Source organism: Chenopodium quinoa, unplaced genomic scaffold (assembly GCF_001683475.1).
Source record: "Chenopodium quinoa cultivar QQ74 unplaced genomic scaffold, ASM168347v1, whole genome shotgun sequence".
NCBI lineage: Eukaryota > Viridiplantae > Streptophyta > Magnoliopsida > Caryophyllales > Amaranthaceae > Chenopodium > Chenopodium quinoa.
Window position 1 is genome coordinate 11084799 of NW_018745024.1, and position 72089 is coordinate 11156887.

Consider the following 72089-nt stretch of genomic DNA (forward strand, 5'->3'; position numbering starts at 1 on the left):
TTGGAATGAATTCCTCAGGTGAACAACCTCGTCATCAAAGGTGGCTCTATAAAGCATTGCTTCAATCCTTTGCAAGGCATTAGGTACTGTCAGTATTTCTTTAACTAGCTTCTCTGCTGATCCAAGTTCATTGATGTCTCCCTTGTAATTGGATAGCTTCGTTTCTTCTTCTTCTGTTGGTGCCATCTTTACCAGAGCCTCGAGTTGTTGCGAGCTCAAGCCTTCCCCTGTTTATTGACAATACTTGATTTTGTTAATGAGTCATTATGCACTACTATAATAAGTAATTAATGATTGACTGTCCTTTGCAACTTAATAAAGATGTGAATTTTGTAGATGTACCTTGTTTTAGTGCTTCACACACCTTCTCAGATGTGGCATTCAGAGCTTTAGAGAGTATGGTTATGTTCTGGAGTCTTTTCGGCTCAAGGACATGTTTGCTTGGTGAGGGACTTTTGCTTTTTCCTTCATCATTGTTAAGTACATTCTTTAGGTTGTAGCCAAATAGAGATTCTATCATCTCCTCATCCAACCTGCAAGAAAATCCTTCTTTAAGCTCTGAATTGGGTCCTATAAAAAGAAAATGCCTTTGAGAGAGAGACTAGTAATATAATACTCACTCGAATGAGCTACACCGTAGCTGGTCCCACACCATAGATCGATCTGGTGCAGCTCGAACTTTGTCCCAGTGTAATGGTTTCAGTTTCGGCAGTGGAGAACCATCTTTCCCTAGTGGCGTGAATGGAGGAGGTGGCCCAGGTGGTGGAGGGGGACCTTTTGATGAGCTGGCCTTTCCATTAAGGAATGGTGGTGGACATGGTGGAGGTGGAATATTTCGTGGACCATTTAGAATATCTGGAGTTTGTGGTGGTGAAGCTAAGCCCTTTTCATTGGTCTGCTGTGATTCTGATGATGAAGTATGTACCACCTTGGAAGATTTAGAAGCTTTGAATGAAGGAAAAACGTGTGCAAACAGGGGCGGAGGTGGAGGTGGTGGCGGTGGAGGAGGAGGAGCTGTAGGGGGAGGCGGTGGAGATGGTGTTGGCTGTCTGTAGTCTTGCAGTCCATTTAGAGCATTTTCTATGTTATGAGCTGGCTGCTCTTGGTCGGATAAAGGTAATTTATGAGGGTTTGCTGGTAAACTATGGTTTGGGGAGAAAATTTCCACCGGATCACCAAAGCTACCATATGACACATTAGAAAGCCTAATATTAAGATTACTAGATGAACGCGAATCACACAAAGAATGAAACGATTCATCCTCGGATGAATGTTTATCAATGCCATCCATCATATCAGCATTCATAGAATTCTGATCATCAGATTCATATCTGCTTGATCCTGTATACTCATGAACTGATATAATCTCTTCAGCCAATGAACTGCTCTCCTTAGACTCAATCTGTATGGTTTCATATTCTGAATGCTTTCTCTCGTATGATGTACTACCCTTGCTTCCCATTATCGATTTCTCGAAACAATCAGGACTTCCTCTCAAACACGTTTGCGGTTCAAGAACAGATGTTAAAGTGTCAATGTAAAACAAATCAGAGTTAAGTTCTTGGGTTACCTTCCTTGCTAAATTTTCTGTTGTTACGCTCTTTGATCTCTCTCTATCCCCTCCATGGTCGCTACATACCGAAGCCGTTCCAGTAGCAACCTTCTTATGGCGGTACGTCCTCTTACTAAACCATAGTAAAACTCCAAGAGCAAAAACCAATACCACCACTCCTGTAGGAACTACTACTGCAACTGTAACTATCTTTTTTGTTCCATTTCCTTGTTGCTGATCATTGTCAAGCTTGTGTACTGGCAGCATTGGCCGAGGCCGGGGTGACTGGTGATGGTGATGATGGTGGAGATGATGCAAGCGTGTATGGATAGCCGGCGCTTGTGCAGGAACCGGAGCTGGTGCTGGAGCTTCAGCTTCGATTGTATTTGGTGATGGAGACGGTGCAGGTGACTCATCATACTCTCTTCGTTTCACTTTGTTTTTAAAGGTTCTTAACCCAAGTAAAGCCCTGAACTTTTCCAGTACTGCAGTATTATCCTCCCTAGATATGGCTCTAATCTTGTAATCACCTCGTTCGTCGTAAAATCGTAAACCCTCTGCTTCTTGCCAGGAAGCATTCACCATTAAAATGCTGCTTCCCATGTTATGATATGTAATAACAATGATGAACACCATTATTGTCATCATTGTAAGGGTGAACATTTTATGATGATGTCTGCTTTCCATTTTCATCTTTTTGGTCTCAATATAGAAAGCAAAGAAATGAAATGAATCCCAACTTTTCTGCTTAAAAAACCATACTAATTTCTAATTTGTATTACATTTTTTTTTATTTTTCTGATATTGTTGTTGGGTTGGGAGGTGAAGAAGATCTAGCAGAAGAAGGAAGAAAAAAAAATGGAGGAGAGAGAAAGTCTTAATTGCTACTCCAAGGAACCCCTGAGCCTGGCAGTTATAGTTGTACTGGGCCTCATCTTTAATGTTTTTTCTCTTCATGTTTTATCTTCTGTCTTTCTCTCTCTGCTTTCCATTAATTCCTCTCTGACAATTACACTGTTCTAACTCCCCGTAAGCTTACACACGCACGCTAATAACAACCGTTATGAACTCGACATCTCTCTCGTAATAATGTAATCTAATACTTTTACGTTGGACGTTTCGGGTTTAAGTTATGGATTAAGAAGATTATCTGCATGGTTTAGAAAGTGTCGGTTTTGTTATGGGTCGTAATCTTACACAGTTGGGATACTGCTCTTGTTCTTAAAACAAATGTTAACATGATAATGTAATCAAGAGTATGTAAAAGTTTAAGTGGGCCATCTTTTGGTTGAATTTGCCTACCTTGTAGTTGTAGGAGAGCTGACCTAAAGTTTTTAGGAGAGTGAAAGGTGGTAAATTTAGGCCTACAGTTGGGAGGAAAACTTTTTTAGAATCTTCAAATTGACCTCTTTTTGTTTTGTTTGAAAATAACATGTAATAAGGTTGGAAAAATTAGGAACAGTATATCACGCCTAGATTGGGTACTATTGATTGATTATGTTGCTGTCATGTTGCTAGTGTATTGGAAAATTCTTGTACTACGTATTTCTTTTGTTTTGTATTGGTTGTCACATTGCTTCCATCACCTAATTAAGATAAAGTGTACAGGGTAAATTTACATGTGTTATGCGATTAGGGTGTGTCTTACGGTGTTACCCTTGTTTTTATGGAAATTTTATTACAAGTATACTCAGTACATTTTTGTATTTTTATGTCAAGAAATGAGCATAATATAATTGAGTATTGCGGTTCATTTTATATTCTTTGTGCGTAGATTAGTACATTCAAGTATATAATAGTTTGTTCTCTGTAATAAGTATTCCCAAACGTGAAGAAGTTTTTGATGCAGAGGAAATTCTCATGTGCGTATTCTGCACTCAAGTCTCAAGCCAACTGTTGAAAATAAATTTAAAGAGTTTAGGTGGTTGGTCTCCTTTGAATACGAGTAGGTACGTTTGGAAAATAAATGGTTATTGGTTATCTTTGCAAATAATGTGATTGCACATGGTTTATAATACTTGTGTTATACTGTTGTTTACGTTCTAATGTGTACATGACTGGTCTTTTTCTACTTTCATGATGCATTAACCATGTTTCTATTAGTTTAGATGCCAATTTTCATAACAAATATTGCTTCATTTACCTTAGAAAATACTACTCTATAATCCCTCATTGTCAAGAATTAATCAATTTTCGCAATGATAGATTGATAGTGCATATTTTGAACTAATAATGTAATAGCTAAATCCGGACAAAGGTGTGCTGTAAACGCTGATTGTTAATTTAACAGTGTTTTAAACAACCTTATCTCCCAATAGTGTAAGATGTTTGGTTCACTTGGGTCAATCAACTATGTGAATTACGTGTTGGCTCTTCCAAAACCGACTTAAAAGATAAACTATATTAGCTTAGTCCTCAATTGTCTATAACCTAAATTCGGACTTGAATGGCTCAATGCCACAATTAATCACTATTGACTATAAATTGTTGAGCTAAACTTGGAGGATTAAATTGTTGCCTTAGAAATTAGATAGTTGGTGCTATATTGAGGCAGACAATGAAGTAAGCATAAGAGTATTACCCACTTTGCACATGCACTCATACTCTTTTACCTAACAAACACACAACAACGTTTCCCAGAGAGATGGATACATAGCCCATACCTTCAAACTAACATAAAAGTATATTGTATGACAAGCATATTGGCTTGACTTAGCCGTCACTTGCCATGGACCATCACTTTTTTTTTTTTTTTTGGTTAAGCATGTATTTTTGTATGTTGTTTGCTCGTTATTTGGATTTTGTTGTGGTACCATGGGATAGTCTAGATATTAGGCATATAGAGAATTTAAGGGGATCGATAGCAAGATTACTCTATGTCGGGCTTATTTGATATGGTCAAAACATTTATTCGTATGGAATAAAACTATGTATCTATGTTAAGTATCAAATAAAACTATGTATCTATGTTAAATTGACACTTTTTTATGAAGCAAGGGAGTTTGTAACGTGATTGCTTATCAAATAGTGTCATCATCAATTCATACTCATTGTATTAATGGTTAAATTGATCAACATTAACACTAGCCTAAGGATATAGTTATACCCAAAAAAAAATAAAAAAATGATGCCCTTTTGTGATTAGTAAGTCTTGGAAAGACAATCCATCAATTGGTTTGAAATCAATACGAATAGGTGAATGAATAACATGAATAAATGTCCTTAAATGTTAACAATAATAAACAAAAGCTAAGAAAAAAGATTTAAAGTTAACTTAACTCGCAAAAACATTTGATTTGATTGAAGAAGACCAGAATTTTGGAATACACATAAATCTACAGATCCGTCTGACACAAAAACTAAATATTTACACGGAAAAACTATTGTCATAAAGTAATCTTTCTAATAATCTAATGTTCTATCTAATACGCAGTAAAGTATGAGTATCATCTCACTACCCATTTCTAGCTTTCACACCCATTAATAATTTCCATCACACTCAACAACCTACTTTCATACAAGTAGTGAGTTCATAATAGCAGGATTTTGCTCCCTTTTAAGTTGTATAATAAACTAAAGCGACCCCATCCTGGCCCACCTTCATCTATAATTTTTGGGCTTCTAAAATGGGCTGGTAAATATAACAAAAGGACCAGAATGATGGTGTTATTTATACCTGAAAATTTTACACTACACCCCGGTGTAGCTTCTGCTACCTACACCCTCCCCTCCCCAAGTGACGTCATTTTGTTCTTTTTTGTGTTTACTTTCTTTTTTTTTTTTCTTTTTTTGTAATATACCATTGCAAGTTAATATAATGTTTTGAGTTTCAATTCCATGTAAAAATTATTGTACTCGTATAAAATAAAGAGTGTGAAGAGATTTCCATGGTATCAATTATAATAAAGCAATTGATGATCCTTTGTTTCAAAAAACTAAGCAATTAATGATCCTAACTCACAAGAAAGCAACTCAATAAGCAAATTGCAAGCCTATTCGAATCAATTACAAACAAATTGCAGTTGCTATGACAGCGGTGGTGGCGAGATGATGGTGGTTATGTGGCAGCGGTGATAGCGGCGGCAGCGAGACAACAGTGGTCATGGGGCAATGAGGCAACAATGGTTATTGTGGCTTAATTAGTTGAGTGGGTTAGAGGGGGAAAGCGCAAAGGATTAAGAAACAGGGAAAATATAAAGAAGCTCAAATCACCATTGATAAAAAGCTTGCTTCTGATTTTAATGAGAAGTGTATAATTTTAAAATTTTTTTATAAACAAAATATTCGTATAATTTTATAAACAAACATATAATATTTTTAAAATGAACATATTTATTTAATTGTCGTAAATGAACATACAATTATTTAAAATTGAACATATAATATTTCCAAAATGAACATATTTATTTAATGGTTGTGAATGAACATACAATTATTTATAATTGAACATATAATATTTCAGAAATGAACATATTTATTTAACATTTGTAATTGAACATATAATATTTCAAAACTCAACATATTTATGTAATAGTTGTAAATGAACATACAATCATTTATAATTGAACATTTAATTAAGGAGCATTATCATAGATGAAAAATGTATAAAAATTATAATTTTTGTACTTGTTATTGAAATTTTTTGAAGGTAGCACACACTTCTTATTGTAATTGTATGTAAGAATCATTTCCATGACAACTGTTATATAACACACACTCTTATTGAAATTCCTTATTAAATTTGTAAAATTAACTACTTCATGATATTATTGGGTGCTTTAATTAGTAGTATAAAAATATGTTTATCATATATCAAAATTCTAATAAATGTATCTTAATATGCATTTGATCATATAATATTATGTGATTGAACATTTACCAATTAAAAATGAACATTTATCAAAGAAATTTCCACTTCAAAATATAAAAAGAACAAACATTTATATGTGAATGATCATGTGCTAATATATAAATGAACATTAATTATATTAATAATCTATTAACATGTGAATAACATCATACTAATATATAAATGAACATTTACCAAATTGAAAATGAACATTCATAAAAAATAGAACTTTCCACTGCGAACTAAATTTACAAATCTATACTCATACGAAACAGATTAAATCATCCAGAAAATTGCGACAATTATACTCTTTTTTAATTTTTTGAGTTCAGCAATTTTATAAACTAATAACACACCACAAATTTACTTTTTTTTTTCCCCATTTTTTTTACAAAAATAAGTAAAATTATATCATCATACTTACTTTTATACATTTTCAAGCTGGATGTTTATTTTATTTTCATGAAAACACAATTGCCAACAAAAATCAGTAAAAAAAACTAGGACATTAAACTTGTGTTTTCATTTCAAAATCAACAAAAACACTTACAATTTCGATTTTCGACTTTGTTTTGGTACTTTTATCCAGCGATTGTGTAAGTTTATCTCATATATTAGACATTGTGCTTGACTATTATAGAGAATTATAACTTTTTACTGAAATTTATTTGCAAATATTGAAGATTTTGATGAGAGAGAAAATGGAGAAATAAAATGAGAAGAATGAAGGGAGAAAATTTGAATGGTGGTTCAATTTTTTTTTTCATAATGTAGTGTGTGGGGTATAGATGGTTACTGTAACAACTTGCAAGAGGATAGTATATGAGAAGTGAGGAGTTAGTAGGAGGAAGGGTAAAACGGTACCGTTTTGTATGGGGGTGTAGGTAGTAGACCCTACACTAGGGTCTAGTGTTCACTAAGCCATTTATACCAAGGCCCTCTTTTATTGTTTTGCAAGGGAAATTAGGGCCCATGTCAATAGCCAAATAAAAACTATCGTCAAATTACTTGGTATCAAAAATATTGTCACTTGATAGTTGATATACTCGTCGGAAGAAACTTGTTATAGAACTTAAGTACTCGGTATTAAGGTTGCATTTTGTTCACTTTATTAAAAATAAAATAATACCAGTAAGTTTTAAAACTAATTAGATTAAAACATGTGTAAACATAAGGTTTTAATTACGTCTAATAAAACAATTTTAAAAAATTTAGGGCTTGTTTGGCATCAGTTTTGGTTTTCAGTATCCTGTTTTTTTGAAAACCAGGAAACAAAAAAAAGGTGTTTTCACTTTTCTGTTGTCAGTTTTCAAAATTATCATAATTTTAATAAGTTTATATAATTTTTGATTCACTATGGGACTCATATCATATACTTTTTGAAAATAAAAAACCAAAAAACAGAAAACCAAAATAATGTCAAACGAACCCTTAAGCGTGTGATTTAGAAAATACAAGTAGGACTATTACTGTTTTGAGGCAAAGGGGAAAAAGTTAGAGCTTTCCAATGTGATCTCATCAAAAAAAAGAAGGGAGATGCAACATCCAACTACACATAATAACGTAAATTATGTTAATACGAGCAATATATTTTTTTTTAATTCACATGGATTAACGGGTGTGCGCAGCTAATCCATCAAAAAGGTCGCCTGGCTTTACTTGGATTGTACTACGTACACATTGTCTGAATTCATCTTTAAATTATATATTACAATAAATACATTTAACGGATAATACATTTAATTTCTATATTTACACAGAATTAACACAAAAAAAAAAGCATAATAATATATAATCAAACTTAATTTTTATAAAAACCCAATTCGAATTTTCAAACTAAATTTAAAAATATACCATTTCGAATTTTCAAACTTAATTTTAAAAAAACCTATTTCGAATTTTCAAAATTAATTTAAAAAAAACCCATTTCGAATTTTTTAAAAAAATCCTTTTCGATTTTTTTTTTTAAAAAAATAAATAAATAAAAAACAACAACAAAATCAAAAAAGAAAAAAAAAATTAATTTATAAGGGTGGCGTCTGCCAGGGCTGCCACAGCCACTGGACTGGCGCCTGGCAGGGCCGCCTCAGCCAGTAGAGTGGCGCCTGGCCAGGACGCCAGTCTGGTGGTCTGGGCGTCTGGGCTGGACGCCACTCTGGTGGTTCTGGCGTCTGGCTTGGACGTCCAGGCTACGGTTTGGGCGTCCATCCTAGGCGTCGGAGCCACTCCGACGGTAAACCGTGAATTTTAACGGTGACTTACCTCGTTTTCCGTCGACGACGACGTACCTCCGGCGTCCCCCGCATCTCCGGCCTGCCCTCCGGTCTCCCCCGGCGAGCCAGTACGGCTCCACATTTTTTAAACCGAGATTATTTCAATTTTAGAAAATGGGCATAATGGTCACACCAAATCATATTTGTGGGCTTTATATTGCGGGCGATGTTTAGCGATTCACTAAATTATTAGCCTAACTCAACCTTATTAATACTCCAAAACCTAGGTTAAGAATCTATAATGTTGAGAGAAAAAGAATCTATTTATACATGATTACTACTTTTATTATATACTACCTTCATTTCATATTATTATGAGTACATTATTTATTAATTATACTTAAAGAGGTCAATTCGGATAAACGGGTCGAGTTTGGGTCGGGTAAGAGTCGGTCGGGTCAACTCTGGTCGGGTCAATTCAGATTAATTACATAACCTATGCGAGTCAGGTTTGGGTTGGGTAAGAGTCGGTCGGGTCAACTCGGGTCGGGTCAATTCAGATTAATTACATAACCTATGCGAGTCAGGTTTGGGTTGGGTCATGCTTGAGTCGGGTCACGTCGGGTCATACTTCTTATCGGGTTTAGGTCGGGCTACATTTGGGTCGGGTGAACAATAGGTCGGGTTAAATTCGGGTTTTCACGGGTTACAACGGGTTAGGGTGATTCTCGGGTTCAAGTTAGGTTCGGTTCAACTCAATAATTTGCGAGTTAGAATCAGGTCGGGTCATTCTCGGGTTTGAGTCAAGTTCGGTTCAAGTCAATAATTTGCGGATTTTAATCAGGTCGAGTCATTTTCAAGTCGGGTTCGATTCAAGTCAATAATTTGCGGGTTATAATCAGGTTGGGTCATTTCCAAGTCGGGTCATTCTCGTATTCAAGTCGGATTATGTTCAAGTAAATAATTTGCAGGTTATAGTCAGGTCGGGTCATTTCCAAGTCACGTCATATTCGGGTTCAACTAACTATAAATAGATAATTATCATTTTTTTCAAGCTAATTATTTCCTTTGACTATAATATATATGACAATATACTAGGGAACTATATTCTATAATTTAGAAAGATAATTATCTCCTATGACCATACAACAAATATATATTATATTTAACTCTTAAATTTAAGGATGATGCTCCTTTCTTTTGCTGGTCTGGACCGACTTGGTCTCCCTACACAAAATCCTTTGATCAACAATAATAAGGTGATCTAAATTGCATTTAAGGTGATTTGAAATCGGGTCAAGAACAATTTGGGTTGAATTTAGGTCGGGTCAATAACAAGTTGTGTTAATTTTAAGTCGGGTTAGTAACAGATCGGGTTAAATTTTTGGGTTGGGTAAGTAATACGTATGGTAAAATTCGGGTCGGGTCAATAAAAAGTTGGGTTGAATTTGGGTCAGTTCAATAACGAATCGGGTTGATATCTGGTTGGGTTGCTAAAAAGTTGGGTTAAATTCGGGTCGGGTTAGGAACGGGTCAGGCTGAATTCAGGTCAGGTTAGTAACAAGTTGGATTAAATTCGGATTTTAACAGGTTAAAACGGGTTCGGAACAATTTCGATTCAAGTCTGGTTTGGTGCAAGTTAATTAAATTGGTCGTTGTAAACTGGTTAATCGGTGCAAATTATAAACCGGTAAATTGGCCATTTAACAGCAAATTGGATGGTTTTACACACCCAATTGGACTCCTGTAGGGTATTAAGGACCATGGTAAAAATTTCGGCAATTTTTATTTCCGGACAAAAAAATTCAAAAAATTCCAAAATTAAAGGCTAATTTATCCACGCTTTTTGAGAAATTTTGGAGGTTTCGGGGCCCGGTGTCGAAAAGTCTTGAAATTCTATGGGATACATTTCGGGGTCATATAATGCCGTTTGGAACCGTATATGATCATTATTTGTTCTCATAAATATTCGTGGTAGGCTTGAATTAATGAAATTGGTGTAAGTTTTAAATCGGTAAATTGGCCATTTAACAGCAAATTTGGATGGTTCCACAAACCCAATTGGACTCCTGGAATGTATTAGGGACCATGGTAAACATTTCGTCAATTTTATTTTCAGGTGAAAAAAAGTCAAAAAATTCCAAAATAGAAGGCTAATATATATCCACGTTTTTTGAAAAAATTTGGAGGTTTCGGGGACCAGTTTAAAAAAGTCTTGATATTTTAGGGGATACATCTCGGGGTCATATAATGCCGTTTGGAACCATATATGATCATTATATGTTGTCATAAATGTTCGTAGTATATTTGAATTAATGAAATTCGTGCAAGTTGTAAACAGGTAAATCGACTGTTTAAAAGCAAATTGGATGGTTCCACCAACCCAACTGGACTCCCGGAGGGTATTAGGAACCATGGTAAACATTTCGGAAATTATTATTTCCGAGCGAAAAAAATTTAAAAAATTCCAAAATTAGAGGCTAATATCCACGTTTTTTGAAAAATTTTGGAAATTTCGACGCCTGGTGTCGAAAAGCCTCGAAAATTTAAGGGATACATCTCGGGGCCGTATAATGACGTTTGAAATCATATATAACCATTATATTTTGTCATAAATGTTCGCGGTAGGCTTGAGTTAATGAAATCGGTACAAGTTGTATACCGGTAAATTGGACGTTTAAAGGCAAATTAGACGGTTCCATCCACCCAATTGGACTCGGAGTGTATTAGGGACCATGGTAAAGAATTCGGCAATTTTTATTTCCGGGAGAAAAAAAGGTCGAAAAAATTCCAAAATTAAAGGCTAATATCCACACTTATTGAGAAATTTTGTAGGTTTTGGGGCCCGGTATCGAAAAGTCTTGAAATTACAGGGAATATATCTCGGGGTCATATAATGCCGTTTGGAACCATATATGATCATTATTTGTTGTCATAAATGTTCGTGCTAGGCTTGAGTTAATAAAATCGGTGCAAGTTGTATACCAGTAAATTGGTTGTTTAAAGGCAAATTGGATGGTTCTACCAACCTAATTGGACTCCCGAAGGGTATTAGGGACCATGTTAAACATTTCGTCAATTTTTATTTTTAGCGAAAAAAGTCAAAAAATTCCAAAATTGAATTCTAATATCAACGCTTTTTGAGAAATTTTGGAAGTTTCGGGCTCATTACTTAAAGACTCGAGATTTTAGGGGATACATCTCGGGGTCATATAATGTCGTTTGGAACCATATATAATCAATTAATCATTATATGTTATCATAAATGTTCGTGGTAGGCTTAAATTAATGAAATCGGTGCAAGTTGTAAATCATTAAATAGGCCGCTTTAAGGCAAATAGGATGGTTCCACCCACCCAATTGGGCTCCCGGAGGGTATTAGGGACCATGGTAAACATTTCGGAAATTTTTATTTCCGGGTGAAAAGAAAGTCAAAAAATTCAAAAATTGAAGGCTAATATCCACGTTTTTTGAGAAATTTCGGAGTCTTCGGAACCCGGTATCTAAAAGTATTGAAATTCTAGGTAATACATCTCGTGGTCATATAATGTCGTTTGGACCCATATATGATCATTATTTGTTGTCATAAATGTTCGTGGTAGGCTTGAATTAATGAAATAGGAGCAAGTTGTAAACCGGTAAATTGGTCGTTTAAAGGAAAATTGGATGGTTCCACCCACCCAATTGGACTCCCGGGGGGTATTAGGGACCATGGTAACATTTCAGAAATTTTTATTTCTGTACGAAAAAAAGTCAAAAAATTTCAAAATTGAAGGCTAATATCTAGGGATGTCAGTGGGCGGGTAAAATAGGAGACCCGCCCCAATGGGGCGGGGATGGGGATAAAAACCATACCCACCATGGGTGATGGGGCGGGGGTGGATTTTAAGTTGTACCCGCCCCATCCCCGCCCCGCCCCACCCGCCCCACTTCGTACCCGCCCCATCCCCACCTCATACCCACATCTATATATCTTTTAAATTAAAGAAAAATTACATACTTTTATTCTATTTATAAAATAATTACATGAAATACAATATTAATTATAATACTTTGTACGATACTTATATTATAACACAAAAATGTGTATAGAATGTTTATTTTATAATTCGTATTAATTATGTAAGATTGTGTATTTGAGATACGAATATTAGGTGGATCTTGGGTGGGGATTAGGCGGGTCTTTGGTGGGGATTAGGTGGGGATGGGTATCAAGTGGGGGGTGGGGCGGGGATGGTTTTGGAGTTGTACCCGGTGGGGCGGGGATGGGGATGAAAATTGGACCCGTCGTGGGGATGGGGATGGGGATGAGGATGAAAATATTAGGTGGGGATGAGGATGGGAAGGCCAACATCCGCCCCGCCCCATTGACATCCCTACTTATATCCATACTTTTTAAAAAATTTCGAAGGTTTTGGGTCTTGATGTTGAAAAGAAATAAGATTTTAGAGATACATCACGGTGTCATATAATGCCGTTTGGAATTAGAAATGATCATTATATGTTGTCATAAATGTTCGTGGTAGGGTTGAGTGAACGAAATCGGTGCAAGTTGTAAACCGATAAATTGGCCATTTAAGGCAAAATAGATGATTCCAATAATCCAATTGGATTCTCGTAGGGTATTAGGGATCATGTTAAACATTCCGGCAATTTTTATTTTCGAGCGAATAAAAGTCAAAAAAATTCCAAAATTGAAGACTCATATCCACGCTTTTTAACAAATTTTTGAAGTTTCGAGGCCTTGTGTTGAAAAGGCTTGAGATTTTAGAATATACATCTCAGGGTCATATAATGCCGTTTGGAACCATATATGTTCATTATATGTTGTCATAAATGTTCGTGGTACTGTGGTAGGCTTGAATTAATGAAATCGGTAAATTAGTCGTTTAAAGACAAATTGGATGGTTCCACCCACCCAATTGGACTTATTGAGGGTATAAGAGACCATAGTAAACATTTCGACAATTTTTATTTCCGGGCGAAAAAAAAAGTCAAAAAATTCCAAAATTGAAGGCTAATATCCACGCTTTTTAAGAAATTTTTGAGGTTTCGGGGCCCAATGTCGAAAAATCTTAAAATTCTAAAGGATATTTTTCGGGGTCGTATAGTGCCGTCTGGAGCAATATGTGATCATTATTTTTTGTCATAAATGTTCATGGTAAGCTTGAGTTAATGAAATCGGTGCAAGTTGTAAACCGGTAAATTGGTCGTTTAAAGGCAAATTGGTTGGTTCCACCCACCCAATTGGACTCCCGGAGGGTATTAGGGACCATCGTAAACATTTCGGCAATTATTATTTCCGGCGAAAAAAGTCAATAAATTCCAAAATTAAAATCCACGCTTTTTGAGAAATTTGGGATGTTTCGAGACCCGGTGTCGAAAAGTTTTGAGATTTTATGGGATACATTTCGGGGTCATATATTGCCGTTATAATCAGGTTGGGTCATTTCCAAGTCGGGTCATTCTCGGATTCAAGTCGGGTTATGTTCAAGTCAATAATTTGCAGGTTACAATCAGGTCGGGTCATTTCCAAGTCATGTCATATTCGGGTTCAACTAACTATAAATAGATAATTATCAGTTTTATCAAGATAATTATTTTCTTTGACTATAATATATATGACAATATACTAGGGAACTATAGTCTATAATTTAGGAAGATAATTATATCCTTTGACCATACAACAAATATATACTATATTTAACTCTTAAATTTGAGGATGATGCTCCTTTCTTTTGCTAGCTGGACCGACTTGGTCTCCCTATACAAAATGCTTTGATCAACAATAATAAGGTGGTCTAAATTGCGTTTAAGGTGATTTGAAATCGGGTCGGGAACAATTTGGTCATTTGGGTTGAATTTAGGTTGGGTCAAAAACAAGTCGTGCTGATTTCAAGCCGGGTTAGTTACAAATCGGGTTGAATTTTTTGGGTCGGGTTAGTAATAGGTCTAGTAAAATTCGGGTCGGGTCAATTACAAGTCGGGTTGAATTTGGGTCAGGTCAATAACAAGTCAGGTTGATTTCGGGTCGGGTATGTAACAGGTTGGGTTAAATTCGGGTCGCGTAAGGAACGGGTCGGGTTGAATTCAGGTCAGGTTAGTAACAAGTCGGGTTAAATTCGGGTTTTGATGGGTTAAAGCTAGTTTGGGTCAATTTCGGTTCAGGTCAATAATTTACGGGTTACATTCAGGTCGGGTCATCTCCAGGTCAGTTCATGTTCGGGTTTGGGTCTCACACACTCGGGTCAACTCGGGTCTAGGGTTGGTTTCAGTTCGGTTCAGGTCGGGTTAGTTTGGGTCACCATTTTTTCGGGTTTAGATGGATCGGTTAATAATCGGGTTTGAGTCAATATTTTAGGTCGGGACAAATTATAGTACCTTCGCATCATATTTTTTGCAACTTTGGCTGATTTATTATGCAATTAAAAAAAATTGTTAAGTTATAATTAATATTAAACATAAGTAGTACTTTTTATCTTTTTGACTCAACTTCATTCTAAAGTGTCTTTTTTAAGGAAACTTTATTCTTATTTTAAAAACTACATACAAATAATCTTTGACTAATTATGGTCTGTTCTCTTAAAATTATTTTCAATTCAGCTCTAATAAGTTCATTTCACTTTTTAATTTCCTTTTCTCATAAAATATTCAGTTCAGTTCAACTCAAATAAGTTCAGTTCAATTTAACTCAGTTCAGTCAATCACAAAAAGCCCATGATAGTCAACTTGCTTTGCTAAATTTAAATTAGAAGAATTTTTTTATATAAATAAGGGAATAATCACCCAATGCTTTTTCTATATATATATATATATATATATATATATATATATATATATATATATATATATGTAATTCCTTCTATTAAAGGACCAACTAATTTAAATAAAAGTTTAGCTTCATGATTGATGAATTTTTTTTATACATACCTTGTGTATACAACCTAAGATTGACTTATTATATACTCCATCACCTTTCATTCTTAAAAGCTCAATTCACTTATAATTAAATATTTATGCGGATTTTTTTTTTTTTAATATACGTATATCTTTGATATTAATATTTCTCGCATGCTAATTTTTTTTTTTTTTGTATAAATTATAAATGTAGTCAAATTATTTTATTTTGAATACATATATATTAAGTGAGTTGAATTTTCATGCGTAGAGGTAGTTATTATTTTTTGGATAATTGCAAAACTTCTTCTTCTTCTTTTTATTTTTTTACTCTATGCGTGATCCAACATTAAGTCAACAAAATGTGTTTTTTTTAAAAAGAAAAAGTCAATATAGTATTTAATATGGAATTTTACTTAAATAAATATTTAGTGAGAAGAATAAAGACGTAAATAATATGGATATATGAATTTTTGGTATTATACAAAGCACTCCTTATTAAAATGGAAAATGCTATACATAGCCCTTAAGCCTACATATAAGCATTAAATTTACACTTGAAAATCGTAAAAGTTAAAAAATCATGAAAATATAAACACTAATTACACTGACTTACGCGTGTTTTTGTCATGAATTTCTAATTTTATAGAGTTTCCAAGAGTATATTTAATGTTTATATATAACCCTTAGGGCTACATATAGCATTACCCTATTAAAATACATCCTATACAAAACTTGAATTTTGATTTATTTGTTATAGAATAATAGAAATAATTTTTTAGGAGTAATGAACTTGTCATACATGTATAAGAGTGTAATTACTAATTAGTACTACGTATTATTTAGTATGTAGTATGTAGTATGTACTTGATATATTTAGGACGATCGATCAATTAGAAATTGAGGGAGCTGAGTAATATTTTTCCATTAGTTGATTTTAATAACTTGCGTCTTTGTTGATGAACATATATATTTATTTTAATCGATATGATATATAACATAAATATAAAGAACACTTACTATTAATCTTAGTTATGAGAAGATAGAAGGAGGGGCAGATAGAGTCCGAAGGGAGGTGCAAAATTTCAGAGAAGTAGTTGATGTTTGTGAACTCCGATACTTGGGTTTCGAAGGAAGCTGGTACACATGGGAGAGGGGCAGCACTGTTGAGACCCGATGCGTGAACGACTTGATCGTTTTCTAGCATCTTTGTCTTGGATGGATCTTTTTCCTGAGCATTCTGTGGAGCATTTAATTAGGTACAAATCGGACCACACTGCTATTTTGGTTCGGTGCAAGAAGAAGGTGCGAAGGAAAAAGAAGAAAAAGAAGGGATTTAGGTTCGAAACTAGCTGGCTGTTAGATGAGAGCTGTGAACTGGCAGTCAAGGGGGCGTGGGAGGACACAGAGGGGCTGCCCACGGTGGAGAGGATTGCTGCAGTGGGGAGGAGTTTACTTGGTTGGAGTGGTGAGAAGTTTAATAAGATGGGAAAACAAATAGCAAAAGTAGAGGAGGAGTTGCGGGCTGCCCAGCAAAAACCAATTTCTCAGAGGAGTTGTAAGGAGTGTTCTAGATTCGAAAAAATGCTTGATGATCTTAACGAAAAACAGGAGGCTTACTGGTACATTAGATCAAGAGTTTCAATTCCGAGGTCCGGGATGGTGACAAAAATACAAAGTACTTTCATCACAAAGCTTCCCAACGGAAGAAGAAGAACACAATTGATGGCATTTTTGATGAGTCGGGAGAGTGGAAGACGGAGGAAGAAGATATTGAACAGATAATTTGCAATTTTTACAGTGATCTTTTCTCTTCGACAAACCCCTCGGACAGCAATGTGGAAGATGTTCTCAAGCTTGTTCACCCGGCCACTCTCCGGCTATTAATAGAAACCTCAATCGCCCTTTCACTAAGGATGAAATATTCACAGCTCTCCAACAAATGCATCCCTGCAAGGCACCCGGGCCGGATGGTATGCATGCTATATTTTATCAACGATTCTGGCACATTATTGGTGATAATACTGCAAAATTTGTTAGTTGTATATTACATGGTACTTTGTCTCCTGCTATTGTAAACAACACTAACATTAACCTGATCCCGAAAGTTAAGTCACCTACTACTACTGCTGAATTCCGCCCCATTGCTCTTTGTAATGTATTATATAAACTTGTTTCGAAAGCAATTGTGATCAGGCTTAAGTCTGTTCTCCCTGGGATTGTGACGGAAAATCAGAGTGCATTTGTGCCCGGTAGGTTGATAACGGATAATGCTCTTATTGCGCTAGAGATATTCCATACAATGAAGAAGAGGTGTAAGGGTAAGAAGGGATGGATATCGAGGAAACTCGATATGAGCAAAGCCTATGACAGGGTAGAGTGGGACTTTCAGCGTCAGCTACTTTTGAAGATGGGTTTTGATGGAAGATGGGTGAATTTGGTAATGAATTGCGTTTCGACTGTATCATACTCCTTTGTTCTTAATGGAGGAATAAGTGGATCGGTGACCCCTACTGGGGGTCTTCGGCAGGGTGATCCTCTCTCACCTTATCTTTTTATTTTAGTTGCTGATACTTTCTCCAGAATGTTACAGAATAGGGTGGATGAGGGTCTCCTCCATGGGGCCAAAGCTAGCCGTAATGGTCCTGCAATCTCTCACCTTCTCTTTGCAGATGACAGCCTTTTGTTTGCCAGAGCTAACCGACAGGAATGCAAAATTATTGTTGATATTCTCAACCAGTATGAAAATGCATCCGGACAGAAAATTAATTATGAAAAGTCGGAAGTCTCTTTTAGCAGAGGGGTAAGTGTTGAGCAAAGGGAGGAGTTGATGAACCTTTTGAATATGCGGCTGGTTGACAGACATGAGAAGTACTTGGGTATTCCTACCATAGTGGGGCGGTCAAAAAAGGCTATTTTTGGGGCTCTTCTTGATAGAGTTTGGAAGAATTTGTAGGGTTGGAAGGAAAATTTTTTGTCTCGTGTTGGGAAAGAAATTCTTTTGAAAGCAGTAATCCAAGCAATCCCGACCTATTTGATGGGGGTGTATAAGTTTCCGGCTATTGTCATTCAGAACTTGAAGTCTGCAATGGCACGATTTTGTGGGGGCAAAAAAGTTCCAAAAGGAAAGTGCACTGGAAGAATTGAGAAGATATGTGTGCACCAAAATGTCTTGGTGGGATGGGCTTCAAAGATTTGTCAGTCTTCAATGATGCTCTCTTGGGAAGGAAAGTATGGAGGTTAGTCCGCAAGCCGGATTCCCTGCTAAGTAGAGTAATGCAAGCCAAATATTACCCTAACCGCTCTTTTCTTGAGGCTAATTTGGGGCTTAATGGCAGCTATTCGTGGAGGAGTGTGTGGAGCTCCAAGGCTCTTATTCTGGAGGGTTACATATGGAGAGTAGGAGATGGTGCAAGCATCGATCTTTGGCATGAGCCATGGCTTGCTGATGGTGATGGCAGATTTGTGATGAGCCCGGAGTGTGAGGGAGTTAAGAAGGTTGGGGATCTGATTGTTCCTAGCAGCAACGAGTGGAATGTGGAGGTGATTGAGAGCATTTTCAATGAGAGAGATGCTAAGTGTATACTTGCTATACCCATTAGCGAACAAAATCTTAAAGATGAAATCACCTGGGCTTTTTCAAATGATGGGGAGTACTCGCCTTCTTCTTTTCTTACCTTTTTTAGGAGAAGCAATGTCATGAGCCTCTCGTACCCGGGCAGAGCGCGCAGGTGAAAACCGCGTATTTGCTAGGCAAAGGTTGCAACCTTGAATTATTTCACCAGACGTTTGTTGATATATGGGGCTTAGATGCCACTCCTAAAGTCCGTCACTTTCTTTGGAGGTGCTGCACTAATACTTTGACAGTCCGAAAGCTACTCCAAACTAGACATATGATCGAGAATGCTGCTTGCCCCTGGGGGTGCAATGAAGAAGAGACTCTACAACACTCCTTGTTTGATTGTGTGCGTGTTCGAGGGTTGTGGGAGGAAGCAGGATGTGAGGGGCTGCTGTAAGGAATGGACAGAAGCTCAATGTGTGACATGCTAGCTTCGTGGAAGGCCTCAAGCACACGCCTCTATTAAAAGAGTGCAATCTTGGCTTGGAACATTTGGCATGCTCGTAATAAGAAGATTTTTGCTAATCAAGATATACCTGATGCCGTCACATTAGCACGAGTTTCTAGGCAAATTGAAGAGCAAGGCTTGTATGGAAAACGAATTTATGGTGCAGCAAAAACCCGCAACCAGAGCAGCCCGAAGAAATGGGTTGCCCCCCTGATGGAGTCTGCAAGGTGAATGCAGCATCTGATGAAGGTTGGGTGGGGATGGGGGTTGTTGCAAGGGACGATCAGGGGAATGTTCTGTTTTCTGCAACCAAGCGAGTTCGAGCCTACTGGGAACCTGAGATTGCAGAAGCGAAGGCTCTCAGCTGGGCTATGAAACTAGGGAGAAGATTTGGCCTAGCTGATGTGTTGTTCGAGTCAGATTGCAAGCTCCTCATTGATCGCCTATCCAAAGGAGTTGCGTACCTCGCGGATGTGGACTCAGTTTTGAATGATCTACTCGCTTTAAGTACGAATTTTGTGTCTGTTTCTTGGTGTCATGTGAAAAGGGAGGGTAATTTTGTAGCCCACCATTTAGCTAAGCTAGTTCCTTATGATTTAGAACAAGTATGGGATGGATGTTGTCCAGATGAAGTTTCTCCTTATGCACTCGTGGACAAGCTGTCCCTAAATTAATAAACTAGCTTGGTTTCCCTCAAAAAAAAAAAATCTATGTCTATGTAATATTTAAAGAGAATAGGTGTTTTTGGTTGGGAATTTTTGAATGGACCATTTTACCCTTTCTAATAAATTTATTATAGCTAATAAAAAATTAAAATCTTACTTTAAAAAATAACTTCCATTTTTATCTTTTTCATAAATTTAGAAAGATAACTCCTCTCATGGTAGTTATTTAAAATTCTAAACTCAAATAATTCCTTCAATTGTAGTTATGTTAGACTATACGAAGTATACTACGAGTAGTTTAATCGAGAATTTTTATTTGATGGTACGAAGCATAAATTTGAAACTTTGGTGTTATAAAAAGTTTGTGTTTGTAATTTTGCATATGGTTTTTTCAATTGTTATAAGTATACCACAACATACTACTCCCTCTGTCCCCGATTGATAGTCACTTTTGAAGAAAAATCACTCTGGAATTAAGGAGAATTAAAGAAAGTATATTGAAAAAGTAAATTTACATTGGATATGCAAAAAAAGTAGAGAGAGAAAGTAATTAAAGTACATGAGAAAGTAAAATTTACATGGAAAAGTTAAATTTGCACAAATATTTTTGCAAATGTTAGAGAATTTTGGTAAAAAAATAATATTAATGGTACTTGAAAAAAGCAAATATGACTAACATCTTGAGTCATAAAAAATGACAAAAATGACTATCAATTGGGGACGGAGGAAATATAATTTAATTAGTAGTAACAACTAACGATATTATATTGTGCACGTATTTTACAAAGTATGTACAAGTTAAATGATATAATTCATATAAATACATGCAATGAAACTTATTTTAGTAATTATGTATGATATATAAATACAATGAAATTTATTTAAGTCCATGTAATGCTTCAAAATATATATATATATATATATATATATATATATATATATATATATATATATATATATATATATATATATATATATATATATATATATATATATATATATATATATATATATTTAAGCCCGTGTAAAAGTAAAATGTAGGATTTTTTTTACATGCTTTTCTCTTATAGCCCATCCCTTAGATTATGTCATTTATGCAAATAAGTAAAGTATATAAAATAACTTTATGAACGAAATATAAAAAATGGTGTAAGTAAATTTGGAGGGGATAGTCGTGCACGCATTGCGTGCGCCTCTAAACTTGTATTATGTAAATTAAAGGTGTTAGAAGATATCATTTAATCACCAAAAGAATGTCAAAAGATATCGAATTCAAATAGTTTTATTTTTTTTTAGTATATTACAATATAAGGTTCATTTGAAAAGCTTGTGACTACAAAGACACATATACAAAGGTTGTACTAGTGTAAATGACATTTTCTTAGGTAATAGGTAGCAAAGTAAGCTAGAGAACTAAGAGCTATGAATGAGTGAAGTTGTGATGAAGGAAATCGTTATCAATGGCCTATACAATAGTCTATATGTAAACATGCAATCAAGATCAACCGACAAAAAACACAAGTCAAGCAAATAAATTGCCTTAAATTTACGGCGTTTATCCCATTAATCCGTGATTACACTCACCTAAATTTAGAGATTGAGTTACCCACGTAAGAGTTGATTGTCTTAAATATAATATATGAACTTTTCTATTACAGGTCTGTTCTCATTGACTGAACTCAGCTGAACTGAACTTAACTGAGCTGAACTGAACTGAATATTTTATAAAAGAAGGAAATTAGGAGTTGAGCTGAACTGAACTGAACTGAACTGAACCGAGCTGAACTGAACTGAACTGAGCTGAGCTGAACTGAACTGAATTTCAACGTAAGAGAACAGGCCCTACCTCTCATTACTCATATTACTCCATCAACCCTTTTTGCTTATTTCATTTGACTTTTTTTTAGGAGAACTTTTTGAATAAATGGGGAAAGTTAAAATAAAATAGATTGACAAATGTAGTAATTTTGTAATTGATATAAGTTGCACCAAGCATACATTTTGTATTTTTATAACAAGTTAACAAGTATTTGTGCCTATATAATGTGGCAGTACAAAATGATATATACCCTTCTCATTTTCTTTTAACATTATTAATTTGATCATTATTACTTCGAATTATAAATTTATAAATATTATACTCCATAAAGACGATAATGTCTGTTTGATATTTAATTGAGTACTCATTAAAAATCTTGTCAAAAAAAAAAAAAAAAAAAGAGTACTCATTAAAAAGAATCAAACAATATTCCCGATGACTAATTAAGCTTAAGTGAATGTGAAGTGAGTTGCCATTTGGAAGAAAAATTAAACTTCTTAAAATGTTTAGTTGCACAAATTTAATATGATGAATAATATAAATTTTTAAAAGTTTGAATCACATTTGAAAAAAAGTCCGAACACGGCGGCTTTAGAATTAATAATTGCAAGAAAATATAATCAGAAAGGTCAAAAGAACAAGGGAGAATGCAAGATAATTGAACCTTATGATGGTTTTGATACTAGACCTTTTCAAAATCAAAACTACTCCAAGACAATAGGTTTGTGAGTTGTAACCTTTGAATTGTTTTAGCCATTTTCCTCCCCTTGTTTCCAACTACCTTTCTCTTAAACATTCTCGTATACAGTAGTAGTCTATTCTAATGGATTATTAATGTGATTAATCATATAGTACTCGTATTTGGGCTATACACTCAATATGGCATATCCTATGGCATATCCTAGGCTAAAACAGACGGGAGGATTTGTAACAGTTTCTGACTCAATAGGACCCTTCTCTTTACCCAAACGAAAAAGAATAAAAAATAAAATGAAAAGATATGACGTATCTTGGGCTAAAAAAGTAAGTAGGGCAAGGGCTGATTCTCAACTAGTTGGAGGGCTTGCCACCTTAACTAAGATAAACTGATAAACCCCTACCTATGCTCCTTTTATATTAATGACTCATGTATATTATTTTAATATTAACGAAGTCTGCATAATTTGTTTTATGAAAAAACATTACATAAAATATATATCGGTTAATAAAATATAAAAGAAAAAAAATCATAGAAATATTATAAAAGTAGTTACTAATTATTACGGAGTATTGCGCTAATAATAGTACGGATTAGTATTATACTCTTTATTATACGAAGTACACGATCTAACTAGCGCTACGAATCAAAGTCATCGATTGCCTTAGCTAGGTTTGTAGGGAGACACTATATAAGTTGGGTAGATGCACGCTTTTGTCTTAATTGGCATGCAGGCTGTTATGTGATTAAACTATGTTTGGATAATGGAGAACGTTACATGTAATGTAATTCATTAGTTTCTAACCCACTTAATCTCAAAATGCATCATTATCATTAATATTGGATGTGCTTGTCATGGTTTAATTTAGTTTATAATTAAGGTAATGATAACATTTTTGGTGTGTATACGGTACTTCTTTTGTTTTTTAGATTAAAAAAAAATTAATATTGATAAAAAAAAAAAAAAAAAAAAAAAAAAAAAAAAAAAAACTATACGTTGTTCTGTCTGCAATCACATTATAATTACTTTGTATCTTTTAAAAAAATATAATAAAAAAAAAATCCTAACATTTATGATTACGACTTCTATGATATTATAATTATCAAACATCCTCTATGGGGTAAAATAAAATTAATTTATTAATTGTTTTTAAAATAAAATATATTGTACTCACGAATAGACGACCCAATAAAAACTTGAGACATTGCAATGTCAAATTTCCAATGGAAGAAATGTTTATAATTAGTCATTTTCATGATCAAGTGTAGTTGTGCCTTGGCCCCATAATCTCTAGCTAGGAAACAATAATGTGTTATGTGTTCTATTTTTCTCATGCGTTACGTAATGTATTTTGTTTATATCTACATATTTAGATTACATAAAATCCCTAGTATTAAGTATTAACAACTGTGAGGAAAGAAACTATCCTTCGTGTCGGTGATAGACTCGAACTCTTACAAAAACAGTCTTCCTGTTGTTCTCTAGCTTAATTAGGGTTAACAACCATATTGATTTCGAGCAACTCTTCTCACCTTAGAAAACATCATCATTTATGTCTTAGCTTATTAGTTATTACTGTAGGGTTTTAGGTACTCTTAGCGGAATTTCATGAATCTCATTCATACGCACCTAAATAGGATCTCATGCATATAAAATAAAGGATCACATAATAGTTTAGAATTAACCTTTGATGCGTGAATTCCCAAGCTTTCTTCTACCTTCTTGCGGAGATTAGAGCCCCAGTTGTTGCTCCTCTAATATTGGTCCACAAGCGTAGATCGAACCTCCACCAATGCTAATTGGACGGGAGAGAATTAATCTCCTGTTCTATGGAGAACTTCTAACCAGTTGTAGAGAGAGAGGAAGGGAAAAATATTACGTTGTTTCTTTTGGAGAGATGAACGTCTGTTCTATTTTTCCCAAAACCCTTTATTATATATAATCATATTATCTAATTAGGGCAAGACTTATTATTCCTATCTTACTCCTTATGGCCAGTCATTCACTAAGCCCAACTTTTGGACTCGGTATTCATGTTCGACCTAACACTGTAACGTGTGACCTCATAGGATCCATTTAGTTGGCATTGGTTTAACCCAATGATCAATATTGGTCTCTAGCAAGACGTAAAGACGACCCAACTAAACGAATTTATTATCTCCATAATACGATCCATATTATATTAGTAATTGCACGAGAGTCGAGGACACATTTCCTACGATCTCCCACTTGTCTGAGACAAGCGTGCAATCTTCAAATTCCTTAAGTCTCTTAGTGTCCAATTTGATAGTATGATTACATCTCTATGTCATCCATACTAGAGTTCAAATTATTTCTTGAAATCCGAGTTCAAATTGCTAAACAAATGATTATCTAGTAATCCATTTGAGCACGGCCATGCATTTCCAATCCATACTCTTCAAGATGCCAAGACACCCATCCTATCTAACATAGGAGGACCTATTCAATCTTGTGGCAACCAAAACTCCCACTCAATTTTTAGTATAACCCGAATGTTGCCTTTATAGCCCCCTATTACGGCATGGCGTTTGATAACATCAAAGTTACACTAAACATTGAGCTAAGTAGTGCTCCACTCATGTCTTAGGAATCCACTAACATAATTGCGAAGTTTTTCAAAACTTCTAAGTAGGTCAGTTCGATCTGTATCAACCATACAAATCCATATAATTGACTGAACATCTTTATGTTCCCATAGCCCATGAAACTGCGCTATCAATCAATCTTATATGCTAATCCTTTTTAATAAGTCGTTTATGTCCAGTTTAACGACTTGTAATAGGAACTTAAATATTCCATGAATTCAGTTCACTTATGGGGTTTCATTCATCAAATCACGCATTTGACAAACCCATTGAAATTCATAAAATATATTGGACATTTTATTTAATACTAAACCATGATTAAATAAGTATGAAACTTTGTTTCACATTGATAAACATAGGGAGAACATAATTGATAGTTTTGCAACTGTGTCCAATACACAATCAAAACTATCTAATATGTTCAATTTCTATTGAACCTAATATGACTTTCATATTTAGGCTTCTGAAATAGTTTAGTTAACATATTTTGAGACATTCTCATCCATATGAACTTTGCGACCTTTTCTTTTATGATAGTTTATCTCCATATACTTAGACGTTGCCTTTTGTTCTTCTCCAAGTACTTCAGGAAACTCTTAATTCTATAATTTCCAATATCACATATCAGAATTCGATTTGAAAATTGCATACATGCATCTAATGAGTATAATGCGTAGCCTTTATGACGAATCCTTTGCAATTGCACAAGGAATGTCACTCATTCGCTAAATCTCATCTGTCTTTGCTTTGCACTGAGTCTCGATAAGCAATGTGTTATGCCACATGGGAGTGAAACCTCCTTTGGAGTTTTAATGCTTGAACATAGAGAGAACCTCATCTATATAAGTTTCTCAATGAAGTTCAATCCTCTTCCAAGACCAATCTCAATAAATCTTGATTCCCAAGATGTACTCATTTAAACCTTCAAGGTCTTTCATACAATAACAATTCATTAGCCATTACTTGACCAATTCAAGTATGGAAACATCGTATCTTGTAAGAAGTATGTCATCTACATACAAAACCAAGAAGACTACATAGCTCCCACTAAACTTCTTGTATGTACATGCTTCTTCATTTATAAGACTATCAACCAATTTGATTAACTTAGTAAATCGAAGATTTTGCTCCATGATGCTTATTTCAATCCACTAATGGACTTATGAAACTTACATGCATTTCTAGGACTTCCTGGTTCTTCAAAACGTTAATGTGTGTATCACATACACATTCCCTTTCATGAACAATTTCAGGAAAGTGTTTTGAACTCCATCAATTATATCACATAGAGTTGAAATCACTAGAAGAGTCTGAATAGATATAAGCAATATTAGCAACGAAAGATTTCACCATAGTCAATACTATGAATTCGTTAAATCCTTTAGTGACTAATCAATGCTTGGAAAACATTTTTCCTTCCTTGTCTACTCTTTGCATTCAATAGTTCTCTCCCAATTCATGCAAATCAACCAAGTGTCTCACACTCAATTTTTCAGACATGGAAACCATTTCAGATTTTCATTGTACTAAGCTATTTTGTGACTCGTCAAATCTTACATTCAAAAATCAATATTTTAGAATTTCTTAACCATCGAACTTATTTCTCTGGCTTAGATTTACTAGACTTTGTGGGTTTATGCGCAACAAGTGAAAACTTATTTTCAATGAAGAACAACATAAGAAGGGTATACATCGAATGTGGCCCTTGACACATGGTTACGTATCCCATTACATTAATGAGACCACGTGTTGTTGTTTTTTAACATGGTGTGAATCATGCTCATTTGTTGGTTCTTTCGAACACCTTCGAGACTTATACTCCCACTTGCCTTATCTCGAACACCTTCGAGACTTATACTCCCACTTGCCTTATGAAAAAGGGTCTTTTAGCATAGGGTATGTTGCTCTTCTTGACCTTTTCGAGAATTACTTCCACTTGCCTTTTAGAAATGACACCTTTTTTCAAAAAGGCACCAATTTAGAGCAACAAACAATTTGCCCTCAAAACATTTCGTGGTTGTAGTACCCTTGTACTAAGCTTTAGAATTCAACATTGCATTAAATAATTTAATACAAGTTTCTTATTCTTAAATTTGTAGAAAAACAAAATAAGAACTTCTCTTATCCATATCTTATATGATGTCTTATCTACATTGTGATTTGACGCAGTCCTAATTAGTGTAAAACGCTCATTTTAAAAGTGTATCCTTAGAACTATTGTTTGGAAGATAGGTACAGTTCATCATGAATTATGCAATATCTTATATAGTTTAATTCCTCCATTTGAAAAACATTTTATTTTAGTGGAGTAGGTTGTAAACTAATTTTACAATCCTTGGGATGATCATCAAGTTTTGGCTCAAATGCTCATCACTACGATCACATCATAAATGCTTTTGAATTTTTTCCAAGTCAACAATTTGACTCAAAAGTAAACTGTTACGATCATATCGCAATGTTTGCCAAGTCTCTTTTATTCTTCTTTTGAACCTTATTGAACTCCTTCAAAATCTTCAGATTCATGCTTCATGTAAGCATGTGTGATCATATTCAAATGAAGTGTCCATGTTCATCTCTAGTCTTTGAACCTTAGGTTTCTTAATTACATCGTTATGTATTCAACCATGTGTTCACGTCACCTTTTCTCCAAAAGATAAACTTTTCAATCATCAAACTACAATAAGATTTGCATGCATCAATGGATTCATAATCTTATGATGTTAGAAGTCCATCCCCTCGGAGCTTCCGTATGCAATTCTATTCGTATTTTGATCAAATTGACATTTCTAGAAGTGATTCATACATAGAAATGGTTCATCTATATCTAACATATAGAACTCGTTAACCTATTTAGCATTTCAAAACATCCCTTGATTCAACTAAGCACAAAATAACATTTGTTCGATGCTTTGAATCTTTGACATTCAGTGGTAACTGCAATGGAATGATGTTTTGATTATAGCAAGAATATAATAACGATTATTTATGTCGATGCTAAATTATATATAGTTAAGTGAAATGTAAAGTCATACATGTAAAACAACATTTGTTTCTCACATTGTAGATTTACTTTTCCCTTTTCCAAGTTTCAACTCTTTAACTCAACCTCATTATTCAACAAGAGAGTTAATCTTGACATCACATGTCAAATAACTAGCTTTTTTGCTAAATCAATTTCTATAACTACTTGATGTGGAACATTTCCATTCTTTACCTTCCAACTATACTTTATGGGGTAGTTTTCAATATCTTGGACCCAGTCCTCAATTTAAACATTTGTTATTCATAATAGCACTTGACAATTTAGTAGCCTAGTGATTAAGAATTGACAACTTATTTGTCTTTTCTTTATCCTTTGGCTTTTATTGTAGTCCCCATCCTTCTTAACCCTTTCTCATTTGAACCATCTAGAACATTTCTTTCAAGCTCAAAATGATACTATGCTCAACTACTTTAAGCATCTTACATAATTTTGCCAAAACAATTCAACACAATTCATGTTGGAGTTTAATCTTGTAGTTAACACCGCATGTAATAAGTGATGAATGATGTCACTTAAATTAGTCAACATTTGACAATATGAAAATCCAAGTCATTCACCATGTTCAATCATATTGATCAAGGAAAAATACTGGGTTCTTCATGTGAGTAGTACTCATGTTGTCTTTAGAGGTCTTGTACCTCTCCATCGAGTCCAATCACTTGAAACGTTTTCAAAATGAGTCAATGGTGGAGCCATTCAATTATTCAAACTTTTTAATTTCTTGAAGCTATCATTAGACATGTGATATTATTAAATAGGTTTTTAACACTCCTTTTAGCCTTTAAAACCCTTTTAACAAAGCTTGGATAATGGTTTACGGATACTCTTTTAGTTTTGAGAACGTTTCTCAATATTTCTTTCAATTGAGGAGATATTCATAACACGAAAATTAATCAATAAAGACATAATATTTGCAAATAATTACAAAATTCAACTATGTTTATCGAAGTAGTTTATGATTCAAACATCCATTGAAATCATTTTAGCTACTTTACACTATATTCATTTTGTGTCCCTTCATGAATAACGTGATTCCAAGATCCTATCCCTATGTAGCATTAAGCGGACGGAGGCCCTTCCTTAAGGTTACATTTTCAAGGTAAGTAAACTCCTTTACTAACTACAACTTCTTGTAATTCTTGGTTGGATAGATAACATCACATGTTCAATTATCCCCTTGCTTCAAAATCCAAAACGCTTTTGATGATTTTGTTGAGGATGACCAAATTAAGTGTGCAAAATTCGCAATTTCACCTTACCTCCCAAGATTAATAATAATGCCCTGCGGAGGCATGACCCATTACTATTAATCAAGGGTTTAATAAGTACTTTATATTTGGAAAAGCGAGCCTCAATATTTGTGGGACTTAAGTTTATTATGTTGTTATAAATCAGTGAACTCTAGCGCATTTGATAACAACATTCAATAACTTTATAAACATTTTAGAAATAATAATAAAATGAATAAAATTAAATATGAGCTAGTATGACCCCTAATCCTAAGAACTAAGCTTGATTAGGCACCTCCTTGAACTCTTCATGGATCTCCATCCATTTTTTATCATGGGCCTTCTTATCTTGGGCTATTCTTTGGATTAATTAAGTATTTAAATAATTAAACTAATTCATAATTAAAATAAATTACAAAAATACTTAACGATACGCAAATCGTATTTAAATTACAAAAATACACAACGATACGCATATCGTATTTTCTAATTTAAACTTTGGGCCATACTAGTCATTTATAGCAATAATAATATATCATATATAATATACAATTGCCATATAATAAATCACATAGCATACTTTCCAATTTGGTGATCTAATTAAATTAAACATAAACTCCTTTATGCATAATTTCAGAAAATTAATCTAAAATCTCCATTTTAAATAATATAGGGCTTTTGATAAAATTTGATTTCTAATTCATATAAAAATCTTTTACATGAATTAATTTATCACACTAAAAACCTTTTAAGTATGAGAAATTAAATCAAATAATATGAAATTAACACATTAATTTTCAAAATTAGGGTTCATAACACAACAAAAATCAGAAAATTAATTAATGCATTTAGGGCTAAAAAATTCGGCTAGGGTTAATAAAAAAAATTTGAGCAATTAAATCTTCATTTAATCAATTACAATCAATCAAAATCATATTTTAATTGGGTTATTCGATCCATAATTCAATTCCTCCCCTTAATCAAATTAAAAGTAACATAAATAAATCAAAATAATCATATTATTGTGACCAATAAATTATATGCAAGGGGCTAACTGATACCACTGTAGGGTTTTAGGTACTCTTAGCGGAATTTCATGAATCTTATTCATACGCACCTAAACAGGATCTCATGCATATACAAATAAAGGATCACATAATAGTTTAGAATTAACCTTTGATGCGTGAATTCCCAAGCTTTCTTCTACCTTCTTGCGGAGAATAGAGCCCCAGTTGTTGCTCCTCTAATATTGGTCCACAAGCGTAGATCGAACCTCCACCAGTGCTAGTTGGACGGGAGAGAATTAATCTCCTCTTCTATGGAGAACTTCTAACCAGTTGTAGAGAGAGAGGAAGGGAAAAATATTACGTTGTTTCTTTTGGAGAGATGAACGTCTGTTCTATTTTTCCCAAAGCCCTTTATTATATATAATCATATTATCTAATTAGGGCAAGACTTATTCCTATCTTACTCCTTATGGCCAGTCATTCACTAAGCCCAACTTTTGGACCCGGTATTCATGTCCGACCTAACACTGTAACGTGTGACCTCATAGGATCCATTTAGTTGGCATTGGTTTAACCCAATGATCAATATTGGTCTCTAACAAGACGTAAAGACGACCCAACTAAACGAATTTATTATCTCCATAATACGATCCATATTATATTAGTAATTGCACGAGAGTCGGGGACACATTTCCTACAATTACAAGTATTAAAAATTATTGAGTGACGTCAAATCTTGTATATTATGTACGAGTAACAATTATAGATTTAAAATGTTTAAATGTCCAAACATGCCCTACAAAATACGTAATTTTTAAAAGAATGAGCGAGGATTAAAAGATGTTTGTAAAATGTGTACAAATTTTCTTATGTTGGCGTCACCCACGCGAAGCTGATAAATTGATAATAGCGACGTTGCTGATTGGTTTTTTTTTTTTTCTCCTCTGTTGACGTAAAGTTGGTCAATCAAGTTGATGATAAGTTCGTTAATTTTGCAAAATGAATAATTTAGGCAACTATTACTCTATTAGCACGTTTTATTGTACCAAGTATATCCATATGTATATATCAGACCAAATAATAAGTCATATTTTAAGATTTTGCTAGCCACTACTAATTACTAAGTAACTTTAGTTTTACCCAAGTTATTGAAAGCTAAGTTTTGTATAGTTGCGTGTAATAATGTAACACCTAATGATCAATCATTCAGTATGTAGTTTTTTTTTTCATTGTCTAGTTACCAATTGAAAACTTTAATATAGAATTTTTAGTGATAAGATTCATATGATATTTGTTACATCAACACTATAAAAAAAATTTCAGGACAATTTATTAATGAAATATCCAAGTCTCGTACCTTGTATGGTGGTTAATGACACGATACGTGAATTTGTGACAAAACTCACAACAAAGCCCAAAAATCAATAGCCCATGTAATAACCAAAATTTATCCAAAAAATTCTCATTTTCTTCAATTTTTTCTTTCATCCCTTTTTTAGTCTCAAGCAAAACATTATAAGACGTTCAATTCTCACCATTAGTGGTCGTGATTGCTGGACTTACAAATCGCGGAGTGGATCGAGTGATTTGTCCCAACCACACTTTCACTGTAACGATTAACGAACCCTCCCTCTAGCCACAAAAAATTGTAATTAGGCAAAATTATATCGATGTAATTATATTGATTTTAATTAGGCAAAATTATGAATTTCTATACGCTATTGTTATTTTAAACAATACTTGAGTAATGATTAATTAGCTATTAAAAGTATGAACGTAAATTTCTTGATTAGTTTTTAAAATATATGGTGTGTCTAACTTTCTTTGTGTAGAGCTCGTAGTTCGAATATACTAAATTAAGTTATTTTATTATATTAGTAGATTTAAGTTAAATTTCATTGGATCAACACTTTTAATGTAGTAATATGATACGGAGCACAAGTTTAGAATTTATTTTTTTAAAAAACAAATCAATTCATTAATAAAAAGTCATCCGTCATCTACAAATGAAATCTAAATTAACAAATACATAAAATTGAATCAAATTAGGTTTTCCTTCATCATAGCTACGATCGTTGAAAAGATCTTGCACTGTGGTACATCTCTCGCACACATTGCTTGAATATACAGCCTTTTCGGAGAGACGGTCTAACGATTTGTTGTAGCCGTAAGGATCATTTTCATCTGATTCGCCTGAACATATTTGAAAATTTTACAACCGTTGCGATCCCGAACAAATCTTTACCAAAAAACTGGCAATAGGGCAAAAGATGATTACTTTTTTGATGAACCCTAATACACAAACAAACCCTAAACAAAAACAAACAACTAAACTAATGAAAACTAACGACTCCACCATAGGGATCGGAGACACTCCACCATAGGGAGACGGACGAATATCTACACTACTTGTGTAGATGTATTGAAATTCAAATTGCAAAACTAAATAAAATTAAAGGAAAATGGTCAAAAATAGTCTAATTTCCGAAGAAATTAGACTATTTCCGACCTAAATGGCCAAGATTTTGGAGAAATCCTAAAAGAGAGGAGGAGAGGAGAGGAGATGAAAGGAGAGGCTCGCTTTCGTAGCATTTGGAAAATTTCTTAGCACACGTTTAGAATACATAATAATAATAAATATACACTCAGCAAATATGATAAATTTTACATCAATTCAAGTTACAAAACTACAAAATTCTCTCATGTTGGATTATCACCCAAGACAATATTCGTACACTGCTTATTGCCACAAGTTAATTTCGGAGTGAAATATATGCTGAAGTTTTTAAACTATAGATTAAGTGTTAGACATGCATGACTAAGAAATATAATAATATATAATGCAAATATATAACTTTCAACGAAATAATATAACCACAATAATAATATCTAATATCCCAACTGATTAACTCTTGATAACTTTGGATAATTTCTCTAACTTTGTTGTTTAGCTTTAGCAGGATAATATACATCAAAACCCAACTAAGAGAAAAAGATAGATAGTGATAGATGGAAAAAAAAATAGTGAGTCCAATTCACAATTAAGCAAATACTGTCTTTTCTTTTTTTTCCTCTCATCTTTTTTTTTTTTTATTTCACTTTGCCTTACTTTTTTTTTATAGCTTTTGTACATTTCACCTTTTTATTTTATATAATTGGTTTGCCATGAAACAGCTAGATGTTAACATACTAGGAGTACGATCATGACGATGTTCATGAATCCCATATCATGCCCGTCATGTGTTGGTTAGTGAGTGATTCGAATTAAACTCACTGTTAGATAATATGTTAATATTATCTCGTAAATATTCTGTAAAATATATCTTGTGTATTTTAGGTTATTCTCATGATTAGGTTGTAAACCCTATATATATTGATTTAATGAGAAAGCCTCCTCCAAGGAGAATTACACTATTCTACATGGTATTAGATTCCTCTTAGGGTTTTTCTTTCTTTCCTTTCTCCAAACCCTAATTCGATCTCTTGGACCTCCATAGCCGTGCCTCTTCACCTACCCGTACCTTCTGCCCCTCATGGCCGGTGATGATCTTACCCCTCCTCCCCCTCCTCCACCTCCCAAAAACACCCCTCTCCACCCAGCATTCGCCGTCAACAACATCAAAGCACTCATGCCCGTGACTCTCGATCACGCGGACGCTCAATATGCTACGTGGGTTGAACTTTTCCAAATCCATGCTTGTGCCTACAATGTTACTGATCATATTGATGCAAAGGTTAAGCGTCCAACGGATGTTGATGATGCAACGTGGAAGAGATTGGATGCAATTGTTAAACAATGGATATATAGCACTATTTCCAAAGACCTTGTTAACACTATCATGAAACCGGGTGCTACGGCTCAAGAATTATGGACCCGACTCGAAGAACTGTTTCATGATAATAAGCATACTAGGGCAGTGTATTTGGAGGAACAACTTTCCACCACAAAACTTGAACAATTTGCTAACATGTCGAATTATTGTCAACAAATCAAAGTTCTTGCGGATCAACTTGCTAACGTTGATTGTCCGGTCTCCGATCGAAAGATGTTTATACAACTTATTTCGGGTCTCACCAAAGGCGAATACGACACCGTGGCAGCCATCATCTCCCAATTAAACTGAACCCACTCCAAGCTTCAACAAAGCACGCTCCATGTTTCTCCTCGAAGAAACTCGGCAAAAGAAACAAGAAGAATCGGGCCAACAAGCTTTGGTGGCCCAATCCAGTCAAGCCCAGTCCAATACTGTCGGGTCACACCCCAGTTCCCAGCAGCCGGCGGCCGATCAGCGTGGTGGTGGTGCAAGCCGTGGAAGGGGGTGTGGTCGTGGAACCAATAACAAGCCTAAAGGTCGTGGAAAGGGTCGGGGGAACAATAACAATAACCAGCAGCAACAACAATCTGGCCCACAATGGCAGGCCCAACAACAACAAGCACCCCAATGGGATGGGCAACCTTTTTGGAAGCAGCTTCCAAACGGGCAGTGGGCTTCACCACCCTGCCCGTTTCCTACCAGTCCGGCCCAGCAGCAGTATCGCGGGTCCAGTCCCTCTATATTGGGCCCGCGGCCTCCTCAGCAGCAAGCTTATGATGCTCAGCCCAGTTATGGTCAACTAATGACTCCCACAGCCTACAGCTCCATGAGTCTTCAGTCCGCTGACAATGGATGGTACATGGATACGGGGGCCTCTTCTCACATGACTCGTGACTTGGGTAAACTTTCTAATTTGTTTAATTTGAGCATTCCTCAATTTATTTTAGTTGGTGATGGAAAACGCATTCCGGTTCATGGTTATGGCAATTCCACTACCCCTACACCAAATCCACCTTTCAATCTCAAGAATGTCCTTTTTGTCCCTAACATAATTAAAAATTTAATTTCTGTTAGAAAATTCACTTGTGACAATTCTGTGTCTGTTGAGTTTGACCCTCTTGGTTTTTCTGTGAAGGACCTTCATTCGGGGACAATTCTAGCGAGGTGCAATAGTGTGGGGGACCTCTATCCTTTCTCATCAATTTCCGCATCAAATGACAATAGTCATCTATCTCTAGCTGCAATCTCTCCTTCAACCTGGCATCATAGACTTGGACACCCCGGCGATCCTGTTTTTGATTTTCTTAGGAAAAACAATTATATTCGCTGTAATAAGAGAAATAGTTCTCAATTTTGCTATTCATGTCCTTTAGGAAAACATGTACGACTTCCTTTTAAGCCCTCTACTTCTATTACTTTTTCCCCTTTTGATATTATTCATATGGATTTATGGACATCTCCTATTTCTAGCAAATTGGGTCACAAATATTATTTGGTCTTACTTGATGATTTCTCTCATTTTCTTTGGGTGTTTCCTATTAAATATAAGTCCCAAGTCTATGATACATTAATTAATTTCCGAGCATATATTCGAATTCAATTCGAAAGGGACATTAAAACTTTTCAAAGTGACAATGGTCGTGAATTTGATAATTCACCCTTTCGAAAATTTTGTGTGAATAATGGCATAGTTTTTCGATTCTCTTGCCCAAATACTGTAGGGGACTATAGGTACTACGCAGCGGAAATAATCATGAATCATATTCATATAGCACCTAACCAAGGATCTCATGAATAACACATAAAGAGTAAGAATAATACCTTTGAAGCGTGATTGCACAAGTGATCGAGCAAGAACAATAAGGAGAACAAGAACCCCACGTGTGATTCCTCTACTTAGTCCACGAGCACGGATTAAACCTCCACTAATGCTAGTTAGTTGTGACTGAACGCTTCAGTCAACCTTCAACGGAGATCCGAGCCATGAACACACCACACCGCCACCACACGCGCCGCCCACAAAGGAGAGTCGTACGGACAGCGAGGTTAGAGAGTGAGGGCCGAATAGAGAGAGAGAAAATTAGGGTTTTGGGATGCTTGGTTGCTTGTGTGACTATTTAATGTATGTCAATTGTTCTATCTTGCAACCCTAGGCATGGTTTATATTTATAGATCATATCTAGAAATAAAACCATGTCAAGTCCAAAACCCATTAGACTCTTCTAATTATCCAAGCCCAAATATCAATGTGGTATGTCATGAACTCATGAGGCCCAATAATGGGCCTCTAACTTGTTTAACCCAATACTCTTATGTGTGACCTTGTAGGATCCATTCTATAAGGCTTTGGGCCATTAAGCTAGCCCAAAGATCAATTGTCATATCTAGCACCAAACATTAACGACCCTATAGAATGAACTTATTATCTCCATAATAGTGATCCTTGATATATCTAGTAATTGCACTTATCGAACACATAACTCCTTCAAATACCTCTTTTCAAAATGGCAAAGCCGAAATAATCATTCGCACAATTAATAATATGTCTCGTACTCTTCTTTTTCATGCCTCTCTTCCACCGTCTTTTTGGGTTTATTCCGTGTCTATGGTTGTCTACATACTTAATATTCTTCCTTCCACAACCATACAAAATAAAACCCCCACCGAGGTTCTTTATCGTAGGTGCCCCACTTATGATCATCTTCGCACTTTTGGTTGTCTTTGCTACCCTAACCTTAGTGCTACGGCTCTTAATAAGCTCGCCCCTCGGTCCACCCCATGTGTCTTCTTGGGTTTCCATTCCAATCATCGTGGTTATTTGTGCTATGATTTATCTTCCAATAAAATAATCATTTCCCGTCATGTGACATTTGTTGAAGATTATTTCCCTTTCTCTAACATTCAACAATTTAAACAAAGTGATTATGAGTTTTTGGATTATAGTGACAATTCCAATTCGTTGCTAAAACATTACTGCCAACTTCCACAAAGCACAAACTCCACTCAAACACAAGGCCCAAGCCCAAATCTCACTAATCCCACAAACCCTATAATGCCACAAGCTGTCGTGGACTTACAGTACACTCCGCAAGTGGGTTGCGGCTCACCATCTCCAACCGCAGGCCCCTTGCGGAGCCCACTGTCCAGCCCCCATTTTTCCTCTCCTAGCCCACCTAACTCCCTTGTTTCACCATCAATCCAATTCGGCTCTCTTCCATCCCCAACCCCGATCCAACAAACTCCACAAAATCAGCCCAATCCTCAACCTTCACACTCCATGGCCACTCGTGCTAAGTGTGGAATATTCAAGCCTAATCCAAAATATCAAGCTCATGTGACAATTCCCGACATTTCACCTTTGCCTAAAAATCCGAAAATTGCCATGCTTGATCATAATTGGAATGCCGCCATGAATGAGGAATTTAATGCTCTTACTAAACAACATACTTGGAATCTTGTTCCAAGACCGGAAGGGGTGAATATTATTCGGTGTATGTGGTTATTTAAACACAAATATAGGGAAAATGGAGATTTGGAGAGACATAAAGCAAGACTTGTTGTGAATGGCAAGTCTCAACAGGTTGGTGTGGATTGTGATGAGACATTTAGTCCCGTAGTGAAACCGGCGACTATTCGTACTGTTTTGAGTATTGCTATGGGTAGGGACTGGCCTATTCATCAGCTTGATGTTAAAAATGTGTTTCTTCATGGTGATCTCAAAGAAACTGTTTATATGCATCAACCACCGGGATTTGTAGATCCCAAAGCTCCCACTTATGTTTGTCGGCTCAATAGATCTCTTTACGGTCTCAAACAAGCCCCACGGGCTTGGTATCAACGGTTTGCTAATTATCTGATGCAGTTTGGTTTTGTTTGCAGTAAAAGTGATAATTCCCTCTTTATTTTGCGACATGGTACTCATGTTGCATATCTCTTGCTCTATGTTGATGACATTGTGCTTACAGCTTCCTCAGAACAACTCAAGAGTGATATTATTGCTCTCCTCAAGTATGAATTCTCCATGACTGATTTAGGGAAGTTGAGTTACTTTTTGGGTATTTCTGTCACCCGAACGAAGGACTCTATGATTCTTTGTCAGAGTAAGTACGCAGAGGAAATTATTCACAGGGCCAAGATGGACAATTGCAAACCGGTTGTTACTCCTGTCGATACTAAGTCGAAGCTTAGTGCTCATAACGGTGAGCCAGTGCAGGATCCCTCTCTCTACAGGAGCCTTGCAGGTGCGCTTCAGTACCTCACTTTCACAAGACCTGACATTGCTTATGCCGTTCAGCAGGTTTGTATATTCATGCATGCTCCTAGGGAACCTCACTTTAACGCTCTTAAGCGTATTATCAGATATATAAAAGGCACTTCTGATCATAGACTACATTTATACCGTTCTGCGCCTACGAGACTTATTTCTTATACAGATGCCGATTGGGGCAGCTGCCCGGACACTCGACGATCCACTTCAGGGTATTGTGTTTATTTGGGTGATAATCTGGTCTCATGGTCTGCAAAACGACAAGCTACATTGTCCAAATCAAGTGCCGAAGCAGAATATAGAGGTGTCGCTAATGTTGTTTCTGAATTATGTTGGCTTCGGAATTTACTACTAGTTACATTGCCCTATTAGACGGGCATCCATGGTTTATTGTGATAATATTTCTGCCGTATACTTATCTTCTAATCCGGTACAACACCAACGTACCAAACACATTGAGATGGACATACACTTTGTACGTGACAAGGTCGCTCTTGGCGAGGTCAAGGTTTTACATGTTCCGTCCTCATATCAGTACGCAGATATTTTCACGAAAGGTTTACCTCGCCAACTGTTCTTAGATTTCAGAGACAGTCTTAGCATTCGACCTCCTCCCGCTTCGACTGCGGGGGTGTGTTAGATAATATGTTAATATTATCTCGTAAATATTCTGTAAATATATCTTGTGTATTTTAGGTTATTCTCATGATTAGGTTGTAAACCCTATATATATTGATTTAATGAGAAAGCCTCCTCCAAGAAGAATTACACTATTCTACACTCACGGATATTTTGTATGGACAAGTGTAACGTAATGCTCTCAAGTAGACGATATAATTTACATACTCTGTATATACATGAGTTAAAAATGATGTTAATTGTTAGTATTATTAAAATGAACTGAGTATAATTTATTGTAGGGTCACTGTAGAATAACAATTATTTAATTGTCATGAAGTAACTCAGGTCACCTAATATGATTATTTTCCTAAAAAGTCAACGTCAAATATGACGTTCCGTTGACTAGTGGAAGCACTAACGAAATTTGATGGAAACAACATAATGAGCACAACCACAAAAGGTATGATCCAATACGGAGTATATATAAATGACACTAATTGGACTTATTTTGCGAATTTGGAACTCCGTTTTCATATTAAACCGTTTTACTGAAGAAAACTTTTATTAATAAAAAAAATTTATCTATAATTGTTATTTTTGTTTTATATCAATTCATTAAAACTTTTACACTAATTGGACTTATTTTGCGAATTTGAAACTCCGTTTTCATATTAAATCGTTTTATTGAAGAAAAAATTATTGATAAAAAAAAAGTTATCTATTATGGTTATTTTAATTTTATATCAATTATATTCTTATTTATAAATATGATGAGTAACCCTATTTTTTCATAAGAGTTCCTCATTTTGTCCATTAAAATAACTTCAAATAATTACATGAGTAGTATTAACTATTTTAGAAATAAGTAACCCTATTTATTCATTCGAGTAACCTTTATTTTTATGTCTTAAAAATCAAAAGAATAATTCTATCTATGTAAGAGATCGAGTGACCCCTTTTTTTTCATTTAAGTAAATAACATACGTTAAAGTAACCCTATTTGCTCATTACTGTAACCCCATTACTTAATTAATTGTCTTATTGTGAAGTGGTCACATACACTATGTGGCTAGCCATTTGTGAACTTTTAAACTATTTACTAATTTCACTTGTTGATTTAAACTAAGAAATAAGAAGTACTTGTATATGCTTAATAATGTTTGATTGGATTCATCACGATACATATAATTCGTATTTGTTAATAGTTTTTTTATTCATCTTGTTTCTTGTGCTTTATATATTTGTATATGATAATACTCGTATATAAATAATATGTACAAAATAATTTATTTATAAGATATGCAATAGTATTTTTAAAACTTGAGATGATGCAACTAATTGACTAAATAAGAACATAAGTATTCTTAATTTGATTGATAGCGTAAGCATAAGGTACGTGGCTTCTTAAGTTTTGTTCACACCATTCTTTTATTATCTATCAAAAATTCAATGCGTCTTGTTGATTTTAACGCCTTTAATTAATTATATTCTTGGTCAATCAGCCCAGCCGTTTATCCAAACTCATTTGTCTCCATGATGGATTAATCATTAATTCATTACAATTTAAATTAAATTAATATAAAATCAAATCAGAAACGTGTGATTAGTTAGTCTTGGTTTGAAGTCTAATAACTTAAAATAGATAAAATCAATTTGAACTTCGATAGATTTTCTATCTGTTAAATCAGTAACAAAAACCCAGTAAATTAACTTTATGCGCATTAAATTTACTTTACGCGTACTTAATTAATTGACAATGGTATGTTTTACGAAGTAATTAATTAAGTACTTACACTTTTTTTTAGCTCGTGTAATTTGTACATGATCAAACTATTAATTGTTTTAAAATTACTCGGTTAAAAAGTACTCCATACTACTTAATTAATTGACAAAGGTATGTTCTACGAAATACTCCCCCGTCCCTTAATTAGATATCTACTTCTTTTTATTTTATGAGTAATAAAAGCTAAAAATGGATATCTATTATCTAATAAAGAAACGGAAGAAGTAATTAATTTATGGAGTATGAACTATGAAGGAAGGCAAGCTCTCCCTACTGTACCATCTCTATCAACCTTACTTGGTTAAAAAGTACTCCATAAATCTCTATTATCTCATTCTCATCCATCATCCATGCGCATGAATTTGTACTACTCAAATGTATCATACTACATATACGATTAAGTATTTAAGGAATCTTTATTATTGAAAAAGACATTACTACTGTACTTAATTACGACTGATTGAAAACATTGATAAATAAGTATTTGTTTGATATGGTGTTTATATATCACAAATAGTGAGATACATGTTTTTAAAATGAATTAATTAATATTTTATATATAACTGAATATATGACGACTACGATTGTTTAAACAAATTCGAAGAGTAAATCATGCACGCAATATATCAAATTTATAATTTAGGTTTAAGGGAATCTTATAAGTTATTCATTCATTTTTTAAAAAATTAAAGCTTAATACAGAGATACATTGCAATTATTGATAAATAAATCACACGGAGACTTATACAAAGTACTCCGTAATAAATAACACAAGATGAGCTACAGCTGCAAGTCGGAAGATATTATATGGAGAATTTAAAACATTTGCCCATTTTCATAATAAAAGACATACTACGGAGTAGTAATTTATTATAACTTCATATGGTATAAGTTTTTTTTTCAATTTGAATGAATGATCAATTAATAAACACATTAATAATTTACTTGTAGTCCAAAAATAATGGAGTTATACAATAAGAAAAATGTAACCTCGAATGCTTAACAAAGTAATATTGTGGTTTTTTAGGAAGTACAACATGGAAAAATCATTTTCCTGTATACTAAAAATCTGAGAGCGAGGGGTAGTTCAATTGTTTAGAGTTTTCCTCCCGAAAAGAGATACCCCTAATATTTTGAAGATGACAAACACGGCTGGACAAAATGTGACACATTTAGTCTCTTCTTCTTTTTTTCCTTTTTCTTTTTTGTAAAGATTGTAGGATACTACAAGGGATCAAACGAATATGTGGGTCTAGCAATAATTGGATATTTTGAGGAAAAACCTCTCACAGAAGCAAATCCTTTGCGATAAAAAAAATATCTGGTTTCATTTCAATGGCTCATGCATCACATTGTTAACATGTATGACAAAGCTTAGATACTTAGTATAATGACAAACAACTAGTTACAAATTATTACAAATGACTAGTTGTTGACTAGTAGTGATTCCATGACTAGTAATGAATTGACTTAGAGTTAGTGGCTTGAACCAAATTGACTTAGAGTTAGTGGCGAATCTTGAACCAAAAAAATTCTGTAATAAGCTAAGGATTAAACCTTCCTTTTGTAAATAATACTTATATCTACTTAGCCATGGTGACACACTTTTTTATATTTATAATTAAAACAATATATTTTGTATGTCTAATATATCTACTAGATCCGATCCTATGAGTTTCAATGAAGATCATATACCTGGAATCTCAAATTAAATGAATATGATAGGAATATTCTTCTCCATTTCAATTTTGATACTTTTCCCATTTCTTTGTGTCAATATAAAACACAAACAAACAAATGACACCTTATCTAGTTATCTCACATATGAGTAGTGTACATGCTTTCAGGGTAAAGTTTAGTGTCCTTTATTTATTTTCTACAGTTTTTTATTTTATTTAAGTTGCATTACTTAAGTTTTTACGGACTTTTAAAATTTTTTGGAGTAGGGAGAGATAGAGAAGTAAAACAAATAGGGTCCATGTGATAAGGGAGCGAGATAGAAATAATGTATTTATTAAAAAAGAAAGTGATGTAACTAATTTAAACTTTTTTGTTTTAAAAAAGTGATGTAGTAACTAACAAGAAATAGAAATGGAAGATACTTAGGGAGCGTAACTATTACCTTTAATAAAAAAACCCTAGCCTCTCTTTCCTCTCTTCTCTCTCTAAAACCCTAGCCTCCATTGTTGAATTTTGGAGGGGCTTCCATCGATTTTTATCGGTGGAAAGCCCTAATTTTTTTTTTTGGTGTGCTTTTTCTATTGTTTTAGGTTTATAATTATAATTATTCCTCTTCTAGGAAGAATATTTCTCCCTCGAAAGACAGGGTTTTCTTCTTCTTTAGGAAGATTTGGCTCTTTCGAAAGACCGGGTTTTTCTTCTCTCTTTTGAGGGAGGATTTGCTTTTTTATTTTATGGATTGCTATAGAGTTGTTTCATGGGTAAAATTTTGTGCGAGATCGAAAAAGAGGTTAATATGTCGATTACAATCTAGCGAACAACGGAAATTTTCTGCAGGGCTACAACAGATCGATAGACCCCCTCGCCAATGAAGGCTGTAAATCACAGCGATATGAAAGAGGGTACGAAGAATGTACGATTTGCAACAACGATCGTAGCTTTGCTTATGGAATGTTTTTATTTGATTCAATTATTATGTATTCATTAGAGCTAAATCTCTTTGTAGATGTCGTATGACTTTATTTATGAATTAATTTTATTTCAAAAAAAAGAAATAGAAATGGAAGAAGTATTTCTTTTTGATCAAAAACTTTGCTAATCATATGACAATAAAAGCAACTCACATTTCATTTTTTCCAAAAGAAAATAAAGGACAATTACATGTCCACTTGTATCTTGGAAAATAAAACCTTGTCCACTAGATCGGTCTCCACAAACACGCAATAATGTCAATTTTTACGATCTCCTGCAGTGCTTGTTAAATCAAGCTTTTTCTGATTTTGAGTATCTAAATCCGACCATATTGTCTATGGAAATTTCATATTTTCTTATTTATGATTTCATGTATGAAATATTGAAATGAAATATACAAGTATATTTATGCATGCCAACTAATTGATTACGTTGCTCTTGAAGTCTTGATAATGTGCTTACACATGTTTGTTTTTTCTAATTGAGTAGCACTATAATGTGTAAATAAATCAAATATAGAAATTGATAACCATAATGAAATTTCTATCCCAACAACTACAATCATTATCCCACCCACAAATAATGAGGAAATAGAATACACTAAAAGAGAATTGGTTAGAAGGAAAATTAAGGAGATAACTTGATATAATTAAAGCTAGTCAACATTGAAATTTAAGGAAAATTAAGTGTATAATTTAATATTTTAGCAATATTGTTATAATTTAGGGTCAAATGAAAAGGGTTCACAAAACTAAGTTCATACAAAATAAGTTTTTTTCTCAAAAAAAAAAAATCAGGTAGTCAAGTTTATATAAATTTAGACAAAATAATATAGGTTCAACTGTTCAAATAATGAGCTACCAAGTAAGAAAATATAAATGCAGATAAAATAATATAATAAGTTCAGATATTATAATTTTATGAGAGTGAAGGATAGCTCGGGTGGTTAGAACTTTCCTCCCAATTCTAAGAAATCTTGGAATTAATGATCATCACCTTCCTTGGGATTTTGTAAAAAAAAAAAAAAAAAAAAAAAAAAAAAAAAAAACGAAAAAAAGAAGAAGAAGAAAGAAAAAACCTAGTTCAGTATTTTAAGGGGTCTGTTCTTTTTTACTGAACTCAGCTAAACTGAACTGAGCTGAGCTGAACTGAACTGAACTGAACTGAGCTGAACTGAACTGAAATGAGCTGATCTGAAATGAACTGAATTGAAATGAATATTTTATAAGAAAAGGAAATTAGGAGCTGAACTGAACTGAACTGAACCGAATTGAACTGAACTGAATTTCAACGTAAGAGAACAGGCCCTAACTCTAAATAATAATGGATCGAAATTATGAAAACCTTTATGTGAAAGATATTTTTTGTGACTTGAAAGTGAAATTAATAATTACACTGAATTACTTTCTATTTAATCAATCTTGTTCAAAAAAGATGCACATTAGCTTTAGAAAAGAAAGAAAAATCATTTACATATAAAAGGACATCTTTCACCAAAATAAATAAATAAAATTAAAGCATTTTTTATTCTTTTTCCTCTCTCATTTTAAATCATTGTTTTTCTCCTCATTGTCTTCACTTATTAACTTGGCCCAATATTTGCATAATAAGTCCTTGAAATAAAGAGAGATAAAGTAGGAGTACTTATAAGTTATAAATTCAACATGCGTTTGGAATGATGGATGGGATAAAGTGGGATAAAGAGGTGGGTTAAAGGTAGAAAATTGATAAGTAGGATGAAGATATAAATATTAACACCACAAAGGAAGCTCCAATTTATCAAATGGCAAAATTGTAATAAAACAACAATTTTGTCCAATCATCATGGCATTTCGGCAAATTAACAATTGTGGAGCTCATATATAACCAAAAAATTATTAATTTACTTATTTATATTTTTTCCAGTTGATAAACATATTTTGTTTATTGTTTATCCAGGAGATAAATTTGTGATTTTTTCTATCCCACATGTAATATGCATGAGAAACAAGTTATGGATAAGAGATAAAGATATAGATTTACCCTTACTAATTCTTTCTTCTCTCCTTACTCTTTTAATTTTATTATTAGAGGTAAAGGGTATGTTCTATTAACCCTTATTAGAACTTATTTTAGTTATAAATTAAACTTGGGTAGCCCTGATTAATTCTTATCACAACTTATCTGAACTTATTTTTCCTTATCTGAACTTATTAACCCTGAAATAAGGTGAACAGAAAAGGACCTAGTCTTTTTAAACTCATGTTCTATCTTTCCCTTATACAACCCCCTAATTATAAAAATGGAGGCACAAAGGGGTGTTTTTAATTTATCTCTATCTCCAACCCCCTTCTAATCCCCAACCCCTTAAAAAAACACTATAATTTTTTCCCTTGCTCTTTATCCTTATCCCTTTCTTCTTATTCTACCCCTAAACAAACACCCTCATCCTCTTGAAGTAAATATGTACTTGAAAATATTAGGGTTTTTCTATATCTAAATTATGAGTGGTGTATAATCAGATATGCAACTTGCTCCTGATAATAAGCTGTTAAATTTCGAAGAATATGAAATGGGTCTGGGCAACCCAAATAAGGAGGAGAGTTTGGTTTTAATTTTGCGATACAATCTGTGAGTTCGCTCTAATTTGGCATATATAAGATCTGCAAAGGCATAATTTTTTGAATGAATATCCTTCCGTGGTCTTCTAAACTCCGGTAGAAATTGCGAAACCTTCGATCTTCATTCTTCAATAAACAAGTAATTAAAATCCCTACCATGAACACCATCTTAAGGATATATGGTATCTTTTTATTGAAAGCAATTAAAGAGATTTTGGGGCTTTCCACCGGTAAAATCAGCAGAATCCCCTACAAAATTCACAAATAAAAATCAAGAATGAAGGAGATGAAGAACATTAGGGAAGAATTGAAGAAAAAACAAAGAAAAAACCCTAACAAAAGAGGCTAGTAAAAACCCTCCCAAGGGAAAACCCTAGAGGGAAGTATCTCTCTCTAAAAACTAAAGAGAGAAAAAAAAACCATAGCTTATCCAATTAATAAAATACTTACCAATATTAAAAGAGCTGACTACAAACATTTGTTTCCTAAAGATATATAAGAAGTGCAATCATAGAACAATCTAAAACAATGGTGGATGACGACAACATTAACACTTCAACAATGGATAATAGAGGAAAGACAACACCATACTTCTGGATAAAAGCATCAAAATTACAATAAATTATGCTCACAAATAAATAAGATAAATAATATCCTATGATTATGATTTATCAAATTTTTAATAATTATTTCTGACTGAACAATCCTCTATTTTTTATTAGATACATCATTTTCTATATATGAAAATTTCAATTTAAATGCATTACTTGTCAATACAGTTAATAAATTCTCGCTATTTACTCTTTCATTGAGATAAGCAAATACAAGTTAATCATCGAGGTAAAAGATCAGACTTTATCTTGGCCACGGGTAACTTCGTTATTTTTCTCGGAAAAAAGGTAGAATTTAAATAAATTTGAGAAAATGATTTTGAGGGAAACTCATGACAAGGCTTCAATGAGGAAAATAATGGAAGATGACAACACCCTAAGCTTGCCGTTAGGGAATAACCATGTCATTTTATTCTCCATTAGTTTTTTTTTTGTTCGCTTAATTCATTTAATTCGCAGCCGAAAATGTTTGCAAGAGGAGGAAGAAGAAGAAGAAGATGACGGCAAATTGGGTTCGCATGAAGGGGGAGGAAGAAGATGGATTTTTCCATAGAAGCTTCTCATGCGCTTTGTCCGTCTAAGTAACGTTGATAAACATGAGCGAGCTTTATTTTGTTTTTCATAAAAATATTTATTTAATGATCTGGCATACCTCCGTTTCACACTTCCTAGAGGAAGTGTGAAACGGAGGTATGCCAGATCATTAAATAAATATTTTTATGAAAAACAAAATAAAGCTCGCTCATGTCAAGGGATCGGAGGTAAGCACGATTTTTTAAGACCATGAAAGAGACAACAAAAGCTAAAAACATATACCCGTGTGATGAGGAGAGAGAGAGAGAAAAATCATATGAAAAAAAGAAATGTTGCAATACTCATATTAATTGTTGCAATCTTAAGAAAACAGCAAAAGTATTACTTGGTCCAATTTACTGCGAAATTGCCACTAGCATAAACGAGTAGTCGGTTATTGCTTCATTATTGAGCTTTCCTTAATTACTCCAACCAAAAAAAAATAAAAAATCCTCTCTCTCTTTTTTGTTTTTTTACTAGTGTTGTCACATTGTTCATTACCCTTGCACTTTTGACCTATACCATATTCACTTTATGACAAAACAAGGAGATGAGGTACTTACGGTAATAATTGAGGCCAACCTCTAAAATCATGTTGTAATTCACATCACCTAGTGGGCTTATTTAGTACTACTAGTAAAAGCTTGGACCAACACCAAACACTTTCTCACCTCTATCCCGCGTTTTTGACATTTAGAACAATACTATTTCCTCTTTGACTTTCTAGTAACTTTGTTTGACAAAACGCTGATTCAACAACTATGGAAGAGGTTAAATTCTTTTTTTAATCAATTAGCTACTTTGTAATTGTAACAAACTTTGTTCCTTTATTTTTATTTTTTTGACGACAGAACTTTGTTCCTTTATTGTTCCAGAAGATGATTTATCCACTAGAAAAACCAATTAGTAAAACTCTTAATTACAGTACATTACTTTTTTTTTTTTTACTCAAACGAACACGGTCAAACTTTATTTGCACACATACATGTCGATGCACTATTTTGACCTTATCATGTAACAATAATAAAAAACTAGAGTGAAAAAGTGTCAATTATTTTGTTTTAAAAAAAAAGTACACTAAGAAAAAAGACCTTACAATTGAAGAAATAAAGAGATATATTTTGGTATTTATGCATTTAAATCACCATGTCCTGTTATCTTTGATATAATTAGTTATATTATTATTTTTTAATCGATTTACTTGTATTTTTAATGAATCATAAAGATTATAATAAGTTGAACCCTGATATATAACACTAAGTATAGTTATGTCATTTCATAAATTTAATTAAGAATTCCAACATTTTCTTTCTCATAACTCTATCATTTAAATACCTCTCTTACATCACCCGCGCGAAACACACGCAGATAATAACATCTTAATAATCTTAGCCATTTCATATTTTTATACCTTTAGGCCTTAAGAGTCAAAACATAGACCACAACACATTACATAACAACTAAAGTAATTAATCACTATTCCATTAAAGCTAAACCTCCATATAAAACATATAAACAACAATTTAATTAGAAGATTAATTAATTCATCATATTAATAATACAAGAAATGCCAGATGCGCCCCTCAGAAAACGCCCCTTGGATTCTAACAGTTCTTCTTCATCCTTTTTTGACTAAACCTTCCTCACCTTAATTATCCTTTGTTCAATTCTTCAAATATATTTTTTTTCTCTCTTTCTTTCTCCCACTTGTATACCACAAAATTTTCAACAACCCACTAATAAAACCCCCTTCTTAGACCTTCTTTCCCACCCTTCTCAAATCCTCATTCCACATTTTTCTCTCTCTCTCTCTCTCTCCTAAATTCAATTAATTCTCTCCCCTCTTTTTTCTCCTCAACAAACTATATATTCATCACCTACTTCTTCACCTCCTCCCAACTTTTTTTTCCCACTCCCTTAGCCGCCGCCTTTTCCTCCTTGTTTCTTGTAAGTTCTCCTTTTCAGACCGTCTGACACAAGAACTATATTTTTTTTTTCCTAAACACCTTAAATATAACTTATGTAATACCAAATAATATTTATTTTTTCTAACCCCCAAAGCTAATTAATCATTTTTTTTTTTTTGCAGGTGGAATACAATTATAATTAAATAGAAATATAGAAAGCATAAAAAGAAGCAAAGGGTGAGCAAAAGAGGAGAAATGAGAAAACCAATGGAGATCCAAGATAACGAGACAGGATCCGATGCGGGAGGGAGCAGCGTACACTCGCAATCCCGAGTAACATTCAGCGGTCCATTAAATTCACCAAAAAAACGTAGTAATAGCAGTAAGAGATTCACCAAAGATGATGACAATGAGTACGTCGAAATCACGCTTGATGTCCGAGACGACACCGTTTCGGTGCAAGATATTAAGGGAGCTGTTGGTGATCAAGAAGCTGCGTTACTTACTAGCCACTTAGAGAGGCAGCGTCCTCACACGCTTACCTCTCAACTCTCTGCTAAGATTAAGCAAGTCTCTAGGGAGCTTAAGCGTGTCACTTCTTCGAATCGAGGTTTTCGACAACTCGATCGGACTAAGACCACCGCCGCGCGTGCCCTTAAAGGGTTGCAGTTTTTGAATAAGAGTGTTGGTAATGAAGGCTGGGCTCAGGTTGAGGCCCGGTTTGAGAATTTGCAAGTTGATGGCTTGCTCCTTCGCTCCCGCTTCGGCCAGTGTATTGGTACGTTTTTTTTTTTTTTTTTTTTTTTTTTTAGAGGTGATAATATATGATATGTCTAAATACTGTGCGCGTATGTTACAGACACATACGCGCACAAATTATATGCAACACGATACAAATTAAAGTGTGTTAAACTGTTTAAATTCATCTAGTTCGTATATTGTTAGTCTTTGTTGTCATTATAATAAAATAATGATACAAGTAACACTTCATATTAAAATAATTGAGAAATATGACTTTATAAATTAAAATGATCGGTGGCGCACAAGAAAACATGAAAGTGATATTTTTGCTTTATGTGGTTTTTTAGACTTTTATGATATGTGAGCATGTTGCTCAAAATGTGCTACTATGGGGGGAATTATTATGTTAGGCTTAATGTATTGCAATTTGGCTAAATGATAGAATAACTTTTATGATTGTGCTAAAATTTGTACTAAAAAGTGGAAATTGTAAAATAACATGCTTCAAAAGTGTGTTAATATATATGTATTATTCAATCTATGTGTTTATGATCACTTATGGTAGAATTTGGTGTTTACAAAACAATTTGAGTGGATATGAATTTGCGGTTCTACCTATATTTTACATGGCGTAACCAATTTATCTTTCAGTCAAATCAATTAGTTGGTGCAAATAAATCGAATCAATTCGTTAAATACATACCCAAAAGAACGGAATTACTTTCATAGTGAAAATTGTGTCAAAGAGAGTAGATTAGCTAAATTATGCAAAAGAAGAATTGGTACAACTTTAAAAATCTAATGACATGAAATTCTTATACCTACTACTACTACTACGTACTAATTAAATCATTTATATATTCACACTACTACTAAGAGTAGTAACAAATCTTGCTTTCTCAACTACTACACTAAAAATGATCATAGTTACTTCATTTTCATGCAATTTTAACACTAATAGTAACATAAATAAAACATGTCATTTGCATTTTTATTTTTTGGAAGAAAAAATCTAGAACAAATTGGCTAGTTGCTTGATTTAATCATGCAAAAATTCCAAATTAAAAAAACAAACAAAAGAATTGATGGGTAAATTTGGTTTTTTCTTACAAGACGGCGACGTTTTAACAAAAAAACGTGTTTGACAGGAATGAATGAAAAGGAGTTCGCAGGGGAATTATTTGATGCACTAGCGCGTAGAAGAGGGATTGTTACGGGAACAATTACGAAGACTCAATTGCGTGATTTTTGGGAACAGTTAGCTGATCAGAGTTTTGATGCTCGAATTCAAACTTTCTTCGACATGTAAGTTACCAACATTTAATTAACGGTTTTGATGTATACAGTCTTAAGTACGTACGTCCTAACAGTTTTGATACACCATATAGGTCTTAATTAACATTTACTAATCAAATAAACGATAATTTTGGTAAGGATAAATGAAACGGAATTGACAGTTTTGAGTTGGAATTAACTTAATGAGGGTTGTTTTTATTATATTATTAGAGATGGTATTAATTCTATATACGTATTTGTAATGTTGACCTAAATGATTGTTTGTAAGAAATTACGTATACGTAGAATGTTGGTCAATAAAATGCTAAAAAATTAATTCTGACAATAACAATCTTGTTGACTATTTAAATTAAATTGTCTAGGTCTATTATTCCAAATTTGTATGATTAAAATTTGAAACCTTCAAATAAAGATTTTTTTTAGATTAGTCAAATCTTAAAAGTTTGGAAAAGGGTAGAATTTGACAAAACATGTAGGACTATAGTATATAGTAAGTTACTTTCACATTTAATATGATTGTGTCTTTGTGTCATGTTGCTAGAATGTCACAACTAACACGTTAATCAAATTAAATTGAGTTGAGAGTTTCTCGTCAAAATTTTCACTTCACTTGCTACGAACATATTTGAACGGTCCAAGATTTTGGTATAGAAAGCGAGATATTTCACAAACCCTCTCATTGAACTATTTGATATACTACTTGACTCGATTTCACCTTTCTATCTGAGTTGATTAAAATATTAATATTGTCGTATAAAGATATGTTAGCTTCATGTCTTTGTCTATATCACCATTTGTGACTCTCGCTACAAGAATCTTACTATCACTAGCAAGTGGGTGTATACTAATACATCAAATACTCACTTGGTAAGAAAAAAGCCAAAATTTTACAGCTTGTATAAAGTATTTTGGTCTTAGATGCAAGTACAAGCTAAAGTGTAATGTACTGTAATTAATAAATTAATCAAGTTTCTTAATGACAATTAACCTTAAAAAGAAGAGCCAATCAACTATAAAGTAGTTGTACCTAACACCTTAAACCTAAAGAAGAAGTAATCAGTAAAATTGAACGCACATGCAATAAGTTAGATTAAATTTAATTAGAGAAAGAAAGATCCAAAATATGGCATAAATTTTAGCCTAAAATCATGTAATCTGTAAATACCATGATAAATTTGTCACCTTTTTTTTAATGATTTGATATTAAAAGTTACATGCATGTGAAGAGTGAAGACCCACCCTTCATAAATGTCGGTTCATTCATTGGATTTTTTGTGGGGTTTGTTGAGATGTTGGTATGCATGGTATGGGAATTCTGACCTTTTGGAACTCAGCTCAGTCGGTCACTAAAAATGATAAATGAGAGATTTCCAAGGATACTAGACTTTAAGATAAGGGGTTACAAGTGTAAACTCGATAAAACTGACTCGACATGAATTGCATACATGTTCATAGTTGATGAATATGAATGTCAACTAGTTTAATTGGTTAAGTTTTAAGTATAATGACATTTTTTTACATAATAGTGACTTGATTAGATATGATTAATATTGAATTACGAAACTCACCACCCGAATATGATTCTGCCCGAACTTGATTTGAATGAGCTGTTAGCCACATTTAACTAAGGACTTGACTTGACCAAGAAATTGACCAAATATGTCAACTAGATCATGCATCTGATGCATGTGTGCTTTAATTTTAAATGTCATGCATGTATTACTATAATGGTGTATTAAGTTAGCTTTAAAGAATCATTGCTTAAAGAAAAAGGTTACTATTTTGGATTAGGCAAGTAGACAAGATGCTAATATCATTGACTGAAATTGCAGGGTGGACAAGGATGAAGATGGCAGAATTACAGAAGACGAGGTCAAACAGGTAGGAAATTGATACATGTAATGTATAATTAATGTCACAATTACCCAATTTAAAATAATACAGTACTCTATTACATATCGTATATGTTACTACTCCCTCCGTTCTCTTTTGCTCATATTATGGACATTTTTTTATTGATTGAATTTTTTTTTTTTTGACGAATTCAGATTATCTCACTAACTGCGTCAGCCAATAAGTTGTCGACGATTCAAGATCATGCTGAGGAATATGCTGCCCTTATCATGGAAGAGCTTGATCCTGATGGCCTTGGTTTCATTGAGGTTGGTTTTTTTGTTTCCTTTAACTTCTGTGATAAAAGGCATGGTCAAGCCCAGCTCATATTATGGACTAAATGTGTTGGCCCGGTTCTAAAATTAGTCTTAGCCCAATTGTGATTCGAACCTTGGTCCTTTTCCCTCTTTCCGATTAATTATTTGGTTCGTATAAACAAGGACAAAAACTTAACATGTTACTTACCTAACACACTGTAACATATTAATTATGTAAAGTACCCTTCGGAAAGTTAAATCTATGAATGAAGTGGTTTTTGATAACTTGATAAGAGATACTTGTTGATAATAGACTACTAATCAATGTGATCATGTATCCTAATGTGCAGATCCATAACTTGGAAATGCTCTTGGTTCAAGCGCCAACACACTCAAACACCACGGTTACAGATAGCCGTAATCTGAGCAAATTGCTTAGCCAAAAGCTTGTTCCGACTAAGGAGCCCAACCCCATCAAGCGTGGTGCTAGTAGGTTCACTTACTTTGTCGAGGACAACTGGAAGAGAATATGGGTTATTCTTTTATGGCTTGCCATTTGTGCTGGTCTCTTCACTTGGAAGTTCTTACAATACAAGAATCGTTACGTGTTCCATGTCATGGGATATTGTGTCACTTTCGCCAAGGGTGCTGCTGAGACCCTCAAATTCAACATGGCCCTCATCCTTTTACCTGTCTGTAGGAACACCATTACCTGGCTTAGGAGCAGGACTAAGCTAGGGATGGCAGTGCCGTTCGACGACAACATTAATTTCCATAAGGTAGTTGCTCTTGGTGTTGGGGTTGGTGTTGCTATCCATGTGATATGCCATCTTACATGTGACTTCCCAAGGCTGCTACACGCATCAGATGAGGCCTATGCCCCCCTTGGAAAGTACTTTGGGGAAAAAAGACCTCCGAACTACTGGTGGTTTGTCAGGGGTAAGGAAGGCTGGACCGGAATCATCATGATAGTCCTAATGGCCATCGCGTTCACCTTAGCCCAACCTTGGTTTCGGAGGAATAAACTTAAGCTGCCTAAGGCTCTCAAGAAACTTACAGGATTCAATGCCTTTTGGTATTCTCACCATCTGTTCGTCATAGTCTATGCCCTCCTGTTAGTCCACGGATGGTTCCTATACCTCAGCAAGGAATGGTACAAGAAAACGGTAAGCTATTTATCTATTTATTTGGCTCAAAACATTATATTCCGTACAAAATATGATTTAGTATAGAAATTTGTTGGGGAAATATTCTGATGTTGTGATTGTGGTTTTGATGCAGACATGGATGTATCTTGCTGTGCCAGTCCTATTATACGCGTTTGAGAGACTGATTAGGGCACTCCGGTCTGGTTACAAGTCAGTACAGATATCAAAGGTTTGTGGCAAGCTGATCTCATTCTGCAATTCTGATTAATAAGAAAGTCTGAAATCGAGATTAGAGAAATAAATGTATTTTTTCTGTATGTTACAGGTCGCGGTCTACCCTGGGAATGTACTGTCTCTGCAAATGACAAAACCTCAGAATTTCAGATACACCAGTGGACAGTACATATTTGTAAACTGTGCTGATGTTTCTCCTTTCGAATGGTACTAATATACTAAAAACGTCTAATGATTCTTCAATTAAAATGAATACTAAAATTATTAGCAAGGAGTTGGATTCCAATCTGATATGGATTTTTGATAAATTGCAGGCATCCATTCTCTCTGACTTCAGCTCCAGGGGACGATTACATAAGCGTTCACATTCGAACATTAGGTGACTGGACCTCTCAGCTGAGAACGCTCTTCTCCAAGTTATGTCAGCCTCCCAGAAGCAGTGATCAGAGTGGCCTTCTCAGAGCTGATATTAATTGTGGACCTATTCCGAGGTAATCTGACATTCTACACTTGAAAGAATTTCATACTTAACTATGATATATCTTTTCGAGACAGTATTAGGATAAAATGATGTTCATATATATGACATACATGGGCTAGTAAGATAACGAAGTAAGATACAATGAGTTAAGGAACTTATAGGTTAAAAGAATGAGGCCTAATTTCTTGCCTACAATCGAAACAAGAGTAGTCTAATATGCTATTTGTTAATGCTTTCTATCTTATGTTAAGTTCTAATGGCCAAACAAGACAATAATAATGCTAAATGTTGCCTGACATGATTCTGTAGAATGCCAAGACTTAAGATTGATGGTCCATATGGAGCACCAGCTCAAGACTATAAAAATTACGACGTCCTCTTACTAGTAGGTCTTGGAATTGGGGCAACACCGTTGATCAGTATAGTCAAGGATGTGCTCTACCACATCAAGCAACAAAAAGAGGTTGAGAGGGGAATGAGTCCAGAAGATAGGAGGAGGCCATTCAATGTGAAACGGGCGTATTTCTATTGGGTGACTCGAGAACAAGGGTCATTTGAGTGGTTCAGGAGTGTGATGAATGAAGTGGCTGAGAATGACCAAGAACATGTGATCGAACTTCATAACTATTGCACAAGTGTCTACGAAGAAGGGGATGCAAGGTCAGCCTTGATCGCTATGCTTCAGTCCCTACACCATGCTAAGAATGGTATGGATATCGTGTCTGGGACTCGAGTGAAGACTCATTTTGCTAGGCCTAATTGGAGGACTGTTTTCAAGCATGTTGCTGTTAACCACACTGAGAAAAGAGTTGGTAAGCATTTCTTACTTAGCGCCTTTTCTTATTTCCCTTTCATATACATTTTGGGCCAACCTGTACTGATCCATTGGTCACCTCTACTTCGGATGGTTGAGATAAAGTCTATAACTTAAATTTCGTGTTATTGCAGGGGTGTTCTATTGTGGTGCACCTGTTCTAACTCAGCAACTGAGACATTTATCTCAAGATTTTTCGAGGAAAACATCTACCAAGTTTGATTTCCACAAGGAGAATTTTTGAGAGGTTTTCATTACATTGGACATCAATATATTCCCAACAAATCCTAGTAAATATATACAAAACCACGTATTCTATATATTCTTTGATTTTTAGGTCAGGATTTGTTCACTCTTTTTCTTGCTAAGAAACATATTAGATGAGTCGAGGACTATTTGCTATCTTACCCATCTTAGTCCAAAATGTAATATATCCATAATAAATCAGTGATATTATGAATTTATTAGTTGTTGTAGTCACTTTACTATGTAGAAAAATGGTCATATGTACGTAATACAATGATTGGAATTAGAGCACATTGTATCAAAAGCTTGACCCTTTTGAATTAGTTTCGAATTTATAATCCCCTCTTTTGATATTAACTCGAGATATACTACTGACAACAAATTGTTGTAACATTATTAGAAAGTATTTGTAGTTTAATTTGTTGAATACCATACCAATTTTGTAATTGTAATTCACATCTATATTAAATATACGAGTATCTCGCAAGATAAACTATGAGGAGTTTTACAGGCAAATCAAGATGTTTACACACCCCCTATTGACATAAGCAATTTTTACTTGTTTTTAAAGATTAAGTGCTTCAATACATAGCTTTGTTACAATATATGTTATGTGTGTTATCAAAAGACTATAAACATCAAACAATTGAGAATACATGCGATGATACGAGAACATATCTAATAAGTTCTATCAGAAAATTAATTAATTGTTGAAAATGCAGTCTGTATATATAGTCAAAGTGTCTTAGTAAACTAAACGGGGAGAGGCCACATCAACAAAAATTACAATTGTGATATTTTGGTGCATAACAAGCAACTTAAAACAAAAGTTGTCAACTGGATTAATATCATGTTGCATACTTCCTCCACTTTTTTTACTTGCAACACTTTGACTTTTACGCTATTTATTCATAAGCTCATTGGCTAGTTTTGATAATCTATATTCGAAAATATATAGTTGTATGCGATTTTACTAAACTTGTCTTTATCTTGTATTTTATAATTTTTACATATTGATAATATAAAGCCCACTGATAAAAATAATGTTATTGACAAGCGAAATGAGAAGCTTAAGTCCTGTAAGCGGTTTAGGCCCATATAATGTCCAGCGAGAACAGCCCAAACTGGTGTCCAAATAACGAGATAACCCATCATAGCAAGCCTGGTCCAATTTGCTATTCATGCAGCTTTTAGCAAAATTACTCGGTATAACTTATGATGACTTTTTTTTAAAAAAAAATAATAATAAATAAAATAAAATTATTTTAGGACTTAAGTAAGGCAGTTTTTTTTTTTTTGAAAGAACTTATTTAAGCCGCAATATTTCACCTTAATTTTATTTATTTGTTACGAGTACATTTTTTTAATACTACCTCCGCTATATATTATTTACAACGATTAGACATTTTTCCTCTCTACTTTATGTCAAATCGTTGCAAATAATATGTAACGGAGGTAGTATAACTTATTTAAACTTACTAATATCAACTAAAGGTCTGTTCACTTCACCTTAAAAAAAATTCAAAAATTTTTATATGCAGCATGTTGTACTGTGCGGTAGGGGGTTACTTGATTTTCTCGGTCAGGGGTTATTTGAGTTTTCGGGGTTACTTGAGTTTCTTAGCCAGGGTTACTTAAGTTTCTCAGTCAGGAGTTACTCGAGTTTCCGGGGTTACTTGAGTTTTTCGGTCAAAGGTTACTCGAGTCACAATTTTTTGTATGCGGCATGACCGAAAAACTTAAGTAATCCCTGATTGAAAAATTCAAGTAACCCCTGACTGAAAAACTCAGGTAAACCTTAACAAAAAAACTAGGGTAAGCCCTGCCACATGGTGTGGCCTGCTGCACCAAAAATTGCTGTAAAAAAATAATATTCAGTAAAATTAATTTCAGTTCAGTAAAAATAAGTTCAATTCAGCAAAATAATTTCAGTTTAGTAAAAATAATTTCAGTTCAGTAAATTTAGTAAGTGTGAAGAAATATAATAGAGATTCAATAAAAATATTTCTAGTTCAGCAAAAATAATTTCAATTCAGTAAAATTAATTTCAGTTCAGTTAAAATAATTTATATTCAGCAAAAATAAGGGTTTGTTCTCATTGACTGAACTCAGCTGAACTGAGCTGAACTGAGTTGAACTGAATTGAACTGAACTGAAATGAATATTTTGTAATAGAAGGAAATTAGGAACTGAACTGAACTGAACTGAACTGAAATGAACTTAACTGAACTGAACTGAGCTGAACTGAATTGAACTGAACTGAGCTGAACTGAACTGAACTGAACTGAATTTCAATGTAAGAAAACAGGCCCTAATTTAAGTTCAGCAAAAATAGTTGAAGTGAACGGGGCCTAAGACCCCGTCTACTTCACCTTATTTTTGCTAAACTCAAACAATTTTTGCTGAACTTAAATTATTTTTACTAATTTTTTTTTATTATATTTCTTCTTTAAGTTTACTGATTTTTACTAAACTGCATTTATTTTTATTAAATTGAAATTATTTTTACTAAACTAAAATTAATTTTACTGAATTTTTTTTTTTTTAAGTTGAAGTGCATAATTAAATTTATGCAAAATTATCTTTTGATAATATAATTCTTGCACGATTGATTAAATGCCGATAAGAACGACAAGTCATAAGTGGCATTAAATATGCTTCCCATTTGTCTCAAAAATATTGGTTACTTCCTCATGGTTTTGGAGCAATAAAAAACTAAGATCTACTCCTAATTAATTAATTATGAGACCTCCAATTTGTCCATTAATAACTTGTCCACAGTCCACTCTACCCATATAGATCAAGAAATCTCCTAATATGACACATGCTCTAACCCTTAGCTTTATACAAAATTAAACTTATTAATTGATTTGGTCACATCAAAATATTTGTTTCCAAATCCATAATTAATTAAGTACACAGTGGGATTTATTGTTAAAGCAATACCAACTAAAAGACATGTAAAGTAGTTTAATCAGTTAATGCATCATTTTCTTGATTGAGTGTAATTATGTATGAATTTACAGGTGGCAGAATAAGGTGGCTTTTAATGATCTTGTGTTGGCTGCTTTTAATATTTGTTAGGGGTAAAAAGGGAATTTTGCATCAAAATTTAGGGTCATAATTTAGTCAAGTCAAAGAATAATTAGATTTTGTACACTAAAAAGTTTAAAATCAGTCATTATTATAGCTTTAATGTGTAATTTGCAGCTAATTTGGCATCAAAGAGTTGGGATTCTCTAATTTTGGGTTGGCTGAGAGTGTAAAAGGAAAAAAAATCGTACAAAATGTTGTATGTCTAATGTTTAGACACCCAAAAAAATTCTCGACTTGTTTCATTAAAAATTAAATAAATAAATTTGAATATATCAATAGATATTTATTAGTATAAAATGCTTATAATTTAAGTAGTGGTGGCTTGGTGAGTGTCATTAGATTATACATTTATACTAACCAAGATCAAAGCGTTTTGTGTGAGACCGGACTCATGTGAGTCCAGTTTATCAAACAAAAGAAATCTTATACCTGACCATACTAACCTATTATTTTTTCTATTTGCATATATGGTTGGACTCACGTGAGTCCGACTCACCCAAAACTTTTACAACCCCGATATAGCCTATTTCACAAGTTGTATCTTTCAAAAATTATCTTGATTGGTAACAAACTAACAATACTCATAGATATAATAGTTACACGTATCTATAATATAAAGGATAACAATACTCATAAATGTTACAATTTAATTATTGCCCTAACTTCTTGCTTTTATCTAGCATTCACTATTCCTCTTTCTCTTGCTTAGGCCTTGGCAAATGGCAATGAAAGATAAGAATTCTAATTCAATCAATACATATCGAAAATAAAAAGTAGAATAACCTAACCCCATTATAATTATTGGATTGTATTTGCATGTATGATCATTTAATAATTATATCATCAATAATAATTTGATTAACATATTTTATTGTTGTAATAAGAAGTTGCTAATAACCTCACGTCAGGAAATTTGTATCGACCTCTAACTTAGTGGAATCTTAGTAAAGACATTACAACGAAAAGGGTTTGTAAAGTATGTTAATGCATAATTATTTTCCTCCTAATGATAACATTTTTGGCTGTAATCGGCTTATATATTTATGTTCGAACTTTTTATTTATTTGTATGTAGTTGTTTGTAATTCTAAAAAGAAGAATGTATAGGTTAAGATAAATAATAATAGCAAAATGAAAATTGGAACAATAGAAAACTTATTTAATAAAAAAAAAAAGTTATATACACTTGAGTGCAAGGTACCTATAAGTATTTTCTATTCATTTAAATATTGTTTGCTCAATTTAAGAAAATTAACCCCTCTTTAGTACACCTACCTTTATGTGCATGCACACAGGTATTTATAGAAAATGTTGAAAAACTTGAACTTACTTGTATTACTTTACGTACTGTACATCGCTTGATTAAGTCTATAAGGTAACCTTCAACATGTTTAAAGTTACTAAGATTTGGTTTAAGGTTATCTTACAATTATCTAATTAAGCGATGTACATCAAAATTATTGTACATCGAGCACCAAAATTTTAATGATAGATAAAATTATTGATTTGAATAGTTTGACAATCTTATGCTAGAAATTATGTAATGTCTACTATGTAACTTTTTAGGATATACGTAGTATATAGTAATGTTAGAATATACTTTCTTGTAAAAAAAACTATTACAATATATTTCCTACAAATAAAGCTTATATGCTTACTTTGTACATTGTTGTCAAAAAGAGACTTTAGGGGTGATCAATAAGCGGACTAGGCCAAGGCAAGAAAAATCAGTCCACTTACTCGGGTCAAATTTCAGACCTAAACTTGTTTGCACAAACCCGGCCGTAAAATAGGTCGGGCCATGCCAAAATAATTAATAATAACTCAAAATAACAAAAATGCATTATCTAGCTCACCCATAAATTAGTGAAAAAAATTCTTAATAAAATAAATAATTTCGAGTCAAACCCAACCCGATTTGTCGAAAAAATCTGCCCAAGCCCGCCAAAATTGGGCCAGGCTGAGTTTGATCAGCTCTAGAAATATTACAGGAAAATAAAATATCTCCAAAATTAATTCTTTTTCTTTACTCCAAGTCTCCAAATCTCGAGGAGGGAATCCATAGGCTGTAAGAATTCGAAGTAGATAACCCCAATGGATCCTGTCGTATGCCTTGCTCATGTCAATTTTCACCGCGGCAAGCCAGTTGCTACCAGTCTTCGAGGAGTTGATTTTTTCCATTAACTCATGGCTAAGAAGAATGTTATCCATCATGAGACGACCTTGAACAAAAGCATGTTGGGAGTCGAATATGAGTAAGGGTAGATACTGACGAATTCTAGCCACTAAGCATTTGGAGGCACATTTGTAGACCGTGTTACAAAGGCTAATAGGACGAAGATGAGTCATTTTTGTTGGCGAGACAATTTTGGGGATCATAACAAGAAGAGATAGATTCTATTCTTTCAGTAGAAACCCCGTTTGAAAGAAATTTTGTATGCTCGAAATGACCGAGGGTCCAACAACAGACCAATGTAATTTAAAAAACTCTGTTGTAACCCCATCCGGACCGTATCTATCTCCGGGTCATAGCTTGGAGCTGCATCAGTCTTGAAAGTCTTCTTGAGTGAGTTAATAACAACAGTTGGCACATCTCTTTGACCATGTTGTAGTAATCCCTGGTCATCAAGTAAAGAATTAACTTCGTTCCTTTTTTGCCTCATTTTGACTTTAGAATAGAGGAGTTTAGAAGGAGAGTCTCCATTTAAAAGCCAGTTGTGCTTACAGCGTTGCTTCCAGAACTGAAGCTGTAAAGAAATGCTTGCCTTGGATTGATCTACACTGGCCATATAAGTAGTTGCATCTAAAAGAGTATGAACTGCTTCCCCTTCCGTAGACAGAGTATTTGAGAAATTTTTCCAATCGATCCCCCAAATTTTTTTGTTGTTGATGCACCGCTTCCGAACTAAATTCCTAACGGTACCAAGTTTCCGAGAGAGAGTGAACATAGGTGAACCTTGAATATTAGTTTCCCACGTTTGGAGTACAAAATTGTGTATATCTGTGAAATCAAGACACCAATTATCCAATTGGTAAGGACGGTTGGAGGTTTCCTTAAAAGGTTCATCATCAAATATTATAGCCGCATGATCAGAGACTAAGATTGGCTGATTAGTAATAGTACTCTCCGGAAATTTATCAAACCAATCTGAAGTCATGTATGCGCGATCGAGACGTTGAATAATTAGATGATCACCAATTCATCTCCACGGTTACCTATAAATCCCTGCTCAATGGTTCAACCTCAGAGACCTTCCTACCCCAATGTGGTCTTAGGCAGGGGGATCCGCTCTCTCCATACCTTTTTCTTTTCTGTATGGATATTTTCTCCAGAATGTTGCATTTAGGTCAAGATCTGAACCTGTTTACAGGGCTCAAAATCTCAAGATCCAGTCCGCTTATTTCACATCTTTTCTTTGCGGATGATGCTATGATCTTTTTCAAGGCCAGTACAGTTTCCTGCACCAATATTATGGGGATCATCAACCGATTTACTAAGATTTCGGGCGAGGAACTTAACCTGTCAAAATCGCTTATTAAATTCAGCCCGAGTACCACTTCTCTTGCTCAGGCTGAATTTAAATTGATCTTCAGAATGACTCAAGTGCCTCAGTTTCACCACCATCTAGGTACACCTATCAATTTTATAGGGAAGAAGAGAGATCATTTCCAATTTCTTATAGATAAGATTCTGGGACGAATAAATGATCTAAATACGTTCAGGATTTCTCAATCCCAAAAGTTAATTTTTATTAACTCTATTCTGGTAGCTATGGCTTCTCATGTTCTTTCTTGCTTTGAGCTTCCAATGTCAGTTTCGAATAGAATCGATTCGTTACTAGCACAGTTTTTTTGGTCCCACTCGGAAGATAAAGGAATGCACTGGGTCAATAGGGGAAGGTTACATTTGCCTCGAGGCCTGGGTGGTCTAGGAATTCGATGCATCTCAACATTGAATAAAGCTTTTCTTATGAAGCAAGTATGGAGATTTGTGAAGCACCCGCAACTTCTGGCTTCAAGGGTCTTTGGTGCCCGTACTAAATTCCTTACAAACCGGCCCCTATATTCGCATAGATTCATAGGCCGTAATTCTTACGGCCTTCGTGGTCTTATTAGAGCAGATACCTTACTCTCTACGGGATGTGCCTGGAAAGTAGGCAACGGCTCTGCTATTCTCGCTGGTTCTTCCAAATGGGCTAACGGTACCATTCCAGATTTCAGACCAGGAATTCCACCTCATGTGTCAAAGGATTGGACGGTAAATTTTTTCTCTAATCCTCAAACTGAATCCTGGGATGCTGCTAAGGTCAGGTCCTGCTTCCAACCAGATTCTGCGACTACAATACTTGCTATGGAACCTCCGGCGATAACAGAACAAGATTTCCAATACTGGTCTCGTACTCCTTCAAGGACATATTCGGTTAAAACTAGATATGCAATGTTACAGCAACAACTTTCTCCCATGACAACTGCTCAGCACTTTGATAACTTCTGGAAAGTTCTTTGGTCCCTTCAGATACAGCCAAACTGGAAATTGTTTTTATGGAAACTTCTTTAGAATGCTCTTGCAGTGAAGACAGAGCTTCACCATAGAGGAGTCCCTGTAGCTGATATTCACTGCGATTTATGCATAACAGAGCCGGAGGATTTCTTTCACCTTTTTAGAAACTGCATTATCGCAAGAATAACATGGAGGGGTGGAAGCCTTGGCATCCACTCACAACACAATGGAGACCTTTCTCTTATAGATTGGATCCAATATTATATCCGACTTTTCATTAGTCAGGATGGAACTTCAAGTCCCCGCATTACTACCTTTATTGGTACTCTTTGGAGTCTTTGGTTATTTCAGAATAACAGGGTTTTTGGTTCAGAAACCTCATCTCCTCAGCCAATCCTTTTGCAAGTTCAGGAAGTACTTCGATCACATACTCTCTTTATACAGGGTGATCCTACTATTAAACCTTTCCACGCTCCTTGCTTAACGGCTACCTGCACAATACCGCCGGGTTTTTATGCAGCACAGCTTGGGGAATTTGCTGCTACATCGGACATGAGTACAATTCAAATAGATGGTTCGTGGTTTGCAGATTCAAATATAGCAGGGATGGGTTGGTGCATGGATAATCGAGACGTGACGGATCAGAGGATTAGAGGCGGCAGTAATTTTGGGTTTTGTACTACAGCGTTACACTCGGAGGCTGCAGCTTGTTTGTATGGTCTGCGTTGGGCTAGGAGAGTAGATATACAGTCAGTTACCATTTTTACAGACTCTTATAATCTTGTTACTCTCCTTAGAAGGGATGGTCAGGGTGACATTCACTTACTTTGGATCATACGCAAAATCAAACTACTAGGAAAATCTTTCAGACACTGCAACCTTCATAAGGCGGATAGAAGGCGAGTACACCGAGCTCACCAGATTGCGGCTGAAGCAGCGACACTTTCAATTTGCTTTTCTACTGATATGTAATGTGTTTTTATCCTTTGTCAAAAAAAAAAAAAAAAAAAAAAAAAAGTCTCCAAATCTCCAATACGTGGGAAAGTGCACTTTCTTTTTAAAAAATAAATGAAATTTCACAATAACATTGCACATACTACAGTACTTTATTTCCAGAACCATCTTTTATTTGATTGAAAATTGTAGGACCAAACGAGCTAATGCTAAAAACAAAGTACCACTAACGCAATCTAGGACATAATGTCCTAGAGAAGAGAATTAATGCATCAAAGTAGTCACCCTATACAATTCAAGATGCTATCTTCTCCTCATTATTCCAATAATCCATCAATTAAACGACAAAATTATATATTAATGTCATTTTTTATTTTTATAGAAACTAAATTAAGAAATTAGATGTTTGTTATTGGACTGTTGGTACTTTAAACCTTAGTTTTATTTATAAGTTTGAGTCTTAACCTCTCTTTCTGCCAATTCCTAAACCTAATTACTCTTGCTTTTTTTTTTTTGGATGGATACCAATTGCCAATGCCAACTAACAACCTCCTCATTAACTTCAAAATTTCCAAAATAAAAAAATAAAAATAAAATAAAAAAATCCCAACACTCTAAAAATAATACTTCCTTTCGGCCTTCCCTTCATCCCTAACCTTAGCTTGTTTAACTAAGCAAGAGTGCACTTACTTTAGCGATTTAGACTACATCAATCATAAGTTAATGTGGCGTCAAAAAAAATAAATAAATAAAAAAATAAATAAATCATGAGTTAATGTTTCACAATCACATGTTTGGCGGAAAAAGATCCACGTATACTAGTTTAGGATGGTTTGAAGTTAAAGGACGACGATGCTGATTTCACTCTATATAATAATAAAGATTTCAAAATTGGTCCTAATATCAAAAAATCTCATCAATCTAGTGGTCCTTACAAGCTAGCATCTTACATCCAAGATGTCTATATGTTGTGGCCTTGTTATAATTTTTTTTTCTTAAAATGTTGTGCTATAGCAAACACTTTCCATCCTCCATACATATGGAATTTTCTTCAAGCAAGTTTAAAGAGAAGATAAGCTTACACTGGTCCACATGAATAATGATGCTCCAAAAAAAAAAAGTTATACTATTAATATTCCCTCCCAAAATTAATAAGTGATTTAGAGACATAAGTAGGCCTCTAATAGCATATTAGGAGTATTATTTGTTAAATAGTCTTAAAGCTACTGTTATTAAGCTTTCTAATATTGTGTGGTTAATGTAAAAGGCTACTTAACCCTTGATCAACTACCATCATCATCATTATCCCTTCTCCCTTACTTTCCTATCAAAAAACTACCACCATCATTACTAAATCTACCCTTAGACCTACCCTTAGGTTGAAGAACACCTTTATACATCCCACTAACATGATATTAATAGAGTAATTAGAATGCATGTATATGAGATTAAATACGTTCACGTCGCATAATTGATTAAATTCATATCGATGCACAATTTTAAAAATACAAAATATTCGCTTTTTACTTAATCAAGATATTTAAAAAAGTAAATTAAATTAAATAAGACAAAAACTAAGAAATGAAGGGAGAAACACTTATCTAAAGTTATTAAAAATCGTGAGTATATACAAGCCTCTTGTAAATACTCCGATCCATAATTTAATTTTATGGTGAATCTAAAAAATTTAGGGTGTAATATCTAGTCTAGGGTAGTACATGGGTCAACCTCCACGATAAAGGTCATAAATGCTTGGTTATTAACACGGTCAAAGGAACATTGTGCTAGTGTCCAAATTGCTTTACTTATTGAGGATATCCCACAACTCTATACAAAATTCCTATAGTTTATTACTGCATCAATTCATCAATTGTTCAATTTCTTTGCAATTTAAATAGTGGAGTATTAAAATTGTTCAATTACTATACATCTGCTTCTTACAAGGAGTATTATACTTTCTTTTCGAAAAAAAAAAAAAAAAAACTACGTAATGTTCAGTTGAACCCATAACATTTCCAACCATACAAATGATGAGAGACTTTAGCACTTTATAAGTTTGATGACGTATAAAAGTATAATGTTGGGATGAATTTTTTTTTTTTTTTTTTTTTTTTTGTGTGAAGTGGACTATCTCTAATACGAGTGACATTTTTTTTTTTATTTGTTACCGTATGTTCAGTACAATATAAATGTTGTACTCGACCTGTACTTTAAGAAATTTAAGGAATAAGAGTTACATTATTGATATATGTCATTTTTTATTTTTAAATATTGATGCACTTCTACATAGTACATAGCAATGGAAAATTCAATACGTACAACGTAGCTGTATTAGTGAAACTACCTTATCATAGTTTAGGGTTCTTACGAACCTCATCGAGCCCAACACCAAAACAGTACAGACGAGCTATACATATATAAATGGGAGCAAAATGAAACTAGAGATAACCAACTACCAACTTATTAATTTTCAGCACAAATATCAATCTTACCTCTTTATGGAGGCAGTATAAATAACACTCTTATTATATGCATTGCCAAAATTGTGAATACAAATATAAATGTTTGTCACTAGTTTTAAATCCTTCTAACAGTTACTTTTTTTTTTTAATTAAAAAGACTAATTTAGATGTGGACCTTGCTAACAAACGCATCTGTGGCGTTAGATAAGCATTTAAATAATTGCCTAAAATTGTACTTCCTCCGTTCTGTTAATATTGCAACAAAGAGGAAATTACGCATCCCAAAACACTTTTTATATGCTAAATATCTATAATTGTGTAAGAGTAAAAATTATAAAAAAGTTGATATTGTGAAAGTATTTTATGAGACAAATCCAACAAGATCCCACTTGACTATATTTTGCTTAACGTATAACTCATATTATATGGTCAAACAAGAATGATGAATAGTGCAAAAAGTCCATTATTGCAATATTAATAGAACGGAGGAAGTATTAATTTGGAAAAGTATGACAAAATCACGCGTCGATTGGTGTAATTAATGTTCATTTTAATTTAATCTTTTTACTTTTAGCTAGCTTATCCAACTCCAACGCCCCTAGGGTGTTCATTAGCTTTTGCCAAAACAAATGGCCTGAGGTGATTTTGTTCCATCATCCTCATATTATGGAACATAAAATGTAGGATATGATGTTAATGAAATAAAGTGTTGAGATTGTTAGCTTAATTGAAAGTGTTAAAATCCATGATGCCAGATTTATAATTTATCTTTGCATTACTTATTTATTTACTTGATATTATCAAAGAACAATTCATACTTCATAGAGGTACTCCGTAGTAAATAAAACATAGGCCTAATGAGTTGTAATATCTTGTATGTATCATGTATGCAAGCATATTTGTGTATGTATTATACATTGACTTAGATAGGACGATCTTAGATATTAGGTTTCGATTTCAATACCTACGTACTCTAACTAATTAAGCTAGTTAACATTTACATTTAGAGCAACATTTACATTTAGAGCACGCAGATTTGTGAAGAGCTAGCAAATTTGTGAATTATTGACTGGATTAGTAGACCATGCGTTGCACCATCCAATATAGTACATTAAAGGGACAACCAATTAGGTAAGGCACACTATGTATACAAAACAAACTGTTATACATGAAAATTTAGCATTATCCTCTTTATTCAGTGAGTGGAAAATGTCATAAACTCAAACTTTTATTTGGGATATTGCATGTCCATGCAAGCTGGCAATACAAGACCAATTGAATGGAAAATAAAGGAATGCGAATTATCTAATTGGGGATTTGTCTTTTATTTCTTCACTACAAAATGCTATGTGACTTGAAACATTGACCTTTATTTTAGTGGTTCAATCCTTATCACTATCAGATAATCATGATTTGAGAATTGAGATATATTAAATATTGTTAATGCTAGGTTTAACTATATATCAAGCATAAGTGATGACGTTGACCCCAATTAGTCACATTTGATAATTTTTTATATTTTCTCTTCTAGATGTAAATAATATTTGGATTTTGAATTTTTGTAATCACAATTTAAGCATATGAGACTTTATTTTACCAATAATAGTGGCGTATGACAGAGTTATCTTTGAAGATATAGTCCAGGGTGGAGATAATCAAACATATATCTTGAAATGCATATTAAAATAGTTAATCAATAAAGCTATATGCAGCTCTAAGAAGCTAAAAGTTGAAAAATAGATACTAAATCAACATTTATTACGCCAAATATATTCGTGAATTGTCAATAAATTTCCAACTTTATAATGTACTAAAAAATGATCAAGTACATTAAATGGTTATTTACAACCCATATAACATTACCCTTTTAAGACTAATTCTTAAAAATATCGGTTGGTAAAAAATTTAAATTATTGGCAGAAGTAAACATCAAATTAATGCACATTGTCTAAACTGAAGACTAATGTGGTACCCTAGGAAAATTTAATGAAGCATGTACATATACTATCCCGTAGAGGTAGAGGCCTTTTTTTTAGGGTTACAAGCTATAAGTTGACATGATATCTTGTTATTTTCACTTAAACTTAGGGGCATGCATTGGATGTCCTAAAATCTAAATTTAAACCTCTTTCCTCATTAATTGCCATATATTCAGTTCAGTTTAGCTCAGTTCAGTTCAGCTCAGTTCAGCTCAATTCAGTTCAATTCAGTTCAGTTCAGCTGAGTTCAGTCAATGAGAACAGGCCCTAATTCATAACAATGTTTATGTTTAGTTGTCCAAACCTTATTCCAATCAAAGTTTTATTATCAAAATAGATTAGGACCAAATATATAATTCATTCAATAAGAAACACCTATAAGCTTTATAATACATTTTGGACACCATTCATCCACCCCATAATTCAATTACTTATCATCAAATCTGAACTTTTTTTTTTTTAATTTTATTTTCAACAAAAGAGTACTCATGAGCAAGTCTTGGGGCCTGTTCTGGTTTGTTGAACCTAGCTAAACTGAATTGATTGGAGCTGAACTGAATTGAACTAAGCTAAATATTTTATGAGAGAAGGAAATTAGAAACTGAACTTAACTGATTGGAGTTGAACTGAACTAAACTAAACTGAAAATAAGCAGAATAGAACAGGCCCTTAGCCCCTTGAAATTCTCAACTAATATAGTTTACTACCTCCGTTACATATTATTTGCAACTTTAGAGGGTGCACGGACTCCTAGGCAAAATTATGGATGCATGTAATGAGGCGAGAGATAGAAAGAAATAACAACCATAAAAGAAAATAAAATATTTGTTGCAAATAATGTATAACATTCATTTTGAATTTTTGACAAAAATTACAAATAATATAAGGAAAATGTTGTCCATAGCCCTTAGGGCTGCATATAAGCATTAAATTTACACTTAAAAATCGTAAAAAGTTAAGAAATCATCAAAATATAAACACTAATAACACTGAGTTGCGCGTGTTTTTGTCATAAATTCCTAATTTTATACAATTTTCAAGAGTATATTTAATGCTTGTATATAAAACAAAGGTACTAGTAAATTAAAATCGAAATAATGCCAAAATGCGAAGTGCACGAAATTCATAAAACCAAACTTTTTTTCATTAGTACTCTAGCAATGATAATATCCCAATGTTATGCCAGATGTCAAATCTTTAATAAAGAATTAAAGCAGTATGAAGATTTGTAGTACAAAATTTTGTGCAAAACTAAACAAAAAATCATTAAGCAAAATAAAAGAAAAAAAATAAAAATGATTATTTATTTAATTAAATAGAAGGCACTTTCTGTTGAAGCTTATAAGTTTTGATGATGATGAACTTAAACTAAAGCAAACTCAACTAAAGGTTTATAAGTGTTTAAGTACAGGAGAAATGGACCTTGGTGAAGGAAGATCATCTTGTATTATGAAGACTTGGAGAATCTTTAAAGAGTTAATCAATAGAAGAAGAGTTCTCTAACAAGAACTAAATTCCTTAACAAGAATGTTCCCTAACAGGAACTTGAAGGTTGTAAGCTGGAGACAGTAAGTTCCACAAGGGACTTAGGTTGCGAAGTTCCAGTTGTGAACTGGAGACCAAGTGACAGCAGGAACTTGTTCCTGGCTTGCGTGAAGCCCAAGATATTCAGAATTACAGAAGCGCGGCATTGAGATATTAATTTTGTTAAGATTTTATCTTCTAGATTTATTGTTTAATATGTTAATAAGATATGCATGAAATCCATTAGAGACGTGACAAGATAATTTGGCAAAAAGATAAAATTGGAAAAATATAAAAAGATAGATTTTGGAAAAAAGATTTTGTTTTATTTATTTTCCTAAAATCAGTTGCAAAACGATATTATTCTCTAATATATATCTTCTTGTATTTTTCGGAAAGGATTTTTCTTTAACAAAATGATTTACCAAAAATCGTATTTAGAGATAAGGAAAGTTAACATCTTTATGAGGTAAAACTGCTTTCGATTTTTTGTAAGTTTATGCATGAAGAAAAACTTGTGAGCTTTATCAAAGTGTAAGTTTGCCAAGTTTTATCTTGTCATATTAGTTTCGGGTTTTATGCATAGCTTGCCTAACATATTCTAGACATACTATTTACTGTAATTGATTGGGTATTTGGGTGAGAGTGTATGAGATTTATTATCACATATAGTAGAAGTTATTTTGTAAAAAGAGTGCATTGGTACTGTGAGAGTACGAGTGAATTTAAGTCAGGGGATTTGAGTTGGGTAGGATTGAGTCTTACCGTGCTACAAGTTCTAGTTGGAACTTGTGTTTAAAGGTCTGGATTATAATAGGTTTGTAATTTCTTCATTGCTCTATTATAGTGGATTATCTGTGTGTTTGAAATCCCTTAGAAGGGTCGAGGTTTTACTTCCAGTTGGGCCCTGGAAGGTTTCCTCGTAAAACTGTGTGTGCACTATCAAGTTCCTTTTATATTTTGTTTTAATTTTGCAAAAGTAGTCATTAG

The 72089-nt window shown here is 33.8% G+C and overlaps 4 protein-coding genes across 4 annotated transcripts in view; 3 read left to right on the plus strand and 1 right to left on the minus strand.

Annotated features, from left to right (window-relative positions):
- The window catches only part of LOC110708672 (formin-like protein 11), a 4873-nt gene extending 2106 nt beyond the window's left edge, over window positions 1–2767 (minus strand). Inside the window, exons 1-3 of the mRNA XM_021886861.1 lie at window positions 621–2767; window positions 343–533; window positions 1–227 (exon numbers count right to left, since the gene is read on the minus strand). The exon at window positions 1–227 is cut by the window's left edge and continues 9 nt beyond it. Coding sequence (XP_021742553.1) covers window positions 1–227; window positions 343–533; window positions 621–2245 — 2043 coding nt within the window. The 5' untranslated portion in view covers window positions 2246–2767. The remainder of the gene's footprint in view (window positions 228–342; window positions 534–620) is intronic.
- A 30738-nt stretch (window positions 2768–33505) lies between these two features.
- On the plus strand, window positions 33506–35916 carry LOC110709007 (protein PRRC2A-like). Its single transcript, XM_021887236.1, has 2 exons — window positions 33506–35359; window positions 35596–35916. Exons 1-2 carry the CDS (start codon window positions 34801–34803, stop codon window positions 35631–35633), a joined length of 597 nt encoding a protein of 198 aa, XP_021742928.1. The 5' UTR covers window positions 33506–34800; the 3' UTR covers window positions 35634–35916.
- LOC110708944 lies at window positions 34179–34769 on the plus strand. The gene has a single exon (XM_021887171.1). The coding sequence runs from the start codon at window positions 34179–34181 to the stop codon at window positions 34767–34769; it is 591 nt and encodes a 196-aa protein (XP_021742863.1).
- Window positions 35917–49276: 13360 nt separating the features above from the next.
- Window positions 49277–56941, plus strand: LOC110708673 (respiratory burst oxidase homolog protein B-like). The gene is made up of 11 exons (XM_021886863.1): window positions 49277–49514; window positions 49657–50252; window positions 51364–51520; window positions 53344–53392; window positions 53560–53673; window positions 54012–54827; window positions 54943–55038; window positions 55135–55250; window positions 55358–55534; window positions 55834–56336; window positions 56473–56941. The coding sequence occupies exons 2-11, from the start codon at window positions 49730–49732 to the stop codon at window positions 56580–56582; spliced, it is 2661 nt and encodes an 886-aa protein (XP_021742555.1). The 5' UTR covers window positions 49277–49514; window positions 49657–49729; the 3' UTR covers window positions 56583–56941.
- The last annotated feature ends 15148 nt before the right edge of the window (window positions 56942–72089 follow it).

Bases quoted from the DNA above. Each gene is read 5' to 3' on its own strand.
- LOC110708673 (XM_021886863.1), top strand. From the start codon at position 49,730: ATGAGAAAACCAATGGAGATCCAAGATAACGAGACAGGATCCGATGCG. The intron at 53,393-53,559 runs GTAGGAAATTGA...TGACGAATTCAG, and splicing joins CAGAAGACGAGGTCAAACAG to ATTATCTCACTAACTGCGTC. The intron at 55,535-55,833 runs GTAATCTGACAT...ATGATTCTGTAG, and splicing joins AATTGTGGACCTATTCCGAG to AATGCCAAGACTTAAGATTG.
- LOC110708944 (XM_021887171.1), top strand. From the start codon at position 34,179: ATGGCCGGTGATGATCTTACCCCTCCTCCCCCTCCTCCACCTCCCAAA.
- LOC110709007 (XM_021887236.1), top strand. From the start codon at position 34,801: ATGTTTCTCCTCGAAGAAACTCGGCAAAAGAAACAAGAAGAATCGGGC. The intron at 35,360-35,595 runs GTAAACTTTCTA...TTTTCTGTGAAG, and splicing joins TCACATGACTCGTGACTTGG to GACCTTCATTCGGGGACAAT.